The sequence below is a fragment of the Topomyia yanbarensis genome, chromosome 1 (assembly GCF_030247195.1).
Source record: "Topomyia yanbarensis strain Yona2022 chromosome 1, ASM3024719v1, whole genome shotgun sequence".
Taxonomy (NCBI): domain Eukaryota; kingdom Metazoa; phylum Arthropoda; class Insecta; order Diptera; family Culicidae; genus Topomyia; species Topomyia yanbarensis.
Genome location: NC_080670.1, coordinates 64,662,124 through 64,730,255, shown reverse-complemented (window position 1 = coordinate 64,730,255; position 68,132 = coordinate 64,662,124). Strand labels below are relative to the sequence as shown.

Here is a 68,132-nt window from a genome sequence, read left to right as displayed (position 1 = left end):
AAGTGCAACACTAGTGCAATTCGCTGCCCCGGATTAACTTAATTTAAGTATTTTTAGCATTTCACTTGTTTAGTTCTCACCGATTACTGTGACGTATGCAATCTGTATATTGTAAAAACCTATTTTAATCCACCTAGCGGTGCAATTGTGCCTTTCTCAATCATGAATCACGAGAATGTGTGCGTTGTTTATATTCATTAAAAGCTTTTAAATGCATATATTACATTTTATTATTATACATCACATGACAACTATATACAGGAAAATAAATCATTATTCGAGTTCTAAAATTTTGAAAAAAACAGCCACGGTAATATTGAACTGAAAAAAGGTGCAAAATCGGTAAAGTCCCAAAAAGTCGATTTTTATAAAACAAAATTTTTCGAGGTAACATAAAATCTCGACGTTTCATGCATTTTAAAGATGTTTGGCATCAAAAATACGAATTCGATTTCTGAAATTTCATGGGGTCCCCCCTTTGAAAAAAAAATTGAGTTCCGGCTTATATGGGAATTTCATATGTGACCGGACGATTTAGTCTATATTTCCTGAACCATACAAGCGATCCGTGCGAAATTTTACAGACATCTGTGGGGATAATATAGCTATCATTTGGGACTAAGTTTGTGAAAATCGGCCCAACCATTTCCGGGAAACTGGTGTGAGTTCGTAAATTTTGTAAGATGGCCACTTTTCCCGGGCACTTCCGGAACCGTCTATGGTGGTCAATGTAGTCAACGAAAGTTTGGTTGGCCGTCGGTGACCTAGAACAGCAAATTTAAGTTGTTTGAGAGACATTTTAGCGAAATTTTTACCTTTTTTGCTTTCATCGGAGTATCGGTTTGAATCACAATTTGCTATGTGATCGCACGCCACAACCTGTAACTCCGGAACCGGAAGTCAGATCGAGATGAAATTAAATAGCCATTTACGGGGACGCAATACCTTTCATTTGAGGCCAAGTTTAGTCGAATCGGTCTAGCCATCTCCGAGAAACCGATGTGACTGTTATTCTGAATTTAGATACTTCCGCCGGGGCTTCCGGAACCGAGGATGGTGGCCAATGTGGCCAAATAGACTTTGAATGGATGTTAGTGACCTAATACTACAAATCGAAGCAGTTGTGGTCATATTTTGGAAAAAATTTTACCTTTATACATTCATTGCAGAATTTATTAAAATCGACATTTTCTGCGTGTTCGTACTTATCACCCTGTAATTCCGGAACCGGAAGTCGGATCCATTAGAAATTCAATAGCAGCCTATGGGAACGTTGCACCTTTCATTTGAGACTAAGTTTGTCAAAATCGGTTTAGCCATCTCTGAGAAAAATGAGTGACATTTTTGGTCACATACACACATACATACACACACAGACATTTGCCGAACTCGACGAACTGAATCGAATGGTATATGTCACTCGGCCATCCGGGCCTCCGTTAAAAAGTCGGTTTTCAGAGCAATTGCAATACCTTTCTATTGAGAAAGGCAAAACGAAAACTGAACCATCAAAAATACTAAAGCTTTCAAAAATCTAAATATTGATCCAAATTAAAAAATCGAAATATTTAAAAATTGCAAAATTGAAGACTTTAAAGTTGCAAAATTAACATATTAAAATGTTACAAATTTAAATAATCAAGAAATCGATTTTTTTAATTAGAGGGGAGTTTTGGATCCCAGGTATTTTTCAGCTATGGTAATACTGTGAAAAGCGTATGTATATATTTTTCATGACTGTAATGTAGCTCTGTTTTTTCTCACAAAATTTTGCGGTTCTCAGTTTTCGTGAGCGTGCGCTTTTTTGATAAATGTGTAAACCGAAAACAAGATTATTGTTAGCAACAACAATTAATTAAATTATGTGCATTATCGTAATTTTGGACCTGCCGTCTAATATTTTTTATTTAATATCTTATTTTAGGCGAGACTATCAACTGTTGTCGTTTAATCTGTGTGTGAATATGGGTTGATTCAATTCGGACCTTTTACCATATATACGATATGATAAGCGATCGCGAAAAACCGTTTGAGAGGTCGAGCTTTCAGGAAAAGATAAGTTTTCGCAAATCGATTCACAGATTTCTACGTTTATAGCTCATAACCTATTGTTAGGTAATTTGGCCCAACTCTTACTTTTTATGGAATATTTGCCACAAATTTTTTTATATCAAACGGAACTTGTCAATTCACAATTCGAAACTTAGTGAAAATTAAATAGGAATAACTTAGGTCAACATAGGCATTTATTTCCATTGCAAAAATCGATAAGACATGGGTGGTCCTAATTGGAACAGGGTTGGGGTAATTCGGACCTTTCATGTACTTTTGCGTAGAACTCTTAATACACAATACTGTACGATATCGGAAAAAGTTACCTTAGAAAAAATGTGCGCAATTGATCAGGCTTTCGGGAAAAAATATTTATTTGTGAATCGGTTGTAGTTCTATAGCTCATAAACCCTTACTAGGTCCGAATTGGCCGACCCCTAATGATTACTGTACATTAAATATGACATAAAAAATTTACTGAACATTAAATATGACATACAAAATTGAAAATTAAAGAATTTAAGCTGAAATTTCAAAAAATAGGATTCCGGAATTAAAAAATCATATGATTAATATACGAGAAAATGAAAAATTGATAAATCTAAGAATTTAAAAATCTAAGAATTCAAAAATTTAGAAATTTAAAAATTTAAAGATTTAAAGAATTAAAGATTTGAAATTTTAAATATTTTGAAATGTAAAAGGAAAAAAATTAAAATGTTGAAGATTTAGAAATTTTGAAAGTCAGATTTAATAATTTTGGAACTTTAAAATTTAAAGATATAAAAATTTAAAACATGAAAAATATATTTTTATTTAAAAGTTTATAAATACGAGACCGAGGGAATATTTTTACAAACCATTTTAAACTATTCTTGATGATGAAAGCCATCATTTTTTAAAAACAAGTGCTGTATTAGGGCAGTTTACCACTAACAATAATAATACATTCCATATTAAACTTAAAAAGTGATTGAAATTAATTTCTATTATTCTGTAGTACGTACGCTAAACAAAGCAATATTAAAGGCATTTTTTCTTATTTTGAATGGGCCTATAGAAGTTAAATTTTAAGATAATTCTTAACTAAATATTAGTTAGAAATGTGATCTGATTCGCAATGGATAGGTGACCATTAATTCACGCTAAACCTCCTGAATTCGCGGTTGCGGCACGGGACGTTTAAAATTGTTGTATAATCCTGTTTTTTGGTAAAATTGCTAATAAGAAAATGAGGTCATGACAGTAAAAATATTTAGTAGTTAACGTCACATTTTAATTATTTATGGCTTAGCGCTGCTCACAACTCCCAATGGTTCACAACTCCCCAACGTCCCCTATTTCGAGGTGTTCCTGTACCTTGAAAAGTACAGTTGTTAGGACAATCTCGACAAACACGTTTGCTATTGAGTGGCATAATAAAACAAATAAAATCATCAGCTTGTTGATCACCTCAAACAAATTAGCATAACCAACAAATCACGAAAATATTTCAGGAGCCTGAAATCGGCGGCGCGCCCCTCTTAAAATTAAATTTAACTATATTATGTATTTCTCTATTGTAGCAACGCAATTTTTTAGCTTTCCGATGAAATAAAAAAAGCCTCATAACTCATGACCTATGTTCATGCTGTGATTCGTGACTAGGTGCAATCTGCATTTTCATCTACACGGCATATCAAAAATCCGTTTTCTGAAACCGTCCAACTTTCCGCAATACGTACTTCTAAACGATTGCTTTCTGCCCCGAAACGGCAATGCGACCCACATCACCATTACTGAACAATTACTATCCAGCTTCACTCCAATGATTCCCCCCGCAACATAACAGTCTACCACAACGACTAAAAATATTTGCTCAGGTTTTTAATTTCGAGCGACGTTAAAAATTCGCTAACTATTTGAAATCAAATCAAATAAAGCCGCTGGTTTTGATCCCGTATGGGAAATAAATGAAAAAAAACGAAAACCTTGCATGCAGCATTCATTCTAACTCGTTCAGTATCCCGCACCGTACTGGGCTTAACTAATGTACAGAGCACGACTTTCACAGAAAAAAAAAGTTCTTTGATTGCATCGATGTGTCGGTTCTACCACCAAGAACGATAGAAATGTTACGCAAAACCAACTGAGGCTGTCATCGCACATCAACTATAGTTGTAGACGTATGCGCAAACTGTCGTGTGCGGTACAAGACGGCAACGTTGCAAGTCGCATAACAGTTTTACTGAGAGCTGTCGTGCTTGATTCGGTCACCAAACTGTCGAAGCGAAAAGAAGACGACAGCCTCTGAAATACTGTCGCAAGGCTGTACTGTTGGAACCCCTGTCCATAAGGTCCCTCTAAGAACGGTTGGTTTCAAAATCGTCCAATGAAGGGCGTTCGTTGGACCAATTTGGACAACGTCCAAATAACCGTTCAACGAACGTCCATCGTTGGACCCGTGTTGAACGATTTTGAAACAATTTTTTGGACTTCTCAGTGGGGTTGCACAGAGAATGCGCAAAATTCGCAAACGAAAAAAGCAGTTTTTTTCCACACCGTATGTCAGATCTTCATAAAAATCAATCAGCGTATGTAGAATGTTGTTACAGTACTGCTGATTGATTTTTATGAAGATCTGACATACGGTGTGAAAAAAACTGCTTTTTTCGTTTGCGAATTTTGCGCATTCTCTGTGCAACCACCCAGTTAAGCTCAGCCGGAAATGAACTGGAATTCTGGCTGGTTCCAGTTCGTATTCCGGCTCCAGTGACACAACCGATTCTAGTTAGAATCGGTTGTGTCGCTGAAGCCCGTGTACGAACTGGAACCAGCCAGAATTCCAGTTCATTTCCGGCTGAACTTTACTGGGCATAATGACTCCATTCAGAAATCCGAACCGGTTCCGGAATGAGTTTAACTGGGTCCCAGTGAGCAAATTTTCTGGCAGAGCCCGCTCTGCTAGATTTCTGTAAGTCTTGGTTTTGCAGCCCTGTCAGATTTCTGCGCGTATCCTGTCGGGTTAGTTGAGCTAGGGCGAGCTCGGTTTCGTTCGCGTTTTCTGGCAAATTTTGACAGGAACCGAGCAAAACCCTGGCATAACTCGGACATAAACTGTGCAAAGATCCTGGCCATTCCTACCTGGTAGAATTTAGCACGAATCGAGCAAACCATCTGACAATGATGTGGCAGGAAGCGTGCAGAGATCTTGGCCGTACATTTCTGGCTGTATTCTGGATAAAAGTGAGCAGCATCAGTTTGTTTAACCGCTTCTGTCAGAAACGGTTGTTGCATTTGAGCGAATTTGTTGTAAGAATTCTCGCGCAAAATACTCGCAGAAACTCTGCCAGCATCAACTTCGCTTTGCTCAACTTTTGCTAACTTTCTGCTTGCCACGCTGACCGGGAACCACTGAAAAAATCGATATGAATCCGACTAAAAGGTCTTGTATGTAGGTGTCCAATGAGACAAAACCTTTGTCTTTGGCACTACTAGCATGCTACCGCACACTTCGCATGTCGTAACATAATTTTCAATATCTTTGTTTATCCCAAACCAGTAAACTTGTTTTCTTGCCAAATGTTTCATTTTAACCATTCCCGCATGATTGGCGTACAAAAGCTTAAGTATCCCGCTTTGCATTCGTTGTGGAATTACCACCCTGTTTTAATACAATACGCATCCATCAATTATTTCCAAATCATTTTGTTTGGCAAAAACGTTTATCCAACTTTTGCGGCCAACCATCACGCATAAATATGATCTGTTTTAAAAATATGTCGTCCTTTGACGCATTGGCAATCATTACAAAATCAATTGGGAATTCTCTACTAAAGTTTATACTCTAATGGGTATCGCGAACAGAAATCCGTTACTTTTTCTCCGTTACCCATTTTAGCAGATGGCCTATACTGGATTTCGAAGTCATAAATTGATGGGCCCATATTATTGGCTCGAATCAAAACTCGTCGAAATGTCAATTGACGATAGGTTCATCCGGAGTGTTCATTTGTGTTTACATTTTGCTAGCGTTGCCAATTTTATTTTGTGTCCACCACCCAATGTGGCTACGCCACATCGCTTTTGCGCGTGCTGTCCGACTTCGCTACCGCTCAGTCGGACTTAAACTAGGGATAGCCCCTATGTTTGAGTAAGCCGGGCAAACGAGTGGATCACAGGTTCGCTTGCTTCCGACGGCGGGTCGGTGGCCACCTCGCCCGGCGGATCCTCAGCGGCTTTGCGCCGCTTCGGTTCCTAGGCCTTGGTTATGCGGCTAAGCCGCATCGAAATGGTACCCCTTAAACATTCTAACTTGAATCGGTTGTGTCACCGGAGCCGGAATACGAATTAGAACCAGCCAGCATTCCGGCTGAGTTAAACTGGGAAGTTTAGTAAAATTTGATCTGGAAATAAATTTTTTTTGGCAACGCTCCAGCACTCCATTGATTTCACCACCTGGGCGCCAGGTTGACGATATGAAATGAACTTTGTTTACTTTCGACAAGTTTTGATTCGAGCCAACAACATCCAGCCTAAATTGATAATTCAAGTATATACCACAGAGAACAGACATCCATGATCGAACAAAAATATTTAAAAAACGTGTGTAAACATTTGAAATAATATACGAAAAACACTAGCGCCGCCACACCAACCTATCCCAACTATCCCTCTAAGAACGGTTGGTTTCAAAATCGTCCAATCACAGAGAACAGACATCCATGATCGAACAAAAATATTTAAAAAACGTGTGTAAACATTTGAATTAATATACTAAAAACACTAGCGCCGCCACACCAACCTATCCCAACTATCCGTCAAATCGATTCCGGAACCGGTTCGAAATCCTGGATGGATTCAGCATGGAATCTAACTCAAAGAAAACAACCGATTCCGACTCAATCGGTTGACGCATTTGAGATGGAATTCATGCTGGAAGACCGAATCGGTTCCGGACTAGTTTGACTGGGTAGAGGAATAACCGCTGTCAATTCTGTCGAATTCAGCCACAAAAAAACATGACGACAGTAGCGCACCTGGTTTAGATATCCAAACTACCTTCGAAACCGTTAGAGATTTTACACAAGTTGAATGCTGAAGATGGACGTCTGTTCTCTGTGGTCCAATGAATGACGTTCGTTGGACCAATTTGGACAACGTCCAAATAACCGTTCAACGAACGTCCATCGTTGGACCCGTGTTGAACGATTTTGAAACAATTTTTTGGACGTCTCAGTGGGTTTATCCAGAGGGATTCAGCGTCTTTAAGGAAAACGAAACCCAGTTAAACTCATTCCGGAACCGGTTCGGATTACTGAATGGAGTCATTATGGATTCCAAATCAAATGCAACAACCGATTCCGACTCAGAATCGGTTGTTGCATTTGATTTGGAATCCATAATGACTCCTTTCAGGATTCCGAATCAAATTCCGAATGGTTTGACCGGGAAGTCATTACTTCTGCTACTCGCTTCCATAGAATCGAAAGAAGAAGGGCCGTTGTCTTTATTGTTTTGCTTTGTGTGAATTTAGTAACGAAGGAGGCAGCGAAAAGACGAAGGTGAATTCTGTGAATTTCATCGTTCATTGAATGGGTATGAGAATTTTAGGCCCTGATCTCCCTGCAGAGTAAATGCAGAGGTGATAGTAGAATCAATGAGTAAATGCAGAGGTGACATTAGAATTATAATAGCCTTTTGTGTGCTTTAATTGTTAAATAAATTTGAAAGCTGTAAGGAAATTTTTGCACGCGATTTTGTCCGTTTGACGTTTCTGTTAGATATGATGTAATGAAAAAACGCTCTAGATTTTTATTTTGTCATTCCAGTTTTGTTTATTTGATCATTAGAAAAAAAAAATCATTCTTAAAGTCGCGACTATTTTCAGATTTTCCAAAAGGCCCCTGCCTAATTTCGCGATCTCAACAAGTCTTCGGCTCAATAGCAACATAATGTCAGCAGAAACTCCGGCTCCGAACACAAATGGTAGCGGAGGTTCAAAAAGCAGCTTTGTTGAGCCAACAATAGTGTCGAATAGTAATGCTACCGATGGAAATTATCGGAAAGAGATCACTGCAAAACCAACTGCTTTCGAACAGGTAGATGACGAAAGCGACGGCAGTTCACTGGACCAAGCTCCGTCATCAGGAACGCACCCACCGGACTTTTCGCAATTCGACGACAGCGAGGATGATGACCATTATCACAGTGGAAGCGGTCTGCATTCGGATACAATCAGTATTGAACGAATTCGGCAGTATTTATCAGATAAGCTTGGGTTCTACACATCGGACAAGTATGACGATAAGGAAAATGCTCCTAGACGCAAAATACTGGAAACTGTAGATATCGACGGTGTCATCAAACATTGGCGGAACGGTGGTTTCAAAAAAATCGTCACAATGGTTGGAGCAGGGATATCTACATGTGAGTAATTATACTAGAATGTACAATAAATAAAATAATGTAATCTTTCATGCCAGCTGCCGGAATACCAGATTTTCGTTCTCCAGATACCGGGTTGTACAACAACCTATGGAAGTACAATCTACCATATCCTCAAGCTATTTTTGAGTTAGAATACTTCTATCAAAACCCAAAGCCTTTCTTCCAATTAGCAAAGGAACTATACCCGGGTACGTTCAAACCAACTCCGTCACACTATTTCGTAAAGCTACTTGAGCAGAAAGGACTTCTTATCCGACATTACACACAAAACATAGACACTCTTGAGCGGATTGCCGGCATCAACGAGGATAAAATCGTAGAAGCTCACGGAACATTTTTTACTAATCATTGTCTGCAGTGCAAAGCTGCGTATTCCCTCGAGTTTGTAAAGGGTAAGTGTAATTAAAAATGCACAGCCTGTTAAAAAGTTTTGATAAAATTGCAGAAAAAATCTTTGCTGATGAAATACCAACGTGCTCCTGTGGCGGTGTAATTAAGCCAGATATTGTTTTCTTTGGGGAAGGTTTGCCGGAACGGTTCCACGTTCTACCACATAAAGACTTCGCAGAGTGTGATTTGTTGATCATTATGGGGACATCACTAACGGTGCAACCCTTTGCATCACTTGTCGAGTATGTAACCGATGACTGTGTGCGGCTGTTGATAAATAGAGATAAAGTAGGTGGAGGTGGATTTGGCATTTTTCGAGCAATGATGTATGGTGAAGGATTATGTTTTGATTTGCCTGGCAATAGACGAGACGTAGCATGGACTGGAGGCTGCGACGATGGCTGTTTCATGCTTGCAGACAGGCTGGGACTAGGGGTAAGTTTTCACTAGAATTTGATGAAAATGTAGCACATAGGAGTAAATTTTCATTCAAAAATTGACCTTTCCAAAAATATAAATTTGGATCGATCTGGATAATTTTGAACGATTTTGCGATTCTTATGGCATATATCATAACCCGATTTTTAGATGTCTGTGATTTTTATTACAAACAATGTTAACAAAGTCAATTCCCTGAGTATATCTTGTAGAGGGTCGAGGTTGACTAAAAGGATTTAAAAAATTTAGCCACTGTCGGAATGTTATGAGCTTTGCTGAATCTATTGAAATGGATATTTGTTTCTTACCCTACCGTGGGATTGAATTTATGGGCATATCCCAGGTTCAGTTTTTCTTATCCGCTGATGATGATTATAATACGTACTTAAGCACTTCCGGATTGGTCTTACAGATACGGTCACCAATCGGACACAACCGCTACCAAGTTAATATATACATTTTGCAGGTCTATTAGATATAGGATGATTTGTGCAGATTCCATCAGTGTGTAACCTTCCCATAGGCAGTAACTGTTCGTTTGATTTGTTACAAATGGATATTAGTCTTCATTTTATGATTTTCGGGACTGCACATGTTTTGTCCTGGGACGAATGGATGTTTTCTTTCTTTTTTTTTTTGTTCATTCTATCACAGAGAACAGACATCCATGATCGAACAGAAATATTTAAAAAAAAACGTGTGTAAACATTTGAATTAATATACGATAAACACTAGCGCCGCCACACCAACGTATCCCAACTATCCGTCAAATCCATTCCGGAACCGGTTAGAAATCCTGAATGGATTCAGGATGGAATCTTGCTCAAAGAAAACGACCGATTCCGACTCTATCGGTTGATGCATTTGAGCTGGAATTCATGCTGGAAGTCCGAGCCGGTTCCGGACTAGTTTGGGTAGAGGAATAACCGCTGTCAATTCTGTCGAACTCAGCACCAAAAAACATGAGAAAGTAGCGCACCTGGTTTGGATATCCCAACTAGGATTATCCCAACTAGAGATTGGAAACCGTTAGAGATTTTACACAAGTTGAATGCTGAAGATGGACGTTTGTTCTCTGTGATTCTATCTCACATAACCTTTCTTTCTGCCTCACATAGTTTAAATGGAATGGCTGCATTTGACAGACCACCTGGCTGCATTTGACGTTCGATTTTTAGCTATTCGGATGTCTCGTCTCAGGTTTTGTCGCATGAAATTTTGGGTGTTCGTTGATTTGATGGTGTTGTGGGTGAAAGAGGACGTATCCTCCGGGTGATGCCGATCGAGCTGTCATCCCGAGCAGAGTCTGATAGCAAATTGAGAACTAAACTTGATGTTGTGATGTTGTAGGTAATGATTGCTCAGGTTGCTTTGGACTGAGCAAACTAGTTTTCAAGATTTTTGGTGCTTGTTTGACCAACTAGGGAGCTGGTCCATGGAGCATTAGGTGTGCATGGGGAGAGCGCATGGTCATGTCTGAATGAAGTGATGACTTCGGTCATGTGGGGGGGGGGGGGGGGAGGAGTGATCGTTCGCGGGGTCGAGCGCCAGTTATCTATTTGCCTCAGTCATATCAGCATGAAGAAACCTGTTCATGCCCTTGTGGCCCTTGTTGTAAAAATAATGTAGCCCGGCCCTATTCTGCACGGCGTGTGACGTGAGACGACTAATCTCACCTCACTCTACGTGACTTTTCTCACTCAATTCTGAAGAGTCACTTCGTGTGACGTGAGACGCCCATTTAACCGCAATGGGTAATCTCACCTCACCCGAGTCGACTCTCAGAATCAGGTGAGAAAAGTCACATAAAGTGAGGTGAGTTTAGTCGTCTCACGTCACACGCTGCGCAGAAAAAGACAGAACTTCATACTTTTTCGGTAATAGCATATACATTAATGAAACGGAACGACGATAAATTTCCTCGCAAACGCTTCCGTGGACGATAAAGAGCAGCGCAAATTGACAGGGAACTGTGCTGAATATTCCATCCATTATCCACAAAGTTGCCTGTGCTAGTATTCTTAGGTGCTGTGTCGATGTAAAAATTAGAATATGGCCATAATCAGTGTCAATCTTAGCTTGTAAAAAAGGATTGCCGTTTAGTGCAACGCTCATCGATGTGATTCACATCGTCACATTCTGGTAGAACATCGCGACGTTGAATAGTACGGCGTTGTACATGTTCACTGATAGTTGACTGAACCTACAATCAGTTTGGTATAAGGAATTATATAGTTGTTGGCCATTTGGCATAAGACCGTTGCCATAAATGTATATTCTATGTTTTGAACAACATTTAGCATAACAGTCGTAACAGAGTCAATGGGGTTGAAATATGAAAAAAGCTTTGGTGACAATGTGCATTTATTTTGACTTCAGCACATACTTAAAAAAATGTTTGAAAGTATGAGTCAATCCCTAAGTGTGAGTAAACCGGGCAAACGAGTGGATCACCAGTTTGATTGCAAGGGCTATTTGGTATACAAACTCAAAGAACTGCTCATATTTAACGAAAGAATCAACCCCTATGTTTCAGTAAACCAAGCATATCAATGGATCACAGGTTTGCAAAGGAGGGACCTCCGCTTCGGTTCCTCGACCTTGGTAATAGTGGCAAAACCGCATTCCACTAGCTAGAAGCTTCACTAGCTAGCTAGTAGCTCCGCCACATAACCTTTATGAGCTACTATTTACTAACGACGTTATGCCAAATGGACTTCCACCATGCATGATATAATTACTGATTTAATTGATTCAATTTGTTAACGGAACATCTTAATATATATTTACCTCGATTGATGATGTTTGCCAGATTTCTTATTATTATGTCCGGTTTATCACGAGATTCCACCGCTCGAGCTGACAACTGCGCCCTATATGCATCAGTTTGCACCTGAAGAGCATTTGTGGCGTTGACAACGAAAACTCAGCGGCGTCGGACAGGACTCCTAGAAGCGATGTGGCGTAGCCACATTAGTCAGTGTTCGGTTGACTAATGTGGCTACGCCACATCGCTTTCTGGTGTACTGTCCGACTTCGCTGCCACTCAGTCGGTTTTAAAATACACTAGGAAAAATTATATGGTAACGTTTACCATATGAGGAGGTTAATTCGGCTTTTCGAGTATAGTGGTTTTTAACCGACTATAGCATCAGGTCACTTTAGCAATATTCATGTTCAAGTTTACTATACAAGAGATCTTGACCACAATAGTACTATTGAACATTGCATTGTAAGTGTGACCATTATAAGTGGGATGCTCGGTGTAATAATGTGCATAGTTATGTTGACCTGGAACTGTTTGTTATAACTAAACCAGGAGAATGGAATGTTTTACCAGTTTTACCATGCTTTATGCATAATAGTCAAATTGAACACTCTGTTGTATGAATGACAATTAAAAGTGGGATGCTTGGTATAACAATAAGCATAGTCATCCTGAACAGGGCGTGTAATAACTAAAACCTCAGTGTTTTGACATTTTCCCCTAGTTATTTTAAAAAGGGATATCATTGTTTTGGAAAAGACGCGAGTCAATATAATTATATAGATGGTGAGGGTAGATAAAAGCAAGTTTGAGCCAATCTAGCTTTTGAAAAATTTTCAAGCATCCCTTATGTGGTTTTTGTTTGAGGCGAAACTGAGTCAGTTCCTAACCCCAACTGCTGAAAATGTATGGACTGACAGTGGTTGGGGTTAGAACCCGACTCAGTTTCAGGTTCAAGCGAAATCGCCATTAGTTTATTGATACGCATTTTTTCTAAAAAAAATAATCGTCTCAGCAACCACAACTCAGCCTCTGTTTTCTGCCTTTACGCTAACTGAAAAAATCGAAAATTTTATGATTTTAAAACATCGTTATTGAATTAAATTGAAGTATGTACTCACATAGTGCAATAAAGCAAACCAAATACTTAATAATACATTCCGTTTCGAAACATTACCTTCTGTTTCGTAAGACTTGAAACGAATTCTATGTGTACAGACCAGGCTGGACAGAGGCTGGTGCTATGCTCATATTTAGCTAATAAATACCTTTCCTGACTGGGACTCGCTCATACAACGGCTTATGATGCTATCCCTAATAAAAAATATTATACACGAACTTTAACCCATATAGTCCTACGATTCCACATATTGTTTGGATGATACCCTGAACAGGTCGTTAGGCTCTTGAATCATAAGATGTTTATTAGGGATCGCCTTACCGTAATATCACGGCGATAATATTATTGTAATCGTTAAAGAATTAAAATTACAAAGTACGCCGAAAAGCACGTACGTATGTTTTGTATATATTTTTTCACTGCAATGGCCGCATCCTGCAGAAATACTTAATGGGAACGCAAACATTGACAAGTTTTATGGTTGTTAGTAACACAAAACATTGTCAGTTGAAAATCACCATACGCAAAAGCTGCTTTCGATAAGGGTAAAGTCCACATAAACGGTGTATATAGTTATTTCAACCTTTACATTCTTATAACAACCGTACATTTAGTGTTCACGACTTATTAATATATTGTACAGAGGACAATCAAACGAAAAGTAGTAATAACAATGGCACTGGTTACATCCAAGATGTTTCCTATGTTCATAATTTTATTTTTACTTTTACTTTAATAGTGATTCCCACTATTCCATTGTCCCTCTCCTAGGTTGACGGGTTTGACGGTATTGCAAACATCTTCAAGCATATTTGAGCAGACACCTGCTTTAGGATGGTTATTGCATTGCGCCTCGATAGTGGTGCATCGAGGAGACCGAGAGGGCTTATGGGCCTTTTTTATGTTTCGTGTTTTTTCATACTCTGCACCAGCCCAAACTAACAGTCAACTAAGAGCCTGTGAACACTGGCGTGGCCGATTGGCGGGAGGATCACAGGTGTGCTTATAACTCCGGCGACGGGATGATCAACGCCTCGTCCAAAGAAACCTCAGCGGCTTTACGCCGCTTCGGATCCTAGGCCAAGCCGCATCACACTAGATCCGCTGCATAAGCTCACTTGTAAAAGCACTGCACTATCATTGTTATTAGTGGTATTCAGCACAACTTATTTTTTCAGTTTATCAAACTTTGGTTAAAAATTTCACATTTCCGCTCTCGGATTTGGTTTAGGTTAAAATACACCCTTTTGGCAAAAACCCGCATTAAAATCGGACCTCTATCACTAAAGTCTCTAAACTAGGCAATTGCCGATTTTATATTATGCTTGAGTGAATGTGGTATTCGGGTTAATGACATTCGGGCGAGTGGTCCATTCGGGTTAATGCCATTCGGGTAAATGGTCCAGTCTGGTAAATGGTTTTCGGGCGAACGTCATTTGGGTAAATGACTTTCGGGCGAATGTGATAGATCCATAACTATATTTAAAATTACCGTTAAATTAGGCGAAGCATTGTTTTCGAGTATTATGTCTGTTGGTATGTAATTTCCAGAAGCACCACAATGTCGGATCCAAGAGTATGCGTTGAACCAAGATTCGTCACAAGCAGGTATCGTGATCTTGAAAACATTTATATTTAGTAAATTAGAGGAATGAAAAGAACATTTTTGGATTTGGAAATATTTAAATTGTTTGATCACTCTGGAAAATTTATGAAAAGGTCTGGAAAAACCTGGAAAATCAGGGAATTTCATTTTCAGAAATGAGTCGACACTCACTGCGATGTTTTAAAAGGGACCAAAACATTTATATGCAAAAATCGTTCGGGATGCATTTTTTTTAATAAGTCTGGTATATTATTCGAAAAAACGGTTAATTTAACAACGTAATAGTTTGGTCCTTATATCAAGCTACTGTTCATAAATGGGAATATAAAGTGCGAGGTAATTTTTCAGACGCTATTTTCTCAACCTGAGCATTTTTCATTTAATACCTTATGAAATGTTGACGTCGATATGTGTTAGTTCTATACAGATTTCATTGCAGTGGTAGTAAGTGTCCCATTCCCACTTTTAAAACTCACCTTGTGTCGGTACCTATGAAATTGCAGCTTATCGCTGCTCATCTCTTCCGGCACCGTCAGTCGATTGTCTCATAGCATCAAAATCGCTGTTATCGCTTCTGCCATTTCCTTCGGAACTCGTAAATGAGATGCTCGAGGATCTGTATTGGCGCGAATACCAACCATCTGAAGTGAAAAGCCATAATATATCACATTATTCATATTCCCTAATCTTATAATTAACAAAGGCTGTCCGCCAATTCTAATGCAGCAACGTTAATGAAACCAGTTTGACCTTACCAAGCCGTAACGCGGGTGATGGCGTGAAAACTACCGAATAGGTGTTGAGAACAACTTTGAGCAACATTTGGGGCCCTATTATCACAATCACTTCACCTAGTGACTAGAACAAAATTTCCTTCTAGTCACTAGATGACGTGACTGCGAGAATAAGGCCCCTGATGTTGCTCCAAATGTATGTGATACAAGACTGACTTGGATAGTCCATCGAGCCTAGTTTGCATACCTTGCATAACTAGGGTCACTGTTCTCCATTCACCCGCATAATGAGTCGATACACAGTGTGTTTGGTAGAACAAATTTATGCAAAAAAATCAGCATCTCTGAAACTTATTAAAAATCAATCGCGAATTAAATTACACGCTCTTGAAAAAGCTGCATTTTAATGCCATTATGGTCATACACATTTTTTAGCCGACGTGCACATCCTTATTCTTGTTTACGACGAATGGGAGATTCGTTCGAAAACGGTTCAAATATAGTAAGTCCATTTGATTTTGCTATCGTAAATGAGAATTCGAACCATTCTAGTTCGAATCTCGCATTTGTTGTAAACAATATTTTTATCCGATTTTTACATTATAATATAATTGAAGCGGGTTTTGCGAAGCATGTTCTATTTGGTTGGTAATATCTAATTGTAGTGTGGTACTGATGACATCCATGCTTACAGGATGAGCTTCGTGAGATGGTCAAGCTAGAACATGCCAAGCTGAAAGGAATTCGGCCGGAAACTATACCGAATTCATCGACTGTGTCTCCCAAACATACGGTTGAAGCTGTAAACAATGACACAACTGTTAACTTGGAGAACGCAGTGTCCCACGAGGTTCTAAGTACAGTCGCTCTGGAAATCGCAACGCAATCGGAAAACTCGCAACAGCAAGAAATGAACGACCTTGGGGATAAAAAGTCAAAGGACGACGACAATGGACAAATTAACTAAACAACGGATACACAAAGTCACTGGTTTTAAAAGAGTGAAACAACTTGGCTGCATAGTATAATCTTAGCAATCAAACGCCAATTATAAAAAGTGAAATGCCGATAAATCGTGCACTAAGGGGACAAGGGGTTTACTAAAAATTGTGAATAAAAAAACGTATTGGTATATATGAAGGAAAGAGGGCCAATAGTGTAGTATGAACAGGTAGTGTATGGATAGTCTAATGTTTATAAGAATTCCACATAACCAATTGAAAAAAGAAATATTTTATAATGTTGACAATTTTAGATCTGTAGTCTATTCTAATTTTCGGACCATAATGAATATTTCAAATTCCATTTTCAACGCTAATTGTGCAACTTAAGCTACAGTTTCTATTATTTTTATCCGGTTTAATTCAATAGACAGTGACCGTAGGTTTAAAACATCTTCAACACTGGTGAAATAAATAATTCTTATGGAAGCTTGCGTTACGTTCTGCTTCGAAACTCCGCTAGTAGCTTCTACCGAATAGACAATAAAACCTTGCGCTTCGCCCACAAGCAGGATGGATGCATTTGTCGCTGGTGGTGATGTTGGCTGGCTGCTCAAATGGTATACAAAGGGATTTAGCACCCATCGCGGGAGCGCCTGGCTCGGCTTCCGCTTCATCACGTACACTGTCCCCTTTAATTTTGTCCTCACATGGAATCTCACCACAGAACGGGCTCATGATGATGTTCTTCGACTCTAAAAACTGAAGAAATTCGTCCCATTTCTTGGTAATCTTCACGTGAGCTTGTAAATCATTCTCAGCACGACTGTACATACTGTTATGAATAGTCTCCAACAGAGATTTGATATTATCTGCCGCATTGCTTCGCTCAATAGTTTTTTTTTCACCAATATCGCGGCGAACTGCCACGAACTGGTTATTTTTCAAGTCTTTGAATCCAAGTTCTACTCGAATCGGTACTCCTTTTAGTTCCCAGTGATTGTACTTCCATCCAGGAGAGTAATTATCACGATAATCACCCTCACAGCGGATTCCTGCCGCCACCAATGCCAATTCAAGCTCTTTACAGTTGGCGTATAATGTCTTCCGCTCATCATCGGTTGTGTTGGCGGTTATACCACAAGGAACGATAATGACCTGAATGCAGGCAACACGTGGAGGAAGCACAAGCCCTTGATTGTCGGCATGTACCATGATCATCACACCGATTGTACGTGTTGTTATGCCCCATGAGTTTTGGTACACATATTCCTTCTCTTTCGTTTCAGGATGCTCATAAACAATGTCAAACATTTTAGAAAAGTTCTGACCCAAGCCATGGCTTGTGGCACCTTGAATTGCACGACCCGAAGCAGAAATGTATGCTTCAACGGTTGTCGTATACTCCCCACCAGCGAATTTTTCCTTTTCTGTTTTGCGACCTTTCACAACGGGAATGGCCAGTAAGTCGGTATAAACTTTTCCGTACAAATCTGAAAACAATAGACATTTTGTTAGTCGAAAGTTGCCCTTTTGCAGTAGAATCACAATTGTTAGTAATAAACCAAATACCTAGTATTTGTAGCACTTCCTCGTCAGCTTCTGGTTTGGTGGCAAATGCAGTATGACCTTCCTGCCACAAAAACTCACGAGTGCGCAGGAATGGTTGTGGATGTTTGAATTCCCATCTCTAAAAAAATATAGCATCTATTATAGCCGGTCAACTATTTTTTAAAGTACACATACCACAACGTTATTCCACTGGTTCAAACGAATGGGTAAATCACGGTACGACTGAATCCACTTAGCGTATGCTGGATACATAATAGTCTCCGACGTTGGGCGTACAGCAATCGGTTCAGCCAGATCCGAATCTCCACTTTTGGTAACCCAGGCAACTTCGGGAGCGAAATCAGCAATGTGTGTTTTTTCTCGCTCTAATGCTGCTCGGGAAACAAAAATGGGGAAATAGCACTCCTTTACTCCCATTCGCGTAATCTCAGCATCGAACCATGCTTTGATTGCTTTCCATACAGCAAAAGACCAATGACGCAGGATGTAACAGCCGGAAACATCATAATATTCAATCATTTCACCTTTGGTGATAACTTGCGAGTACCACTCAGAAAGACTGTCCTCTTTAGTGGCCTCGAGACCCAACCGAGTTTGTTTCTTGGGACCGCTGCAATCATCCTTCTGCTTTACTGGTTCAGACTTCAGTTTCGGTTTCTCCTCTTTTTTATTTTCTTTCTTGGTAGTAGTTGCTTTCGGTGCTCGACCACCAACAGGAAAATCTGTTCCGGTCAGCTTTTTATACTCCGCCTTTAAATTCAACAAAACTTGAACAGCGGAATCAATCTGTTGTTTGGATGCACCAGAAGATTTCAAATTTCTCACTGTTTCTCCCTGAGCATTAACCTTTGCTATTAAATTATTATTTTCAGAAGCAGGAGTCGATCCGTTGTTTATTGGCGACATATTTTCTTTATCGACTTTGACAGTAGGTGCAACTGCGACAGGAATAGGTTTCCAATCTTTTCCTGTCAATGATTTATAGTCGGCTTTCAATTGTAACAACACTTTTATTTCTGCTTCTATTGTAGCTTTATCGGTTTTGTTGGTTTTTAGCACACGAACCTTATCCCCTTGGGCCGCGATTTTGTTGGCAAGGTCGAAATGTTTGTCTTCGGAACTGGACGATTCTACGGGCGCCTTTTCAGTAATCGCGACACACCCAGGTTTCCAATCTTGACCAGTAATAACTTTGTATTCTGTTTTCAGATCCAATAAAACTTTCACAAGCGGATCGATTTCTGATTTTGCTGCTTTCTTTGCTTTAAAATCACGCACAATTTCTCCTTGTTTCACAATGTCTGCATTAATGGAAGCAGCAGATTTGGTGCTGGTTTGTATTGCAGCTTTAGGTGCTGGAAGTATTTCAGGTTTCCAATCCTTGCCAGTAATTACCTTATATTGAGCTTTCAGCTCCAAGAGAACCTTTACCGCCGCATCAATGTCCGCCTTAGGCGCCTTCTGAACTTTCAAGTCACGGACCACGTTGCCTTGCTTGGTAATTTTCAAGTTAATTGATTCGGTTGATGCAGTTGACGTATTTTCAACACTACTTCCTTTAGATGGGGTGACTACTTCTGGTTTCCAGTCATAGCCGGCCACTTCTTTGAATTTAGTTTTTAAGTCTAGTAACTTTTTTACGGCGGCTTCAATTTCTGGCTTAGCAGCTTTGTCTGTCTTCAGCTTCCTTACTTCTTCACCCTGTTGCACAATTGACTCTTTGATTGCATTTACGCTCAAATCTGATGCTTTTGGAGTTGGTGCGCTGCTAGATTGTTTGATTTTATCCTAAAATTAAGGTATATAGAAAAAATGTTCAAATTTGCACAGACTTAAAATCATTAGTTTTCAGTTAGTTTTAATGCAGACAAACAGCGACATGTAGCGGTGAACGAACATCTACTTTCACTTGACGCGTAAGCAGTTGCAGTTTCATTATACGGATACAAGTTTGTTCATAGTACTACAATACAACGGCATTATTGATCACGGCAAAGCTTTTTTTGGGTAAAGTTTTCGCAGTCTTGTTTGAACTTAAATCCAAACCGCTTAAACATGAACTTTTATAGGTTGAGCTTAATTTTTGTCAGGCGAACGCTCACCACTTGCATAGGTTCTTGCATACAAAGTTCAATGCTAGTTGACTTTTACCAAATTTTCGGTCAGCATCAGTATTCAAAGATTGCCATAAGTGTAACAGATAGTGCTAAGCGCAAAATTCTAAGAAAAAACGCGTTTCACAAAATATTGCCATACCCAGTATTTGACTCATGAACTTACAAATAATGAGCAATGTCTTATACCCTGAGAACGAGAATTTACTTCAATGTCCATGTCAACTGAATTGAGTTTTCTTGAAATACAAATAGTTCGTGATTTTTTTGGCCTTATCTGGAACATTCATTCTGTCGCATAAAAAAACCATAACACGGGTTTACCTACCTTCATTCCATCCGAGACACTTTTTTTCGGAGCCCCGGCTGTTGGCTGTTCCTTGGCATGGCCGTCGGGAATCGAGAACAACACCACTGGTGTTTCGGCAGAACTGAACTCACTAGCTGGCTTGAAAGCCTGGTCTACCTTAAAGAAACCTCGACGCTGCAACTGAATTATGTCGCCTTTCTGCAACTTTTTGAGCTCAGGATCACCCAACATTTGAACTTCGATCTGACGAAGTAACGATAAACTTGTATTATAATTCACCTTATCTAACTGATAACAAACTTACTCTTGTTTGGTGACCTATGTGAGATTTGAAGTCTTCATCCTTGCCAAGTACTGGTTTACTAATAATATGGTCGAAGTATACGCAGAATGTGGGCGGATATTCCGTACAGTTCTGTTCGCAAAGCCAAGTTAGTTTGAGTGTCCTCTTAAAATCCTTATTATCCAAATTCAAACTAGCATCGACCAAAGTAATTTTACCGCTTGCATCTCTATGAATTTTGTTGATCATAATGTTACCCCAATTAATAAATGTTGCATTTTCTCCTTCTTTTAACTCATTTGCATCGGCATAATCTATCAGGATCCGTGGGCCAAGCCATACTGTTTTCATACCGATAGTAGTATTTTTAGGATGCACTGGAACTTGAATTGCTTCAAGTTTAGCCCCAGCAACATTCACAACCACACGATTTTCGATTTCAAGTGCCGTGTAGCGTGGTGCGATTGGATCGATTACTTTCTTGTTGAACGCCCAAATTTTGTCCCATTCCATGAAAACTACCGATTTGCTAGATCCTATGAGATAAAACATTAATTGCACCTTTTCGTTTCTTTTTTTATTTACTTACCTTGAGCAATGATAAATTCTTTCAATCCTTCCACAGTCATTCCTCGACGAAGAATACCTCTTACGGTTGGAAATCGGGGATCATCCCATCCATCTACCAGACCTTGTTCGACAAACCATGTTAGCCTTCGTTTTGAAAGAACCGTGTTGGTCATGTTCAGCCGACTATACTCCCAAATATACGGCCGTCGTAGCCCTAGTGCCTCAATGAACCAATAGAATTGATCGTCACGATCATGGTATTCCATTGTACGAAGTGTATGCGTTACGTTCTCAATTGCGTCGACAATCGGGCATGCAAAATCATACGTGGGGTACACTTTGTACTTGGTCCCGGTTCGTGGATGTGGTTCATTCTTACATCTATAAATAGTAGGATCTCGCAAACAACCGTTTGCAGATGACATATCTATTTTTGCACGAACACAACACCTCTGTCCATTTACTGAACCACTCAGCATATCTTTCCACAGTTGCAAATTCTTTTCGACGGAGTTGGTTCTATTTTTTGATTCAACTCTTTCTTCGCGTTCCTTCTTCATTTGCTCTGGTTCGGTATCATCGACGTATGCCTTTCCCTCCTTCATCAGCCGTTCACAGTATTCCAGCATCACATCAAAATATTGAGAGGTGTGCGTGAACAAGTCAGGCTTAATTTGCAGCATTTCCAGATCCTCCAAAATAACTTTTTCAAAATGAACATTTTCCTTGGCTGGATTTGTGTCATCGAATCTCATAATCAATTTACCCTGGAACGCTTGCTGATAATACTGATTAAGAAGAGCAGCTTTAGCATGACCAATGTGCAGATACCCAGAGGCTTCCGGTGGAAAACGAACTACAACTTTACCCATTTCTGCACCCGGAAGATCTACGAATTTTCCTTCTTGCTTCCTGTCAGTTGATTTTTCCCCACTTGCACCTCGCACCATTCGCTTACCTAATTTAACTTCTTTCGGCAAATTTTGCATCACATTTCTAACAGCTGGTTGAGCAGAAATCAATTCATACCAGCGCTGGACATGTACTGGAATTCCAATTGCTACCAACTCACTGTAACTATTGAACATCTCATTGTAAACCGCTAGGTCTGCTATTGTCAAATGGTTTGCAACCAGAAACGTTAATGGACCCAAGCATTTGTTCAGATACTTTAGTTCATCGGCCGGGTCTTTCTCTACCGAAAGAGTGTAGGTTAACCAATGATCAATCTGGGTTCGCTCGATTGGTGTCTTGCCATAAAGTTCGTATTTCGGAGCATCACGAGCTAGCGACCGTAGAACGTCGTTATTCGTCACACAAGCTAATGTCCGGTTGGAAAATGTAATAGATGTCTCATTACCCCAGCCAATTTCTATTGGATTTGTGCTCTTGATCAATTCAGCAACTATTAGGCCACCTACAAAAAGATATTTCGTCATATTTTAAAAATGGATCAGACCACATCGTAGTATAAACGTACCGATGGCCGGTTCACTGAAACTACAAACAAGTTTTGTAGTCATTTCCGCGGACACTTAATTTTTGAATATAATATTATGTAGATTTTTTTTCAAACTATTTAGAAACCACTAGGCTCCAACAATTGCTGCGAATGCAAATCCTCGTTCAAAACGTGTGTGTACAGCTCACCGGTGACGGAGACAAGAAAATTTCCTAAAAAGAAACGAAAAAATGACGGATCTTTTTACACTGAGAAAAAAAACCATGGTATCTGTGACTCGACTTTTGTTGCTATTTTAACTATTTGCCAAAATAGTAGGAATGACCATGAAATCGGTAATATTAAACTTCGGAATCGTAAAAAATACTAGAAAAATCGATAACCGCTTAACTATACTGTTGGTATTTACGACAATTTGAACATGCTCACTCCAACAATATTTTTCATCTTAAAACTGACAATGGAATAGTCTTCATCACTATTGAAATAGCCAAAGTGAAAATATGAACATGGTAAACATTTTAAAAATAACCAATGTCATTATTATAACTACTTTTCGTTTGATTGTTCTCTACACAACATATACATAAGTCGCGAAGACTTAATATATAGTTGTTATGAAAATATAAAGGATTCATTAACTAAATATACCGTTTATGTGGACGCGACCCTTGTCGTAAGTACCTTTTGCATATAGTGCTTTTCAGCTGACTATTTTTTGTATTGCTACCAACTATGAAACTTGTCAGTTTTTGTGTTCGCATTATGTGTCCTTACATGTCGCGGCCATTACAGTGAAAAACTGCATACGACATATGAGCGGGCTTCAAAGATTTTTCGTTTTTTTATTGCAACAATTTTGCGGTAAGGCAATGGCTTCATAAGCCATCGTATTATTGAGTCATAGCCAGGAAGAACTCCTAATGATCAAATAGGAGGTAGCACTAGGCCTTAAGAATGTTTTATAACTAAGAATCGACTTCCAAGTCTGACAAACTGGAGATCGTGTTCCACGACGGAATACAGTATCAATAGTTTACATTGCTTATTAGCATTGCATCAGGTGAGTAAAAACTGCAATTATTTCAAACAGATGGACCGCAACATTCTAAAATAATATTTTTTTCGATTTATTTTTATGTGGCGTGAAGGCAGGAAAAAGGAGACTAATATGTGGTTGCTTATATCGTCATCGAGAGTTATTACCTAGATTAGCATTTTAAAAAAATGATTTCAACATAATAAACTATACCGAACGCTTCAATCCAATCTTAAGATCCTTCTAGTTATATTGATCTACGTTATTTTCAAAACAACAACCATATCTCTTTTTAAAATAACTACGCAACTAATGTCAAAATCCCAATGCTATAGTTATTACAAACAGGCCAGGTCAGGATGACTATGCGTATTATTATACTAAGCAACCCAGTTACAGTGGTCATTATTACAACAGAGTGTTCAATTTTACTATTATTTTATTCTCCTGGTTTAGTTCCAGGTCACCATAACTATGCAAATTGTTACATTTAGCTTTCCATTTATAATAGTCATGCTTACAATAGAATGTTCAATATTACTATTATGGTACAAAGCTCGCTTATAGTAAATTTGAACATAGATATAGTTAAGGTGACCTGATGCTATAGTCGGTTGAAAATTACTATACTCGCCAAGTCTAATTAACGTCCTCATATGGTAAATGTTACCATATAATTTTTCTTAGTGTATCGTTTGTAAGCAGAGATGCCAGATCTAAGGACATGCCCATTTTTTTTGGGTTGTTGACACCCACTGAGACGTCCAAAAAATTGTTTCAAAATCGTTCAACACGGGTCCAACGATGGACGTTCGTTGAACGGTTATTTGGACGTTGTCCAAATTGGTCCAACGAACGTCCTTCATTGGACGATTTTGAAACCAACCGTTCTTAGAGGGCAGCTACCCGGTCAGCATGGCAAGCAGAAAGTTAGCAAAAGTTGAGCAAAGCGAAATTGATGCCCAATGAGCAAATTTTCTGGCAGAGACCGCTCTGCTAGATTTCTGTATGTCTTGGTTTGGCAGCCCTGTCAGATTTCTGCGCGTATCCTGTCGGGTTAGTTGAGCTAGAGCGAACTCGGCTTCGCTCGCGTTTTCTGGCTAATTTTGTCAGGAACCGAGCAAAATCCTGGTATATCTCGGACATAAACTGTGCAAAGATCCTGGCAATTCCTACCTGGTAGAATTTAGCACGAATCGAGCAAAACATCTGAAAGATGTGGCAGGAAGCGTACAGAGATCTTGGCCGTACATTTCTGACTGGATTCTGGATAGAAGTGAGCAACATCGGTTGGTTTAACCGCTTCTGTCAGAAACGGTTGTTGCATTTGAGCGAATTCGTTGCCAGAATTCTCGCACAAATCGCGCAAAATGCTCGCAGAAACTCTGCGGACGTTCGTTGAACGGTTATTTGGACGTTGTCCAAATTGGTCCAACGAACGTCCGTCATTGGACGATTTTGAAACCAACCGTTCTTAGAGGGTGGGGAGAAGTATAACCGCTGTCAATTCAGTCAAACTCAGCGACTAAAAAACATAACGACAGTAGCGCACCTGGTGTAGATATCCCAACTACCTTAAAAACGTTAGAGATTTTTACACAAGTTGAATGCAGAAGATGGACGTCTGTTCTCTGTATTTTGAGTGAATATACCCTCTAAGAATGGTTGGTTTCAAAATCGTCCAATGAAGAACGTTCGTTGGACGACGTCTAATGAACCGTTCAACAGAAGTTGAACGATTTTGAAACAATTTTTTGGGCTTCTCAGTGGGTACTCGCAGTATAAAATAGTTATGCAAAGAGTGAAGTCAAAAAAGTCTACCTATCGAGCACAATTGGAATCCGTCTTTGATAGCTCTACAGCAAAACTGGATTCTAATTTTGCTCGATAAAAAGACTTTTTTTTAGGTTTTACCAAATACAAATACATATTTGTATTTGGTTTTACTCTCTGCACCATCTTTGCGTTTCTTTATACTACACGCAGAATTTTATTTATGCATCGATAGCATACTTTTCTATCTGCCTCTCGTTTCTTCTGCTGTAAATTTTATGCATTGGACATATTCGGTCTATTCACTCAATGAATGCTTATTAGAAGTTTATGCATGAAAATGCATAAAAATCACAGCAGAAGAAAAGAGACGGAAATAGAAAGCTCTGAAAACAGACATCCACGATCGAACAAAAATATTTAAAAAACGTGTGTAAACATTTGAATTAATATACGATAAACACTAGCGCCGCCACACCAACCTATCCCAACTATGCGTCAAATCCATTCCAGAACCGGTTCGAAATCCTGAATGAATTCAGGATGGAATCTTGCTCAAAGAAAACGACCGATTCCGACTCTATTGTTTGATGCATTTGAGCTGGAATTCATACTGGAAGTCCGAACCGGTTCCGGACTAGTTTGACTGGGTAGAGGAATAACCGCTGTCAATTCTGTCGAACTCAGCCATAAAAAACATGACGACAGTAGCGCACCTGGTTTGGATATCCCAACTACATTCGAAACTGTTAAAGATTTTACACAAGTTGAATGCTGAAGATGGACGTCTGTTCTCTGTGTAGAAAGTATGCTACACGGAAACGAAAAACTACCTAAAATTGAGTTCCTTTGACTCAATCTCGTGGTATCGTGGGGGAACTTAAAATTAGGTAAACCGTGTTGAAGGTAGTTTCCATATAACCACGGCAAAAATTACAACTCATTGATAGGTTTTTTATACTCAAATTTAAGTTGAATTTACCTAATTTTGAGTATACCCCAAACAACTCAAAAGTACCTTCCTCCACGGAAGACCTCGACTGAGTCGAATCTCTCGTTCTGTTTTTGACAACACTAATAAGTGCGAAAGCGACGCACAACTCAAAAGTTAAAAGAACTTATTCTGCAGGTTGTTTTATTTAACCGTGTAACTATGCATATTTTTGTTTCTCAGTGTAACGCCTTTGAATATACCCAGTAAAGTTCAGGCGGAAATGAGCCGACTGAACTTTAATGGGTACTTTAAGACACTAGCGCCGTCACACCAACTTATCCCAACTATTCGTCAAATCAATTCCGGAACCAGTTCAAAATTCCGAATGGATTCCGTATGAAATCTGGCTCAAAAGAAACAACCGATTCCTACTCAATCGGTTGATGCATTTGAGCTTGAATCCCTGCAGAATCCACTTATACCCAGTTAAACTCATTCCGGAACCGGTTCGGATTTCTGAATGGAGTCAATATGGATTTCAAATCAAATGCAACAACCGATTCCGACTCAATCAGTTTCAGAATCGATTGTTGCCTTTGATTTGGAATCCATACTGACTCCATTCAGGATTCCGAATCAAATTCCGAATGGTTTGACCGGGTAGTAGCAGAGATGCCAGGTACTTTTTTCAAATGTCTGAAATAATAATCAAAAGCCTTTACATTCAAAAATCTGTAAATATCTGCAACAAAACTAAAAAATCTGCAAATATCTGCAACCAAACAAAAAATTTGCAAATACCCAGTTAAACTCATTCCGGAACCGGTTCGGATTTCTGAATGGAGTCAGTATGGATTCCAAATCAAATGCATCAACCGATTCCGACTCAAATCGGTTCTGGCATTTGATTTGGAATCCATTCTGACTCCATTCAGGATTCCGAATCAAATTCCGAATGGTTTGACCGGGTAGGACGACGTCCAAATAACCGTTCAACAGACGTCCATCGTTGGACCCGTGTTGAACGATTTTGAAACAATTTTTCGAACTTCTAAGTAGGTAACTTTGTTTATTGGCCCTTTCAAAAAAGGCGTTAAATGATCCAATACCAATATCCCAGTAATGTTCAGCCGGAATTTTGGCTGGTTCTAGTTACTATTCGGCTGCTGACAGCACCGATTCTAATTAGCATCAAACCAGTCAGCTCCTGTTAATTTTCCGACTGAACTTACATCCAGCGTTAGATCACGAATGGTTTCCACTGGTTCTACACAGTACAGGCAGTTCTCACCGTCTGTTCTCCTCATAGTGTGTAGTAGTCGTCTGTGTGGGACTTTTTGGTTTACCCACATGAACAATATACTGCGTTGCTCGGGAAGAAGCGCACGGGAGGATATATTCTTCCATATGCGTCTCCAGTTTGCTCCCGGGTTGGAAATTTCCACTTTGGCTCTGTCGGTGCGCTCAATGAAGAAGCGGGTAATTAGATCGGTGGTTGGGCTTTGGCGAATTTGGATAGGAAGTGTTGGAATGTTTGCTAGCATAGATTTTAGGCAGGGAAGAGAAATTGCTCGCGGTGGATTTGCTTGGTAAAGGAAGGAAGAGTAATAGGGGAGGGATTCAATCTCTTGTAAGTGGCGGTTTATCAGCAGCGCTTTACATTTTATCGCAGGCAGTTGTAGTTTTAAACCGCCGTGATCTTTGGTGCGTGCTAGTTGCTGCATTGGTACCGTCCAAGGGGCGTGACACTTCCAATAAATTATAAAATGTTATACAATTACAATGTTTTTGTAGAATTATGAGCAACATTATAATTTTATACACTTTATAAGCATATATGAATAGGGATCTTTAGGGGTGTGCGGGTTAAGGCATATTCTGATGCAGATTAGTACCGTGAGTTAATATCTCAGTCCTTTTTCAATTTTTTGGCCCGAAACTATTGAAAAAAACATTTTTTAGGTTGTTTCCTTTTAGGACAATAACACATCCAAACCCATGCGACTTGCACGACCCTATAGGTTGCCTTATCAGATCTACCATAGTTTGCAGATGAAACTTGGGATGGCAGGTTGCTAGCGGATTGACAAAGTACCAGATCATGCTGTGTGGGGTGCTGTCCCAGTTAACAATGTGGCGAACGAGATATTTGCAGATACGTCATTTAGTAGGACCAAATACAAATTAAATACGCCAAGGTCCCATACAAAAGCATCTTCATGTTTTGGCTCACCAAGGAGGCGAATTAAACAACCCAATTCATCTTAACAAGTAAAAGTCGCCGGAAAAAACGAAACTGGCATCGCTACCTGATCAAAGTGTGCTTTTTGTTTTAATTTTTTTCAGTATGTTTATTTATGTGGTAAGTGAAAGATTGACTTGGTAAATCACTCCGTTTTCACTCCGATGAGGTACAAGGCGGCTAACTACATTGCTAGCGTGCAGACGCGTGCGTAATTCATTTCAATAGTTCACAAAAATGACATGTCCCAATTAGATATTACTATTTCTGTAATTTCAGCCTAAATCTACGCCAAAGCAGTTGTCTACCATGGTTCATCAATACATACATCCAGGAAATGGAGGATGATTGGATGTACACTGAGAGCTGACATGGTGTTCTACTCGTGGCGTTCCGGCGCAAGCATTCAACGCTAAGCGCAAATAACTCAAACTTTCAATCCTGCCATTTTCAAATATTCATATAAAAACTTTTTCGTTCTGTGACAAAAGTTTTTATATCATTTTCCTAAGATAAAAACTTCAATTTGAACATACATTGAGGTTTTGGAACGATTGTTTCACGAAAAATGACTTTTTATATTCTCTAAAACTCGTGTACTGAGTGGACTAGGGCGGTAGTTCAGAAAGTGAACACACCGTACATCAGAAAGGAGTGTCCCCAGTACAGTTTTAGACTGAATTTGTTTGAATTCATCGTATCAAAAAGGTGTTACTGTTTACAAAACTCACCTGTGTTGGTTTGATTATGCCGCTGGAGATCAACTTTTTGGAGATTCTACCACCCAACGAATCTAGAGAACAGGTCTTGCTTGGTTTTGCTCTCTACTTTCGATTTTCAGAAAACACGACACGAAAAATCCAGCATAACATCAACCATACTAATTTCTTCCAAAGGCATAAAGGCATGTCATGTTTATATATTGATAGAGGATATCATCGTGTTTCGAAGTTGATGCTTTCAGTTAATAAAAAATCTAGTCCCGTAGCAGAAGTGTCTTCGTGAGGAGTAATTATACGTTGCTCTGCTCGTTGCATCTCCCGCGTTGTTCGTTTCATACAACTGAGTCGTGAAATTAGTAGAACCAATTTTGACCCGTTAGCTTGTTTCTGGAAACCGTTGGTAGAAGAAGCTCCGCTGGATGGCAATCCGATTTGAGTTACAAGTACAAGTGGATAACAATTCCAATACGATTGATCGCCAACAATCTGTAATGCAACGTATAGCTTTACAGGTAATCCTTTACCCCAACGTTTCTTGAATACCAACTGATATTTTTTAGCTCACGACCTATTCCGGGATTCTAAACTAGTAACAATTAATCTGTAGTTTCATTCATATTCACGAAAACAATCTTCAAGTCTTGAAAAAGGCCAACAATAAGCATTACAGGAGATCATAACAATCGCAGGAAAATAAAAGTTGGAAGAATAGATTACCTAATATTTTAAGTAAAACATGGTCTATAAAGAGGTAGTCAAAGAGTTTTCGGTCTGCCAGTTAATTATCCTTGTATTACACGCAGATTTGAACTCGAAGATACTTCTGATTGAATTCAATCTATGGTCAGTTGTAATTTGTAATTTATTAGTGGATAAACCTTTTGTCAGCACAAGGAGAAATATTATGGAAAGTTGTACTGGCAGTGAAGACGTATCCGATACATTTATTATCATTTTTTCAGTCATGTGTTAAAATAACGTTAAATCTACGTCTTTACAAATCAATCTTTCCAATCGAAATCGCTGGTTGTCTATTCCTAACTTTACCAGTAGCTAAATCCTGGCTCCCATTTGTTAGTTTATGTCAATTGTAATCAATTTTTATTCCACTTAAGACTAACATTCGCCTCCTGCAAATACTCCACGGTCGTTTATGTTCGAGCCTGCTCTGGCAACTTTTCGTCTGCTTCCATATCTGCGACGAACTTGACCTTTTCTGCTATAATCAACAATCAAGCACTGACATTGTTTTTGACCTGAACTGCACGTTAGGATGTCTTAGGTTAGGGTTTCCTTTGGACGATTACACGATATCTCCCGGTTCGCAGTGGTTCCTCCTCCCTAGCGAATTTCTTCTATTTGATTCCAATGTGTTGAGGTTTAGCACACCTATATCGACACACGTTCCAAATATCGTCTCTGGATACATAGAAATATGTACATGCAAGTATTTAGGAATAAAAATATTATTTATCTCACCTCGGCCATTTTTTCATTTTCTAATCTCTTTCTGTTTTGTACCCATCATGACAATGAACCTTGAAACAAATCAACGTTGCCAAAGAAACAGCCGTCAGGTCGTCAGCATTGCCAGTTTTTGTGTTTTTTCATCAAAGTACACTGTCACTTTGACAGTGTACCGTTTTCGGTGTACCTGGGTTATAAAATGTGTCCTCGAAAAATCATCAGAGCATTCCGTATTAACATATTTGTATTTGGTAGGACAACTGTCAGTTTGCTGGTTGAGTTTAATTTGGTTTTTTTTAATTTAAAAATCATAAAAGAATAATTAAGGTTTAAGAATGATATGAGTGTACTCGTAAGGACACCCGCTACCAAAACATATGAAAAACTGGCACAATTTTTCCAAATTAAAGATCCCTATTGAAGAATTTTCGAACTTGCTTTCGAACATATTCTCAGTATGCGGTGAATATTTATGATGAGTTGTCATTTTTTATTTGTTGATATTGTTGAGCAAAATGGCAAACGGTTGCTTCTTGGGACGTTGGAATCTAATCAATCTCAAATTACTCGTCCGTTGGCAATAGGTTCCGCTGTTTTGCAACAAATTAGTTCCACTTTCGATACAAAAATATAGTATGATTCACCACATTCGGTTGCCACGCTAATTATTACGCCGTACGATTAAGTTGTTGATACCGAGAACATCGCAAATACGATGACCATTGATCTCCAAGAACCGTAAGAAAAAAACAGTGTAAACTCTGAACAGGAAAATCGATGAGGACTTTATTTACGGAACAAAGACTTAATCTCAAGTAACTAAACAAAATATAGCTGCTTGGCTGGAATCGACTAGGAGTGCCATTGTCCGTCCGGCCATCAGAGCTACGGTTGCTTAACAAGCCCGCAAAAATTCAAAACAGTTTACCGCGTTTATCTATCGTTTATATTTTAGACTGCCAAAAAACTTCTGCATGCTGGAGCATTAAACTATAATGTCACCCAGCCAATCTGTTTAAGCCCCTCAAATGAATTTAAAACGGTTATCGTATGTATCATCTAATCCACCCACATCACTGACCAACGAAACAGAAACACACGTCAAATGCCATCTTTTATAAATCTTTACATCACCATTCAGCGAGCCTGGAAACTATGCGGAACATTTTCCTTATTGCGTTGTCAAACTGTCCTCGATCAACAGGGAGCGGACAAACAGATCGTAGATAAAAAAATGATTATGTATAAATATTCAGGTACTTCCATTTTTTCATTCCCACTGAGACGTCCAAAAATTTGTTTCAAAATCGTTCAACACGGGTCCAACGATGGACGTTCGTTGAACGATTATTTGGACGTTGTCCAAATTGGTCCAACGAACGTCCGTCATTGGACGATTTTGAAACCAACCGTTCTTAGAGGGTTGTTTTTAATCATACGCGTAACTATGACTACTATGGTAACGGTTGTTCGAATTTTTATTTCGAACTTTCATCAATTCGAACACAGTTATAACTTTTATAGATAATTATAAACAAATATAAGGTGATATAAAAAATATAAAACCATGTGAAATATTTTTATAAAAGAGTGTCACGCCCTCGGATGGGATAGTATGTATAGCCCAGTTAAGTTCAGTCAGAAATGAACCGGAATTCTGGCTGGTTCCAGTTCGTATTCCGGCTCCAGTGACTCAACTTATTCTATATATAGAAATTTTAAATTTAAATTTTAAATCATGACGTGTTATCCAAAATTGAGGAGATGCACTTTAGTCCGTTTTGGGTAGGTTTCTACCCAAAATTAGGTTACGGCTGGTAAGCGTGTAGTTAGAATCGGTTGTGTCACTGGAGCCGGAATAGGAACTGGAACCAGCCAGAATTCCGGTTCATTTCCTGCTGAACTTTACTGGGGGAGACCCTTCGAAGTTTTGTCGTTTAAAAATTATTTATCGTTGTTACATCAAAGCAAAGATGCATTTTTTTTCATAGTCCAGATGCAGTGACGCCATTTGTGCATTTTTATTTTCTCCAGTGAAAAGTTGTTTCTACCAGTTAAAATTAGGTTTAATATGCCATAATGTTAACTTCGGCTTTCCTGCAGTTTATAGAGGTGGATAATTTCAAGTCATATCGTGGTAAAGTTACGATCGGGCCTCTGAAAAAGTTCTCCGCAGTCATCGGACCTAATGGATCTGGTAAGGTTTCATTGTTTTCCATGTTTCTGTTCCACTGAATCTGCACTTGTTCTATAGGAAAGTCGAACTTTATGGATGCTATCAGTTTTGTTATGGGCGAAAAAACTACCAGTTTACGTGTCCGAAAGTTGAATGAATTGATCCACGGAGCGTCCATCGGAAGGCCGGTCGCTAATCGCGCTTCAGTTATGGCAAAATTCATCCTTACGGACAAAGAAGGCGAACAAAGCCAGAAAGGTTTCCAGAGATCTGTTATAGGGTCGTCTTCGGAATATAGGATCAATGGGAGTGTAAGCTGTATATCTTTAGATTTTGTTGCATAATGTCATGTTTTACTCTTTTCGAAGGTGGTTGCGACAAACACCTATCTGCAGGAGCTGGAACAAATAGGTATTAACGTGAAAGCAAAGAACTTTCTGGTATTCCAGGGAGCCGTCGAAAGCATTGCAATGAAAAATGCGAAGGAGAGAACAGCATTGTTTGAGGAAATTAGCGGTTCGGGTTTGCTGAAAGAAGAATACAATAAACTGAAACATGAAATGCAAATGGCTGAAGAAGAAACTCAGTTTACTTATCAAAAGAAGAAAGGTATAGCGGCGGAAAGAAAAGAAGCAAAGTTAGAAAAGCAGGAAGCAGATCGTTACGCGCGTTTGAAGCAGGAATATGGTGAAAAGCAGATACAATACCAGCTATACCGCTTATATCACAATGAAAAAGAAATGAAACGTCTGAATGAAGATCTAGAAAGCAAACAGCAAGAATTAGCTATGGTTGAAAAGAAAAAGGAGGAAGCTGACGAAGTTCTGAAGGAGAAGAAAAAAGAAGCAGGAAAAATTGCAAGAGACCTGGCGAAGTTTGAGCAAGACATTCGAGAAGTGGAGAGTGAAATGAGCAAGAAACATCCTATGTTTATCAAAGCTAAAGAAAAAGTAGCTCACACAAAGAAGAAATTGGACGGAGCCATGAAAACGCTAGAGCAGGCCCGTAAAGCTGACGAGGCCCATCAAGCGGATATCCGCAAACTGGAAGACGAACTGAATGGCATTGAAAGCAAATTGAAAACGTTTGAAGAGGAAATTGCAGGAGAATCGAAGAAACGTGGTAGCAATGTTCATTTGGAACAGAATTTAGTACAAGAGTATGATCGATTGAAGCAGAAAGCGGATGCGACGTCAGGGAAATATCTAATCAAACTAGATTCTGTAAACCGCGAACAGAAGTCAGATCAAGATTTGCTTGACAATGAAGCTAACAAGAAAGCACAGATTGAAGAGAATTATAAAAAGTATGAATCAGAAAAAAATGAAGCAAACAAGCGTCAGGAGAAGCTTATTGATCATATAAAATCTAGTAAACTTGCGTTGGATGAACAGATTCGTCTGAAGCAAGAACTAAGCCAGGATGTGGGGTCGTCAAAGGAACGTATTCTCGAGCTTCAATCAGAGTTGGACAATGTGCGGGAGCAACTCGGAGATGCGAAAATCGACAAACATGAAGATGCTCGCCGGAAGAAAAAGCAAGAGGTTGTAGAATTGTTTAAACAAGAAGTTCCCGGTGTATACGATCGCATGATTAATATGTGTCAACCGACACACAAACGGTACAATGTGGCAGTAACGAAGGTACTGGGTAAATACATGGAAGCTATTATCGTTGACACGGAAAAAACCGCTCGGCGCTGTATTCAAATACTAAAGGAAAAAATGCTAGATGTTGAAACATTTCTGCCATTGGATTATTTGCAGAAGAAACCACTAAAGGAACGACTGAGGTTAGTTTTTTTTGCTGGGAAAGATTTAGATAATTGCAATATACTATCGTATTGATTTCAGAAACATTGAAGATCCACGTAATGTGAAACTCATATATGACGTTCTAAAGTTCAACCCACCGCAAATCGAACCAGCAGTGTTGTTCGCAACAAACAACGCTTTGGTATGTGAGACGCCGGATGATGCTATGAAGGTGGCATATGAAATTGACCGCAGTCGTTACGATGCACTGGCACTAGATGGAACTTTTTATCAGAAATCCGGTATCATATCCGGTGGAAGTCATGATTTAGCACGCAAAGCCAAACGTTGGGATGAAAAGCATATGGCACAGCTGAAGGCGCAGAAGGAGAAAATCACAGAGGAGTTAAAAGAGGTGATGAAAAAAACTCGACGTCAAGGTGAACTAACGACAGTCGAAAGCCAGATACGGGGTTTAGAAAACCGCCTTAAATACAGTCAGATTGATTTGGATGCTTCTAAAAAGAACATAAAGGATTACGACAAAAAGTTAGACCAGTTACAAAACGAACTGGATCAAATCGGTCCAAAAATAAGCGAGATTGAACGTCGCATGCAGCAGCGCGATCTAAAAATCCAGGAAATTAAAGAGAATATGAACAACGTCGAAGACGATGTATATGCCGAGTTCTGTGCTCGGCTTGGTGTCGCTAATATTCGCCAGTTCGAAGAACGGGAACTAGTTCTACAACAAGACCGCGCTAAAAAGCGGGCAGAATATGAACAGCAAATTGATCGGATTAATAACAATCTCGAATTTGAGAGATCCAAGGATACGTCGAGTAAGATTCTGTTTTTTCCAATGAAATTTATATTCACTAATTTTTCGTTTTTTTTGTAAAAAGAAAACGTTCAACGGTGGGAGCGAGCTGTCCAGGATGACGAAGATTCGTTGGAAACGTTTAAACAAGCTGAAACGCGACAACGCCAGGAGATCGAAAAAGATAGAGAGCGCATTGAAAAGTTGAAAGCTGAGAAGCTTACTAAAAAGGCCGCCGTAGATCACATGGAAGAGGAGACTGCCAAAGCCCGCAGGGATGTCCAACAGCAGGCTAAAGAGCTGGCCTCCGTTCATCAGCAGATATCCGGCATCGAATCCAAAATCGAAACAATGAAAAATAAACGGCACAATCTGCTCATGCAAAGCAAGATGGATGCTATTGAAATTCCAATGGCACGTGGCAACATGGACGATATTGTTCAACAAAGTACGGATAACCCATCGGAAAGCACTTCCCTGAATTCAATCTATGAACGTGAAAGTGGAATACAAATTGACTACAGTTCCCTGCCGAAAAACTTGACTAACCCTTCGGAGCCAGATCAAGTAAAAAAAGTTGGCGATAGTCTGGCAAGAGAACTTCAATCCAAATTAGACACATTGGAGAAAATTCAAACTCCGAATCTTAAAGCGATGCAGAAATTGGACAGAGTAACAGAAAAAATTCAGAGCACTAACGAGGAATTCGAAACAGCTCGCAAGAAGGCCAAAAAAGCCAAGGCGGCCTTTGAAAAGATTAAAAATGAACGCTGCACGCTATTCACAAATTGCTGCAATCACATCTCTGATGCAATTGATGGCATCTATAAACAATTGGCTCGCAACGAGGCTGCCCAAGCATATCTTGGTCCGGATAATCCGGAAGAACCGTATCTAGATGGCATCAACTATAATTGTGTTGCTCCCGGAAAACGCTTCCAACCGATGAGCAATCTCAGTGGTGGTGAAAAGACGATAGCTGCGTTAGCCCTACTATTTGCTATCCACAGCTTTCAACCGGCTCCGTTTTTCGTTTTGGATGAGATCGATGCCGCTTTGGACAACACAAACATTGGCAAAGTAGCTTCCTACATCCGAGAAAAATGTACGAACCTGCAGACAATTGTAATTTCTTTAAAAGAAGAATTTTACAGCCATGCTGATATCCTAATTGGCATATGCCCTGAGCCGGCCGAGTGTCTTGTTTCACAGACTTTGATTTACGATTTAGAACAGTTTCAAGCAGCTCCATGAAATTGATCGGAATTTGCATTTCGCATTTTATGTATTATATTTTATTTGCGGTGATCAATATGGCTCAAATAAAATAAAACTAAATAATCGTGTGTTTCGTACCTGTAGGGGAATTATGGGTAAAACCGACACTGTGGGTAAAACCGACACCCCACAATTTTCCCTAGAAATAAAAAAAAAATTCATTTCATAATAATACTTTATTATTAGCACGATTATGTAGAGCATTTGAACACAAATTGGATTTACGTTAGTACGTCAAATGTCATAAAAATAAACGAAACATGTGACGGTAGGGTTTATACTCTACTGGATGTAGAATTTTGTTGATAGATTGTAAGGTTTTAACCGAACAAAAGCTCCACTCACCACTTTTTTCAGTATCTATTATTATCGGCCTTTCTTATGATTAACTGGATGTATTGAAGACGAGTTTGAGGTATTCAATATTTTTTTATTGCTTTTAAGAAAAAATGTTCGCTGTTAGGGTAAAACTGACACCCTTTTGTTAGGGTAAAACCGACACGCTGTTAACATGATTGTAATTATTTGCGATTCATTACAAAAGGCTGTGATCTTTAGTGACACTTCAATTACACTATTAGCACACTATAGTAATAGTAAAGATACACAGAAATACTTTTATTGTGTTTATTTCTTATGAGTCTCATTAAAAATTAAAAATTTTGAATTTTTTCTTATCATATTCTATTGAAGTTTTTGCTATTTCTGCAAAAAGGTCATAAAACCGAATTTCTAATGTTCTCTTGGTTTCTCATAGATGAACTTTATCACAGTGATGATAATGATCTTTTGTATACCCCGGTAGATCGTGGATTATCAGAGTCAGAGCTACAACCCGGTCAAACCATTCGGAATTTGATTCGGAATCCTGAATGGAGTCATTATGGATTCCAAATCAAATGCAACAACCGATTCTGAGTCGGAATCGGTTGTTGCATTTGATTTGGAATCCATAATGACTCCATTTAGAAATCCGAACCGGTTCCGGAATGAGTTTAACTGGGAAAAAGCACATTTTTGCCAGAGAGAATAGGGAAAGAGACGAATAGTGGGAAGCCAAAAATACCTTATTGAGCAGACTAATCGTGCAATGTAAATAAACATTACTCATGCCTGAGTTGGAAGAGGATAAGTATTGTACATCTATTAAAAAAGAAATTTCAATTTTCGTCAGAATTTGATTCAATCGTGATTGTGAGGTGCATTCTAGAATATATGCACAGAGAACAGACGTCCATCTCCAGCATTCAACTTGTGTAAAATCTCTAACGGTTTCGAAGGTAGTTTGGATATCTAAACCAGGTGCGCTACTGTCGTCATTTTTTTGTGGCTGAGTGCGACAGAATTGACAGCGGTTATTCCTCTACCCAGTCAAACTAGTTCGGAACCGATTCGGCCTTCCAGCATGAATTCCAGCTCAAATGCGTCAACCGATAGAGTCGGAATCGGTTGTTTTCTTTGAGCTAGATTCCATGCAGAATCCATCCAGGATTTCGAACCGGTTCCGGAATCGATTTGACGGATAGTTGGGATAGGTTGATGTGGTGGCGCTAGTGTGTTTAGTATATTAATTCAAATGTTTACACACGTTTTTTAAATATTTTTGTTCGATCATGGATGTCTGTTCTCTGTGATATCCCTCTAAGAACGGTTGGTTTCAAAATTGTCCAATGAAGGACGTTCGTTGGACCAATTTGGACAACGTCCAAATAACCGTTCAACGAACGTCCATCGTTGGACCCGTGTTGAACGATTTTGAAACAATTTTTTGGATTTCTCAGTGGGATATGTATGAGTAAAAACAAGCATTAGAATTATTTCATCTCTTTGTTTCGAAGCATCCCCACTGAGAAGTCCAAAAAATTGTTTCAAAATCGTTCAACACGGGTCCAACGATGGACGTTCGTTGAACGGTTATTTGGACGATGTCCAAATTGGTCCAACGAGTGTCCTTCATTGGACGATTTTGAAACCAACCGTTCTTAGAGGGTCGTATGATAAACAAATCCAGCGATCGACATACGGTTTGTTTTCAAAATATAATAGGAGTCATTTAAAGTGCTGCCTGTGGAAGCGGTTGCCTAAATTCTAGTGTTGAAATCTCGACAAACATATGATTACGGCCTAAAAGCCAACAGTCAAAATCCACTTTGAATGGAAATTCCAGACAAACCGTTACTAGTCGAACACAGTTCACAACAGTTTATGAAAGAGAAAACTTTTCTCTTTCGTTTATTATCAACATCTGTGATTGGCGTGTAACGGTTTGTCCGGAATTTCCATTCAAAGTGGATTTTAACAGTTGGTTTTTACCCAGTAAAGCTCAGCCGGAAATGAACCGGAATTCCGGCTGGTTCCAGTTCGTATTCCGGCTCCAGTGACACAACCGATTCTAACTAGAATCGGTTGTGTCACTGGAGCCGGAATACGAACTGGAACCAGCCGGAATTCCGGTTCATTTCCGGCTGAGCTTAACTGGGTAGGCCGTAATCATATGTTTGTCGAGAAATCATCATAAATGGAGTGTTGCCGTTTTGACTCTTCGTCTCTCCCTATTCTCTTTGATTTTTGCATCACACATACTCTCACTTAATTAATGACGCGTATAACACATTTTTAGTATTGTGCCTTGCAGGATAATCGCTCGATATGCGATTATATGAAAGCTCAATTGAGATAGGCGCATGACAGCCGCCTATATAAATTTATAGGCAGCTTTTTCCTTGAAGCTTTCGAAAAGCACATAGCTGGCAGAAAAATAAAGCTCCACTGAAATCTGCTTGCGGAGCAACAGCGGCTATATTTGATGCGCCTTTCAGACGCCCGTAATGTGAGATTTTATTATAAGCGCGACAATAAAGATAAAGATTTTAATAAAATGGAGAGAAAATAAATTAAATGGGGTGTCGATTTTACCCCTATGGGGTGTCGGTTTTGGGAGCACGTCGTTTGGCATAAGTTCGTTTGGCATAAGCTCATTTGGCATAATGTTCATTTGGCATAAAAGTAGGTGACACATACGTTCGTTTGGCATAATGGTCATTTGGCATAATGGTCGTTTGGCATAATGGTCATTTGGCATAATGGTCGTTTGGCATAATTTGAAAAATACGTTGAATTTTCTGTTACTAGTCGTTGACGCCTAATGTGGCTCCGCCATATCGCTTTAAACTCGGTGCTGTCCAGCGATGTCGGACTTGAACTAGTTGATAGCCCCTATGTTTGAGTAATCCGGGCAAACGAGTGGATCACAGGTTTGCTCGCGAGGGGCCGCCGACGCACCATCGGAACCCGACGGATCCCACTTCGGATCCTTGGTCTCAGTTATGCAACAATGCCAAGGGTTAATTGGTATATAGGTTCAAATAACTGTTCATATTTGAAAGAAGAATCAACCCTTATGTTTAAGTAATCCGGGCAAACGAGTAAATCAACACTTTGCTAGCGAACTTATTAAACATGCAGATTAAAAGAGCTGCTCATTTTTGAAAGAAGGAGTCAACTCCTAATTTTGGGTGAAACGGGCAAACGAGTATATGACCAGTTTATTTGCGAGGGCCATTTGGTATGCAAATTTAAAGAACAGCTCATGACTGAAAGAAGGAATCAACCTTCTGGCAAATATACACGTATATATTTGCCAAAAACAATGATAGATTCCTTCCTTAAGACATGAGCAGTTCTTTGAATTTGTATACCAAATAGCGCTCGCAAGTAAATTGGTGATCCACTCGTTTGCTCAAACTTAGGGGTTGATTCCTTCTTTCAAACATGAGCAGTTCTTTGAATCAATATACCAAATAGCCCTTGGAAATATCGCATAACCGAGACCAAGGGGCCGAGGTGGTCATCGACCCGCCGTCAGAAGTGGCTATCTCTCACCAGCAACTCACTCGTTTGCTCGAGTTACTCAAACATAGGGGCTATCAAATAGTTTAACTACCATACTTAAAGCGATGTGGCGTAGCCACATCAGGTTGACGCCTATACTACCTATAATCGCAAGTCAGTCCCATGTAGATAGGGAATCCCATAGAACATGGGACTGACTTGCGATTATGGGCAGTATAAGAAATATAAAAGATTTCAATGGATATTTCAAATTATGCCAAACGACCATTATGCCAAATGACCATTATGCCAAACTACCATTATGCCAAATGACCATTATGCCAAATGAACATTATGCCAAACGAAAGCATGTGTCACCTGCTGTTATGCCAAATGAACATTATGCCAAATGAACTTATGCCAAATGAACTTATGCCAAACGACGTGCTCCCGTCGGTATTACAGTGCCTAAAAGGAGCTATTTTGTTTTCCAAGTTTTGCAATCAATAATTTTTAATGAAATTCATTTTTTGAAGCGCTGACAAAATCAAGCCTTGTTAAGAATTTTCCGAAGAAGAATTCTGTGTATAAATTATAATTTTATTGATTTTGTGGTAACCCAAAAAAAGAGTTAAGCTTAAGGTTTCGGTTTTAACCATAATTCCCCTACACGCCTTGTTCGCGACAAATTATGGAGTCTTTTAGTATGTATTAGAAATTATGATTAGGAAAAGCACTAAAAAATTTTATTTTGACCAATAGGTTTTTTTCCGAGAATGGTTTGAGGGCGTCGTTTTGAAAATACCGAAGTATTTTTAATTGTAATTAAAGTAATTTATTAAAGTGTTTAAAAATACTTTTGTTGTAATTAATGTTGATGTGCAATTACTTAAGTATTTAAAGTACATATTTGTATACCGTTTCTTCAAAACGTCATATCTAAGGCCGCATACAGAGTTGCCGCGAGAAGCTGAGCTGGGGCTGGTACTGGCATTAGAGTGCGAGAAACCTGCTTGCTGCAAACCAAAGGGATGATGTCAGAGTGAAAGCCGAGCGGATCTGCGCCGACTGCCTGTTTTTACTCTGACAGGTTTTACTTGATATGCTGCAAGCAGATTTCTCGCATGCTAATGTCAGTGCCAGTCCCAGCTCAGCTTCTCGAGGCCACTGTGTAAGCGGCCTAACAAATGTGAACAAACTGAGTTTATTATGCCAAATAAAAGCTAAGCATTGACTCTTTATCGTCCACAAATAATGGAGAAAAATAATAACTCTTTACATGTTATTTTTTTCTCTAACGACTTTTGGCTCAGACCTATTGGTCCATAAAGCCAGGTCTTGTGAATTATGGTGTTGCAAGAACCCTCTAAGAACGGTTGGTTTCAAAATCGTCCAATGAGGGACATTCGTTGGACCAATTTGGACAACGTCCAAATAACCGTTCAACGAACGTCCATCGTTGGACCCGTGTTGAACGATTTTGAAACAATTTTTTGGACGTCTCAGTGGGAATGATCGAATTGACTGTCGCGTAATTGAGTTCTTGTCGCCCGGTCTCACGAACACTTTCTTAGCTTCCTGGTTGAAAACAATCCCATTTGATTTTGCCGTCTTTGTTTATTATTTTCCACCAGTTAGTGATGTAGTGTTTGTGTCATGTGCCGTATACGTGCATGAGCCGTAGAAAAGTCTATTTTGCTGCCGTAAGGTGTGACATAGTACTTTTATGCGTTTGCGTTAAGACTTTATCAGTAATTGATTGATTGATTTTTTTTCAACCGATTTGTGTGAATAAGCTCAAACATTTTTTTTTCTGTTGCATCCAAGTAGCGAGTCAATAACTTGCACTCATTGAGTTTTCTTCTGACTAGTATTGTTTGGAGAGGTATTTTGTTTTGAAGTAAATTGAAATTTAGACGTATTGTTTTATATTTTGGGCAATCGTATAAGATGTGGTGGAGATCCTCCGATGTGTTGCAATTGTCGCAATTACCGGATGGTATAAAATTCCATTGTGCTAGTCTGTCTTTGGTTGCGGTATGTCCTGATCTTATTCTTGATAACATTATTGCGTCTAAAGTCTGTAAGCTCATTGATTTGAACCAGGGTACTGGTTTGACTGTTTTTGAGTGTTCGTAATGGAATTTTCCCTTATTTTCTGAAATTTTATTATATTTTTCTTGCCATTGGTTCCATATTTCATTTTTAAATATATTATACAGGTCACTTTTGCTGTAGTTTATGTATTCGATGTAATTTTTTGTTGTTCCTAGTTTTGCTGCTGTGTCCGCTCTGTCGTTTGCGATTAGGTTGATGTGTCCTGGTATCCACTGTATTTGAACTTTTGTTATGTTAGACTGTAGTATTTTGTTAATTAGTTCTGTAATGAGTACATAGTCCGTTTTAGTTAGGTTTAGTAGAAGTGTACATACTGCTTGACTGTCCGTGAAGATGACTATGTTTGTAATATTTTACGATATGGTGTATTCTATAGCTTTTGAAATTGCTACTATTTCTGCGCTCATAATAGTGAAGCCCGTGTTTAGCCTACCACTGTATGATAGCTTCTCTTGTGGATCATAATAACCATATCCTACTATGGCGTTAATTATAGATCCGTCTGTGTACATATGATATGCCGATTTGTAATTTTTTTTATTAGGTTTAGTACTATATTCTTTTGTATTTCGCTTGGTAAATTTTTCTTCTTTAAACCGGTTATTTCGTTATTTACTGCGATCCTGTTTTTCACTATTTGTTCAGAGGCTGTTAATTCTACATTCTTACCCATTTGAAAAAAACTGAAAATTATTGAGCGATGCTATTTTTTCTAGGTAACTGCTATGCTTTGGAATGTAGTTTAATTTCATCATGGTGGATAGATTATCGATTATGGGGCTTTTATTGTAATATAGTGTGGTTGTTAATTCTTTTAATGTCAATTGTTCTGCTCTTAGCTTCAATTGGAGTTTACCTGCTTCAAATAGCACTACTTGATTTGGTGTTGAACGGAGCAATCTAAGTAAGGTTCTGATTGCTAAGTGGTGTGCTGACTCTAGTTTCGCGAAGGCAGTGTTAGATGCTGATGCTATTACTGTATTTGCGTATTCCAAGTGAGGTTGTACTAATGCTTTAGTTAGTTGTAGCATTTAAGCTGGGTGCGCTCCACTTCTTTTTCTACTTATCATTTTAACCCTTAAATGCGCAATGTTGTTTTAAAACAACATTGCGAAAACCATCTTAAAATTATCAGAGTAACGTATTAATCCTGAGAGACAATTTTCAGAAAATTTGAAAAAAATTGCTTTGTGCCTTTAAGGGTTAAGTATATTTATTTTTGATTTAGCTTTTGCTATTGCTTGATCAATATGTTTTTTAAATGACATTTTATGATCTATGTGAACTCCTAAAATTTTATGGTTTTCTTTTATACTTATCGGATTATTGTTGATGTTAATATTTATTGTAGGATTAAATTTGTTTGTGAATATAATTGAAGCTAATTTGTCTGGATTTAAACTCATACCCAATTCATTACATACTTTTGATATTCTCGAAAGAAATCTATTCATTTTATTACTAGCTACTGAAATGCTGTATCCTGTGACTATTGCCGTGAAGTCGTCTGCAAATTGAACCAGCACTTCATCTTCTTCATCTTTGACTGCTGTATGGCTTATTTTGGTGTAGATATTGAATAGAACTGGGGACAGTGAGCAACCCTGTGGGAGTCCTTGGTTTGTAATTCTTGTTATTTCTCGGCCGTCATTGAGTTTGAGTATTGTTACCCTTTCTTTCAGATATGCATTTATCCAGTTTAGTAATTCTGTGGGTGTATTTTCTCTCTGTAGTGTTTTCAATAGAATGTCTATGTTGACTTTGTCAAACGCTTTGCTCATGTCTAAGAATGTCGCTATTGATATTTCTCTTTCTCGTTAACCCCACAAAATAAGCCGGATGAACTTCGTTTGAAAATTCGATCGTGAACCTACAAATGGACCTATATAACAAATGTACACAAACGGAGAGTTAAGTAATATCTTAAAGAGGAGTAAAAATACTTCATAATAAATATAAAGTCATTTATAAATGATTCACAATCAATAAAAAACAAAACGGCGGGACCGACTTTCAACTTTAAACAAGCCGCCAGGCGGATTACGCCTCTGCATTTCTAACGTAGTGTGTACGGGCGAAATTGACAGCATCATTGCTTACAAAGCCCGTAAACAGAGTCGCCCTAAACAAAAACCAACTGCTTGATACGCCCGGGAAGAATAAAAATTTTCCCCTCCGGCGAGCACGGCGAAACCCACATTTGGTTTTTTTCTGGCGACACTGCAGGGCGAAATTGTGAGTGATCAAAATAAGAGGACGACTCAAAAATGGCCTAATCAACATTTCATAACAACACTCGGCGAAATATATTTTTTTCAATTTTATCAACGAAAACGTTATTATATAAAATATTTTCGTAATGCTTCCGAAAACTAGTATTGTTTTGAAGTGTTTCAATACATTTCAAAGCGCAGTATGCAAACACTGTTAAAATACGATTTAATTTTTTGAAGCGAATTTTCAAAGCTATTTTTCTCGATTCGATATCATTGCGTCTTCGGCCCTTTGGTCGGTTCATGATCGAATTCTCGGTGGTTTGTTTACATGGGAGTTACGTGAGTTCGAATGTAACAGATGAATACCCGTTGCACTCGCACTCTTGCAACCAGTGATGCCACAAGTACAGATTTATCTAGAATGGTACAGATTTTTGAAGTGTTTCTGGTACAGATTCTGTACGGTACAGATTACAGATTTTTGTGAAAAAGTACAGCCCGGTCAGCATGGCAAGCAGAAAGTTAGCTAGGGTTGCCACCCCTCCGGGTTTGACCCGGAGACTCCGGTTTTCGGGAGCGATCTCCAGGTCTCCGGGTTTTACATCAATTTCTTCGGGTTTGGTGGGAAGAAGCATAGGTTCATTTTTTGGAATTAATTGATTCTTTACAAAATATTTAAAAAGTCTGAATAAACTATTACTCTGGTTCAGATTTCTTTTCCCCTACTAACCCTTCGTTTCAAGGTGGCGAAGAGTTCACCAAATATTGCTAATTTCTTTCACAAAGCAATGAAAATGAAAAACAAATAAAATTTACAACAAATTAACCGTCCGGAAGTCGCGCTAGTGCACTGAGTGCACGCTGCTCTGAAAATCTAGCGAAATCGTCTTAGGGGACCAGCGGCTGCTCGTTCGGTAAGCCATATGCGCGGCTTCCGGAGGGTTAAGGAAAGTAATATTTCGCTATGTGCTACAATTGAAATGTTACATTCCACTAAGTCGCTCAAAATGGTGTAAAAAGTTATTTTACTGCAATTTTACCAAATCATTTCACTCTTAGTGGTGCTTATCACCAGCTGCACTAAGGTCTGGCAGATTTGTTCTAATCCAACTGACTAGGTCAACATAAAACGAATTCTTGCGGTGTTGTTGCTACTCCAGCAGCGATCCTTAACTGGGCTAGGGAGGTGAGTTTTGCCCCTTTGCTGCGAAATTAAAATTTGTTGGTGACGAATAACCGACACCACATAGTGTGATGTCGCAGCTCTGCCTCCTTTGCTCTCCTTCTTCTGTTAGTTGTGGAGAGCAATGCTCGTTCGACCTCCACAGTGAGAGTAGCTGGTGCTTTTGTATTCTTGGCACTTAGTCAGGTAAGTGAAATACTACACCACAATAAACCGATAAAACCGACCTCAAGCGTGAAAAATTTACAGTTTTACTTTAACGTTCTAATAAAAAGCGATTAAAGTGCTCTAAAATGCCTAGCAATCGCTTTGATTCCAATTTCTGTCTCGTTCCACTCAAAACCCACCACCCCCCAGATCAGTGAAAATCTCCGGGTTAAAGCCACTCCAGAGGTGGCAACCCTAAAGTTAGCAAAAGTTGAGCAAAGCGAAATTGATGCTGGCAGAGTTTCTGCGAGCATTTTGCGCGATTTGTGCGAGAATTCTGGCAACGAATTCGCTCAAACGCAACAACCGTTTCTGACAGAAGCGGTTAAACCAACCGATGCTGCTCATTTTTTTCTAGAATCGAGCCAGAAATGTGCGGCCAAAATCTCTGCACGCTTGCTGCCACATCTTTGTCAGATGTTTTGCTCGATTCGTGCTAAATTCTACCAGGTAGAAATTGCCAGGATCTTTGCACAGTTTATGTCCGAGTTATGCCAGGGTTTAGCTCGGTTCCTGTCAAAATTTGCCAGAAAACGCGAGCGAAACCGAGTTCGCGCTAGCTCAACTAACCCGACAGGATACGCGCAGAAATCTAACAGGGCTGCCAAACCAAGACTTACAGAAATCTAGCAGAGTGGTCTCTGCCAGAAAATTTGCTCACTGGGAGATTGGTACAGATTTTTATATGACAGCAAGGTTATGTAATTTAACACTGTGATGTATCCCAGTAAATAGCAGGTAAACGTAGAGTTAGGCCGCTGACAGAGTGATGGCGAGAAGATGAAGTGGAGCTGACTGAGCTTGAACTGATAAATAAATAAATAACTAAACTGAAGCTGACATTAGAAAGCGATGTGCGAGAAACCTGCTTCCAGCAAAATCATTCCTTTTCCCCCTTTCAGAGTGAAAACCGAGCGGATCTACTCGGAGTGTCTACGTATACTTTGGCATGCTCCATTTGATTTGCTGCAAGCAGGTTTCTCGCATCGTCATGTATGGTAATGCTCAGCTTCTCGCCGCCATTCTATCAGCGGTATTAGGTTACAAACAAAGTAGCGGCGAGCTGATATTGACATTACCCAGTCAATCTGATCCATAATTCTGACTGGTTTCTTGCAAAATTCCAGTTTAAATAAAACAACCGATTCCGAGTTCTGGTCTGGTTTCCTCGAATAAAAAATCAGTATAAGAAAAATGATTTTTTTAAAACAACTTTGTTATTGTTTGGGTACAGAATCCGGTAGATTTTTCTAGAGAAGAGTACAGATAGAAAAGATTTTTCAACTCCCGGTACAGATTTAATCGTGGCAACACTGTCGGTTGGTTTAACCCTACCCACTGAGACGTCCAAAAAATTGTTTCAAAATCGTTCAACACGGGTCCAACGATAGACGTTCGTTGAACGGTTATTTGGACGTTGTCCAAATTGGTCCAACGATCGTCCGTCATTGGACGATTTTGAAACCAACCGTTCTTAGAGGGTAGGATTAGGCTGTGCACGCTGGCGAAGTCGACATAACTTTGACTTTTACTGTGAGCCGTGTTTACCAACACTGCCATTTAGCTGTGAAGCAATGTTGGTAAACACGGCTCACAGTAAAAGTCAAATTTATGTCGACTTTGTCAGCGTGCACAGCCTAATAGGATCCGCCAGCTGACTTCTTCTTATATTTTGCTAATCCCTGCTGAAAACGACATACCCCCACTCGACCAATGTTGCCAAAATATTTGTTTTGTTACAATCGTGTCCAAAACTTCTGATGAAAATATTTTATATTATGTATTAATTTCACGCTCCGGGAAAAATCAATGATTTAGTCTTTATATCCGCATTTAAATGATCATTACGGGTTTTCCATCGGAATACAGCAAAGCAAAATAATATATATTTGTTGTTGGCCATTACGTGAAAATATTTATATAAAATATTTCCATGTTCTTTATTTTTGTAAGTTGCTTTCTGAGTCGAGCACCCTCATTCACAAGATCAATCTTCTCTGTTCGCATTTAGTTTAAATATTCTAAAACTACTTTTTTGCAAGGCTTAATTTTTGTTTAGTTTGTATAGGTATATAGGTTTGTTCCAGTACTTCATGTGATTTTTTCGGAGAAAACAGCAGTAGAAAATAACACGCTCCTATTTACACAGATGATTGATGCAGTTGAAAACTGTAAAATTCAACTGTATCGATAATACTAAAAGAAGAACAAGAAGCGATTTCCGAAATAGCTTTCTCACGGTTTGCTCCAAAGTATTGCGAATCTTTTCTTAAATCCACATTGCGACTATTCAGCCATGCGCCACCGGGCCGTGCGTTGAGTTACGCGCCCATCTAGTCTGCATCAGTGCGAGTGAGAAAACATTTTGACGTTTGTTTTTGTTTCGACCGCACTCATGTGTATCCCATATAGCAACAACTCGACGAAATGCTATATTATCTCGCGATAGACAATACTCCCAATTTACTCGGCGCTGGAACAAAGACAATTTTTACATGAAGTTGAAAATGTTTTCATACTTAGGCTAAATAGTCAGTTACTCGGTTAGACTTCGAAAAGAGACATTTCCGCATTAATCCCCACACCGCGCTACCGGATCTCTCGGAAACCTGTAGAACTTCAGTTCTGGATAATATGTTTGAATTCGTCTGCTAGAAAATGCCTTGCACTTCATAATTACAGACGGACGTTATGGAAAGAAAGCGGTATCTCGGGAAAACAAAAAAAACACAGTAAACAATCGTCGTTTTACATTTAATGTCACAATACAACACTTCCAAGCAGCCCTTTCGTACTTTTAGTTTCCAAGCCGAACGTTTGCTAATGTCACTTTCGTCCAATCACGAGCTGGTTCAGAATTGGTTCAAAAACAGGGGACGGAGCTGGCGGATCCTATCCTAGGTTTAACCGCTTCTGTCAGAAACGGTTGTTGCATTTGAGCGAATTCGTTGCCAGAATTCTCGCACAAATCGCGCAAAATGCTCGCAAAAACTCTGCCAGCATCAATTTCGCTTTGCTCAACTTTTGCCAGAGGGGGAACAACTTGACAGCTCCTATACAAATCGTTGAAACCACTTTTTTTTGGGTCTGTGGGTCTAAAATGGCGGATCAATCTTTATTCAAGAGAAATTTCTAAAAAAAGCGTAAACTTGTTCACAGTGAAAATTTTCTTATTCAGATTTTTTTACTTCCAATAATTCATTTTTGAAAACTTTTTGGGTTTGGTGTTGTTTTATTATAAAAATAATGCATCTTTATTCCGATGCATTATTTTTAAATGATTCATGATTTTTTGGAATCATCAGCATACAAACAAGCGCTGACCGGGGCAAGCAGAAAGTTAGCAAAAGTTGAGCAAAGCGAAATTGATGCTGGCAGAGTTTCTGCGAGCATTTTGCGTGATTTGTGCGAGAATTCTGGCAACGAATTCGCTCAAGTGCAACAACCGTTTCTGACAGAAGCGGTTAAACCAACCGATGCTGCTCACTTTTATTCAGAATCCAGTCAGAAATGTATGGCCAAGATCTCTGCACGGTTCCTGCCACATCTTTGTCAGATGTTTTGCTCGATTCGTGCTAAATTCTACCAGGTAGGAATTGCCAGGATCTTTGCACAGTTTATGTCCGAGTTATGCCAAGATTTTGCTCGGTTCCTGTTAAAATTTGCCAGAAAACGCGAGCGAAACCGAGTTCGCCTTAGCTCAACTAATCCGACAGGATATGCGCATAAGTCTAACAGGGCTGCCAAACCAAGACTTACAGAAATCTAGCAAAGCAGTCTCTGTCAGAAAATTTGCTCACTGGGCTGGGGTATGCTTGGCTGGCTGGGACTTAATTCGTTTTCAGGTTCCACTGACACAACCGATTCTAGTTAAAATCGATTGTTACTGGAGCCGGAATACTAACTAGAAGGCTAGAATGCGGGCTCATTTCCGGCTGAACTTTACTGAGATATAGCTTCCTTTTGAAGATACATTTGAAATCTAGTGAATTGACATTTTTTACTTTTTGAACAAGGTAAAAAAACTACCCATTTTATGTATTCAATTTGCCCATTTTCGGAAGTTATTCGAGCTGTCAAAAAATGGGATATTTTATTTTTGGGTTTCTAACGATGAGTACTTTTTATCCATTTCACAACTACTCGATGAGGTAATGTCAATGGGTATATCTTAACAATGGGTGAAAAATTCATAATTATTTCAAGCGAGTTAACCTGCAAACTAAGGATCGTAGTGGAACTTGCAAACTATCGGCCTGCATCGGAGCCCGTGGCGGAAACGGAACTTTTCGGTAATGCTCCGAAAACAACGGCTGTTTAGACTACTGAGGATGTTGCAAATATGCACCAGTTCGTCATTTTTAGAGCAGCCAAAAGATCCAACCATCAAAAATATATCGTTGGCGGTTTTATTTTGTTAAGGAGTTTTGGAATAGGATCTCTATCTAGATTCCTATACTTCAATAAGGAGACAATAATGTGAAATGAATGTTATTTTAGTTTTTTTAATTCAGAAATAATTCTATTGACAGTATTTTTTCATTCTGGCGCGATTTTTATGAATGCATTTTGTTGTAACAGTTCTGCGAAAAATAATGGGTAAAACATACACAGGTTGACGTACAAGGTCTGTACTCATTTATGGGTACAAACTTTTAACCCATTTAATTAGGGTTACCAACCGTCCTTATTTTAAAGGACATGTCCTTATTTTCTAAGTTTCTGGAAAGCGTCCTTATTTTACTTCAAATGTCCTTAATTTTAGTCTCAAACCTTTACATATACAGGGTGGTTCAACATGAGGTTTTTAACAGGGCATTTTCTAGTAGTTAACGGGTACTAACTGCAAACTGTCATGCTATTGTAGTTTAGTATTGTTTGCCATTTCATAATGGAAAGATTTACAAATTATTCAACTACATTTCGAAAATCAGCGAGCTGTGAAAAACGTGTTTAGTGCACTCCGAGTATAATATGGTCGACATAATCGGCCAACTGACTCCACTATTCGCCATGGCCAATCAAACAGTAAGAGTTTCAGTTCTCGTTATTGGATGATTAGCGAACAAATCGACCACATCCAGCACGCAGCGAAGAAAACATATCGGCGGGGACATCCCCAAGCATTGGAAACCAACACTACTCGAGTAATTAGCCAGATACCACTTGGAATACTCGAGTCTGTAATCAAAAATTGGACAAGTCGAATGGACTACCTCGAGCGCCAACATGGTCATTATTTAAAAGAAATTGTTTTCAAACAATAAATGGCAAAAAATGTTCTTTCGATTGACAAATAAACATTTCGCGATTTACTCCATTTTTCATTTTTTTTGCTAGATTAAAAAAAACGTCATGACGAATCACCCTGTATTAAATTATTCAGATCAACTTTATTCCAAGAGAATCAATTTCAATTTTCAATTCCTTCCAGTGATTTTTTGTTAATGTATAATGGTTAATGGTTTGGCCAAAGTGGTTATCCTCGTTCAGTATTGGCAGTACACCATTCTAATTTGTCTCGATCGAGATTCAACGTCATAGTTCAAGCGCTGGAAAATTAGCCAGAATTCCGACTGTTTTTTCAGGATTCTCGCTCAAGTGACATAACTGGCATAACATTTGGCAGGAATGTCCTTAATTTGCTCTCAGTCCATTTGGTAACCCTAATTTAATGGGTTATTCAACTTTTATTGAAAATGCGTAGTTTCCCACTGAGACGTCCAAAAAATTTTCAAAATCGTTCAACACGGGTCCGATGATGGACGTTCGTTGAACGGTTATTTAGAACGAACGTCCACAGAGAACAGACATCCACGATCGAACAAAAATATTTAAAAAACGTGTGTAAACATTTGAATCAATATACGATAAACACTAGCGCCGCCACACCAACCTATCCCAACTATCCGTCAAATCCATTCCGGAACCGGTTCGAAATCCTGAATGGATTCAGTATGGAATCTTGCTCAAAGAAAACAACCGATTTCGACTCTATCGGTTGATGCATTTGAGCTGGAATTCATGCTGGAAGTCCGAACCGGTTCCGGACTAGGTTGACTGGGTAAAGGAATAGCCGCTGTCAATTCTGTCGAATTCAGCCACAAAAAAACATGACTATAATAGCGCACCTAGTTTGGATATCCCAACTACCTGCGAAACCGTTAGAGATTTTACACAAGTTGAATACTGAAGATGGACGTCTGTTCTCTGTGGAACGTCCTTCATTAGACTTTTCTACGACTCAGGTACGTACACGTCACATGACACAAACACTGCATCACTAGCTGGTGGAAAATAATAAACAAAGACGGCAAAATCAAATGGGATTGTTTTCAACCATGAACCCGGTCAAACCATTCGAAATTTGATTCGGAATCCTGAATGGAGTCAGTCGATTCTGAAACCGATTGAGTAGGAATCGGTTGTTGCATTTGATTTGGAATCCATAACGACTCCATTCAGGATTCCGAATCAAATTCCGAATGGTTTGACCGGGAATGGGTACTTTATTTTATCAGTGAATTAAGACAATTTTGTTAAGAAATTTGATTAATTTCTGCCAGAATTCTTTCGCAAGAATTCTGTCAGAATTTAGTCAGATTTCTTCATAAAATTATCTTCAAAAAATAGAAAAATGTCTTCACAACATTTCAAATGTCTAGCTGAATTCTGGCATTGTCATTTTCATAACTTTGATAGATGACTAATTTCTGACAGAATTCTTGCGCAAAATCAACAACCGATTCCAAGACTTGGTTCTTCCCAGTAAAGTTCATCCGGAAAATGAGCAGGAATGCTAGCTGGTTCTAGTTTGTATTCCGGCTCTACACGGAAACAAAAAACTACCTAAAATTGAGTTCCTTTGACTCAATCTCGTGGTATCGTGGGGGAACTTAAAATTAGGTAAACCGTGTTGAAGGTAGTTTCCATTTAACCACGGCAAAAATTACAACTCATTGATAGGTTTTTTATACTCAAATTTAAGTTGAATTTACCTAATTTTGAGTTCACCCCAAACAACTCAAAAGTAACTTCCCCCACGGAAGATCTCGACTGAGTCGAACCTCTCGTTTTGTTTTTGACAACACTAATAAGTGCGAAAGCGACGCACAACTCAAAAGTAAGTTAAAAGAACTTTTCTGCAGGTTGTTTTATTTAACCGTGTAGTGACGCAATCGATTATAACTAGAATTGTTTGTGTCACTTGAACCGGAATACTTGCTAGATCCTGCCAGAATTCCGGCTCATTTTCCGACTAATACTAAACTTACTGCGTTGAAGACAAATGAAGACATTTCATTAGTAAAAGAAAACATGTATGACTGGTGTTGTTTTCTGTAAAATAAAGTTGAATTTAGTTGAGTTATAATAAAATAAGTATAAATATAGAGGAATCTGTGATAAGGTCGAAAGCTCGCATAGCAAAGAAGAAAGTTCACAAAATAATTAAGGAAAAAATGACTAACAAGTACGATGCGTAAGTTTCTTGCCATATATGTGGTATACTATGCAGCGAGTGCACATTCTAGGTTATATTTTCATATAATTTGTAGTTTTATTGCGTTCGAAAATCTGTTAGTTTACATTACATCAGGTCAGGGAAATACACTGCCTGAAAATTATTCCTCTGCATCGTCTTCATGATTTTATCAATAATTTCTATTTCAGATTAAAACCCTACGGTAGTGATAGCGATGATAGTGGCGATGAAGGAACTGATTTCGATGTTGACAAGTTAGAGCCCTTAGACGTTGGCCCAGGAGAACACAAATTGCAGTACACCTACTGTTTATGGTTTGGGAAAAAAGGCTCGCACCGAGCTGCGGTGAGAGATCAATAAATTATAAAACTATAAAAAAAGAAAATAACGATTTTTTTTAGGAGTATGGAAAATCACTTCACTTTGTTGGGCGCTGTGCCAGTGTTGAGCAGTGGTGGACATTGTATTGTCATCTTATAAAACCAACGGTTTTGAATCCCTTCCGCAAGCTACATCTTTTCAAGGTATATTTTTTCAAACGCCATTTAACTTAATTCTATCAATCGTTAAGTGGCAATAGTCTAGTTTAGCGACTTTAGTGAAGAAATGTTTTTTAAAAAAATATTCGTAAGCGGCGGCTCCTCGCAAGTAAAAATGCTCCACTAGTTTGCCCGGTTTACTCAAACAAAGAGGCTACGATTAGTTTAAATCCGACAGCACATGCAAAACGTGATTTGGGGCATCCAAATTAAGCGGTGGTTTTTTACCTATTTTTTCTTTGCTAAATAAATGAAGGCATAGTCTAATCCGCCGCTCGAAATTTATGCGAAGAGAGGCACAATAGGGAATCGCATAGCATAGTTATACATCCCTATAGCGTTTTGCTGCGTCACTGTACTGCCACTATACGCGTAAGTATCCCATGTGCTATGGGATTCCCTATACTGCCGCTAGAAGCATAATTGTCCCATGTGTATAGGGATTCCCATGGCACATGGGACAATTATGCTTCTAGCGGCAGTATACACATGGGACAGTTATGCGTAGAGCGGCAGTGTAGAGAAAAATGAGAATGTATGGTAGGACGGGGCAAGATAGCCACCCTGGCCAAATGAGCACCACTCTATTTAACATCGAAAATGATGTTTTGCCTGAATTTGAGTAAAGATACCTTTGAATAAAGAAATGACAACATAAGTTTTCTGAAATATGCCAAAAATTACCTTTACAATATCGATAATTGAAAAAGTTGCTACACTATGCAATTTGTTCCATTCTGTATAAGATCGGTGCCACAAAATTAGGTTCAAATAATTAGCTTGCTTGTTTTTCATTTGAATAAAATTCACCCGTAGTATTTGAACGGAATTCATTCTGCAGCCGCTATTGAGCTATCTACACAATTATAAGAGCACACACAAGCATTAGCTGATCCGATATATCTTGAATTATGAGAAGAGCTTTTAAGGTATGACAACGGTAGACACACGACGTGTTTTCTTAAAATTTTATCCATATAATCTTGTACCCGTTCAATGCGGCTGCTTTATGTATTTTGTCCTTCTGAAAAGACCTCTTGTGTAACCTTAAGGACAAGGTGGCCCTGGAGGAGGACTTATTTAGATTTCACGTAGAAAGTAGACATTGAGCTTAGGGTGCTCATCGCTCATCTTGCTCCGTCCTACTCTAACAAATACTGTTTGTTTTTGTGTTGGTTTTGGATTGCAAATTTTTTGGTTCAGTCACTCACAATAGTCAACGCTTATTCAAGTGTTATCAGACTACGCTATCGCTCAGTCGCGTTTAAACTAAACATAGCTCCTAGGTTTCCGTAAAGCGAGCATATGAAAGGATTAAAGTTATGCTTCCATTGGCTGGTCGTCCAAACCGTACTACAAGGACAACGCACCTGACGTAACGGCCGTCCACGTTGGCTGTATTGATATCCAACTTGCGCCCAGGGATTTATGTATTTGAGCTCAAAATACGCTATTCTTCAGGAATCAGGAGTCACTAAACATGACGCTTATTCGTTCAGGTTGAATTTGGAATTGTTCATATTAGTACCTTCAAATCAAATCAAAAGCATACTATCATAAACTAGATAGGTATAGATTTTCAAATAGCCCTCATGAAACAGATGTATTCCGCTTAATTCCATTATAATTATAAAGAATTGCAGTTGCATTTCACCATTTCAGTGATATGAACACTGAAAAAGACTATACGTCGTAGTCGTAATACTAGTATCTGTTGTTTGATGTTGAAATGCTACTGCATTTCATTATTATTATAGTGAAAAATGAAATCTGTCTTAAGGTTAATTGTGAAATTTTACTAGGTCTCAAAAAGTTTTAATTTTTTTTAAATTCTCATTGACTATTTAACATATCACTGTGTGATTTACATAAAACAATACTAATATACCTTTTATTAATTTTCGTTATAGAGTGGCATAAAACCCATGTGGGAGGACCCAGGAAATATACGCGGTGGCAAGTGGGTTATCCGCCTAAAAAAGAATAAAATTGATCGAGCTTGGGAAAACGTATGCATGGCAATGCTGGGAGAGCAATTCCTTGTAGGACCCGAGATATGCGGAGTAGTGCTATCAACACAATTTCCAGAAGATTTGTTATCCATTTGGAATAGAACGGCTACCGATACCACCAGTACAAATCGGATTCGTGACACGTTGAGGCGAATTCTTAACCTACCTCCTTCGACACACATGGAATACAAACCACACTGCGACAGTCTCAAGTACCTTTGAAATTGTAGCTTACAAATCCTGCTGTCGAGTCATTATTTGCTGTTTGCTGTTTTTTTCTCGCGATAAAATAAACAACTCAAAATTTGCTAGTTGTGACAGCTAATGATTGATTATTCTGAACTTGTTACCCGTGTCATTCAGGAAAGATTTGCCCAACCTTCCTTGTCATCGCTGCAGTACATCTCTCATTTTTATTTCGGTTCACAACAAAGATCGGTATTGCACTTTCCGGAAGTGCAATATCGATCTTTGTCGAAAATGCGTTCATTTTGCCATGAACTAAGATGTCGTCTAAATAATTGGAGAAAAGTGAGTCTAGTTATGTACGTTATGCAAACTAGGCTCGATGGCGGATCCAAGACATAGTGTCTCGATCATATACATTTGGAACAACATCAGATGTTTCAAACTTCTCAACTCCTATTCGACAGCTCTCACAACGCCACCCATGTTGCGGCTTGGTAAGGCCAAACTGGTATCGAGGGGGGTCAATTGAGGTTATGTGACGTATTCTTGATGGTCACATCATTAGCTTCTGCATTAGAATCGTTAGACAGCCTTAGTTGATTATAGAACTAGGGAGTTTTTTATAAAATTATTTATATTATGTATTATTTTTGCCTCAGGTAGTTGATAGTCGAGCTTGTAGAACCGCTTGAGCGTCTCATGTACAGGTTCCGACGGAAGTTGAGGATTCGATGAAAGAAATCTCTTCTATGAGACGGTCGACCGACGGAGTGGAAATGCCGGAGGAGACGCGAGTTTAACATGAGAGAATGAGACTACCATTGAAATGAAGTAGCACTAACAAAATTCTTAATTTCAGGAACTGTACGGGATGGCGCTAGGCCTGTGGCCTTCGACTGGCATGGTCCATTCTCATTGATTCGGAAGTCTACTTGGCTGGTTGGTAGATATGTGCCCCTACTTGCAAGTTGATCAATTTGTTTGGGTGGGGGACATGTGGATCCTACTAGTTGTCGACTCTTTTGATCGTGGGTATGAGGCTAGTTCAGGAAAGGAGTGCAGGACTGGCACCTAAGAGATAGTTAATTATTCAGGATTTGTTCTTATGATTATTAAATTCGACCAAGCACACCGGCTCTCAGAAATGATAAGCAACCATTTCGGGTCGGTGTGGTCTATTCGAGTCGAACCAGGCGCCTTTATGGGCAGAAATTCTTTTTGCGAAATCCTAAAATACCTTCACTGGTCTAGCTACTCAGGATAATAATAATAGAAATTTGAAATTGAGGGTTTGCCTGGTCCATAATGTAATGAATATGTATATTGACTAGAACAGGGATAATCGAATTATGTTATAAGATAGAGACGAAACAAACAGTTGTAGGAAAAGTATTCGCGAGTAAGGACTAATACTGCTAGTATGTATGTTTACCGTTTCAATAGACCTTTCTCGTCAAAAAATTTTATATGATAGGATGCTTCCTTTTTTATCTCCAATTCGTTACTGCCTATTGCCGCGATGATTTGGTACCTCTAACTATTGAAAAAATCAAAAATAGTGCAAGCTGCTCATTTAACCCCATATTCTGAATACCTATCTTGCCTTGTTTCCCCATATTTTTACACCATTTGGATGAATTTTCTGTGGGGAATACTAAAAGGATGCCAGATCTGCATATATATTAGTAAATCTGCAGATTTTGCATTTTCACTGCAGATCTTTTGCAGATTACAAATATTTAGCAGAACAAAGCCTATGCCAGCCAATTTATACACCAGCCTTCAACATTTTTGATCATTTAAATTATATACATACTACATTTCTACGTCGCATTTATTGAAGATTTTTGTAGCAATCTGCAGACTTTTATATTTTTACTGCAGGCTATTGTTTAAATAGACCTGGCATCACTGATGCTGAAATGATTCATTCATATACCTGTCAAAAATATAGAGCATTGTATGAAAATGTATAACCTCACTTTTCTGACAGTTTCGGTGTGCTTGTTTACCTAAGACTTGTTTGCACGGACTATTAAAATTTACATTACTTGAATACTTTCGATGCTCTTTGAAAGAATATCAGCTCAAGAGGGATGAGGATTGGAACAATGGTAACCTGGTTCATACATTGACCAATCGGCGCTGGATGTAAAACCCGGTGGCATATGCTGAATCGCAAGATCAAGCATTGGGCTATAAAACGATTGCTTTCTGGATGATGGATCCTTATCACATTTGTACACATTTTTTTGTTTGCTCGTGGGTTAATTCCTAACAAGATGATCAGATTGATTATTCATTTTTAGGTGGTGAAGTTTACCTGAACTTTATAGGTAACGAATTCGGTCGATGTTGAAATGATTTTGATCGTTCAATGCCCATATCGAAGAACGTTTCCATTGGTCAGAATGCCTACCAGCGTATAGACTTTTCTACGGCTCATGTACGTACACGGCACATGACACAAACACTACATCACTAGCTGGTGGAAAATAATAAACAAAGACGGCAAAATCAAATGGGATTGTTTTCAACCAGGAAGCTGCAGAAGTGTTCGTGAGACCGGGCGACAAGAACTCAATGATAGCAGCAAACATGAGGACGACAAGGTTATTGCTTTCGAGTGGAATAATCATTTATTAGGGTTACCAAATGGACTGAGAGCAAATCAAGGACATCCCTGCCAAATCTATTCGGAATTGGAGCCTGAATCAGTTGTCACTTGAGCCAGAATTCTGAAAAAGTCGGGATTCTGGCTTATGTTCCAGCAGTTGAACTGGGACGTTGAATCTTGATCGAGACAAATTGGAATGGTGTAGTGCCAATATTGAACGAAGGTAACATCTTTGGCTATATCGAGTTATCCAACAAATTTTGGTTACTTCTGAGTAAAAGAACTTTTGGTTGTGATGAGTCGCCGAGAGTATGCATTAACAAAAACAATCGCTGGAAGTATTTGAAATTGACAATTGAAATTGATTCTCTTGGAATAAAGCTGATCTGAATAATTTAATACAGGGTGATTCATCATGACGTTTTTTTGATCTCGCAAAAATTTAAAAAATGGAGTTAATCGCGAAATGTTTATTTGTCAATCGAAAGAACATTTTTTGCCATTTATTGTTTGAAAACAATTTCTTTTAAACGTTGACCATGTTGGCGCTTGAGGTAATCCTTTCGATTGGTCCAATTTTTGTTGATGGATTCGAGTATTTCAAGTGGTATCTGGCTAATTAGTCGAGTAAAGTTGGTTTCCAATGGGAATGTCAATGTTTTCTTCAATGCGTGCTGGATGTGGTCGATTTGTTAGCTAACCATCCAATAACGAGAACTGCAACTTTCACTCTTTTATTGTATGGTGAATAGTGGAATCAGTTGGCCGATTATATCGACCATATTATGGACGGAGTGCACGAAACACATTTCTCACAGATCGCTGGTTTTCGAAATATAGTTGAATAATTTGAAAATCGTGAGCATACTGTGGTGGCAAACAATACTAAACTAGGGTGATGAGCCTATTTTAGCACCATTAGGGAGAGGGTCGCACTATTTTTTGTACAACTTTAAAAGAAGCCATATTATCTATAACCTTTCTCAGCATAAAGTATCAGTGTACTGTTTCTTAAACATCTATATAATGCTTATTTAGCAGAATTGCCTCAATTTTCAGCATAAATGAAAATAAATGTTCCATTCTGTGCATCTATTCCCACCTCAACGATCCAATTATCGCCTCATGGGTGTGCCAATTTCCACCTCATCGAAAAACAATTTAGTTGAAACGCAATGCCTCATATTCCATTTGCGTCGATTCTAACTAGCTATCCAGATCATGGACGCCAACGTGTGATTTGTAAAACGAATCATTCTGCTTTTTTCAGCCGATCAAAACAAACGTAAACATCACGCACATCAATGAAACTCATCAGCTGTTAGTAGAAGAGCGCCCAGAATTGCGCACGCAGAAAAAACCATTCGAAGGTTAGCAACTGGAATGACAAGTTTCACATCACACATTGCTTTCTCACGATCCGAATTGTATGTGCAGATGAAAATAAAATATCTGCAATCAACAATTAGTTGAATAACTTGAAGTAATTGATTACTTATACCTGAAATTGCATTACATTATATTTATAAGTTCATGTTTTGGTTTGGCCGCACTGGTGATTCTTTTCTGTATGATGGATACAAAAAGTTGGTTTTGATTGTGGTAGTGTATCAGCAAAACATGCCAATAATAGGAACCCCCGTATTTAGTTTTATCCTATTATAACACTAGGCCTATTCTAGTGTTTGACGAGTGATTTTAAAGTGAAATTATCGTAAAAAGATTCTCCAGCTAAAATAAAGGTATGTATCAGTGCAATGTTTAGTATATTTGTGCTGGAATAACGAGATATGAGGCGGTAAATGCTGGCTCGTAAGTGTTTATTTTGCTAAGCGCCGTTGCATCCAGTTGCGGTTCACTACGTGAGTGAGGCGGATTAGTAGATATTTCTATAAGGTGATTTTGTTTTAATTAAAAGTTGGATTTAGAGGATAGTTCTAAATACATATGTGCACAACAAATAAAGAACATAACTTGAGCTTATTTTTTCTCACCTGCTTTAGCCAAATCGATAGTGTCATTATCTCATATGCTTGGTTCGAAACCAAGGGGTACGAAATAGGGTAACAATAGGCTCTACTGCCATAATAGGCACATCACCCTGGCTGGATGTTGTTGGCTCGAATCAAAACTTGTCGAAAGTAAACAAAGTTCATTTGATATCGTCAACCTGGCGCCCAGGTGGTGAAATCAACGGAGTGCTGGAGCGTTGCCAGAAAAATTTTATTTCCAGATCAAATTGTACTAAACTTCCCAGTTTAACTCAGCCGGAATGCTGGCTGGTTCTAATTCGTATTCCGGCTCCGGTGACACAACCGATTCAAGTTAGAATGTTTAAGGGGTACCATTTCGATGCGGCTTAGCCGCATAACCGAGGCCTAGAGGGCGAGGTGGCCACCGACCCGCCATCGGAAGCAAGCGAACCTGTGACCCACTCGTTTGCCCGGCTTACTCAAACATAGGGGCTATCCCTAGTTTAAGTCCGACTGAGCGGTAGCGAAGTCGGACAGCACGCACAAAAGCGATGTGGCGTAGCCACATTGGGTGCTGGACACAAAATAAAATTGGCAACGCTAGTAAAATGTAAACACAAATGAACACTCCGGATGAACCTATCGTCAATTGACATTTCGACGAGTTTTGATTCGAGCCAATAATATGGGCCCCATCACCCTACAATAAAATGACATGGCTTGGTAAAACCATCATGTTGAACCACTCTGTATATGCCAAGGTTTGAGACTAAAAATAAGGATATTTGAAGTAAAATAAGGACGCTTTCCAAAAACCTCGAAAATAAGGACATGTCCTTTAAAATAAGGACGGTTGGTAACCCTAATTTATTATTCGTGTTCAAGTTCCATTACAGCAAAAGTTTCGTCGATTAACGCATTGTCGTTGATTTAGCCGGCAAATGCAAAATAGCGCTCGGCACTGACGATAAGGAGTAAGAAGGATTTGATTGGAGTGATAATAATGCAGAGCATTATACGTTCTGATAGAATATCAGGGAGGAGAAATTATATGTAAATTTATATTATATCCCGAGTTGCCATCATTTTGGCACCGCTATAAAGCTATCTGCTGTCTTGTTCAAATTGGCACGAAATAACTAGGCAGCGAATGATAAATTTCATAGTCAATTTATTTACTTTTTCGGAAGGATAAGTAATTAGTATGTTGTGAATATATGTGTCGCCGGTGCCGTGTGTTATGGTGGTACCGGACGGAACCGTTGGTCAGCAGACCGTCCTTGTCGTACTGGTCATAGATGCGACGTTTTTTCTCATCTCATAGCACTTGACATGCTTCGGAGATCTGTCTTAACGCTCTCTACTTAGAGCAGGATACGCGAAACCACTGCTAGCTTTCAAAAGAAAATTCCTAGCTGCTGCTACCCTATCAGTCTCTTTCTCGGCTGAGGACTACAATTTCGGTCGATTAAATTATGCTATGAAAATTGTATTTCCTGGAATTTCAGCTAACAAGGTCAATTCATTGTGAGGAATTTCGCTGCGTTCCAACATTGCTTGCCTCTGTAGGTGATGATGTGTGTGGATTCACTTCGGCAGCCAGCTCTTATGTTTTGGATAATTTTGCTATCTTATTCTGCTGAATAAATCATCTGCCTAAAGCCTCTACGTTATACTACGGTCACTTTAAAAACGCTCTGCTATTGACGGTGATCAAACTTGGCGAGAGTGGCAGTGGTTTCGTCGGAATTGTTCACTCGACAAGCAGTAAGTGCAAGGACTCTGCTACTTATGCCTGAGCCCCTCATTGAAACCTTCGTCCTGCCGGAGTGTTAGCTTCGTCCGATACCGGAGCGTATTGCTGAACCGAAGCAGTCTGCAACTGGCACAGCTTCCTTCGAATCGGAATCGCTGAATATTCCCGTTAGCCGAATGTCCAACGTGGCCGAAGGCAAACCGATTGCAGCAACACCACCAGCCGTAGCTGACCTTTTAGCCTTTAATCCAAGTCCCTGCCATTGGCATAGCGACAGACGAGTGCGGCGCAGGCTGGACCATCAGTTGACTCGGTGCCGGACGGGGCGAAACAGCTGCAACAGGAGCGGACCTAGTATGGGGTGTAAAGGTCATCAATTGCCATAGATCACCAAAATGCTCTGCGACTAACATTGTGAACAAAACAAACCAAATGAAATTGATCGCAACAACGATAAAATAATCTAAATTCTACCCAAACATTTGAAACATTTGAAAAGGGTCTAACCAGCCCCCTGTCAAGGACGACGTCTCTGTACAGCCGCATCACTGCCATGAAAGGCAAAACATTGATTTTGAACCGAATGATTAGAAGCTGTATTTAGTTACAAAATGTCGATTTTCTGAATAATATGATATTAAATCATCCCACAAGATGCAAAACGTCGTGTGGAATGCTTGAATATCGAGCATAGTGCCGAACATAATTCTTTGTTTGGGGCTTTATAGCTATAACGCCCCATATATGTCGGTCGCTGTCAAACTCCATGTGATGGTATAGGGTTGCCAGGGGGGCTGGGTCTAACTGCCAAACGTAAACCTTAAGAAAAAGGCAAAAGAAGTTTTGGTCGAATTCATTATAATTCTATTTAAAAATTTAATACTGTTTTATTTAGTTTGATTGCGCATATTGTTTACATCAGACACTCCCCTTAATTCATTGAGTACGTATTTCACTGCCTTTATAATCCTTTTGGAATCAGTTACAATAATCCTGTATAATCATTTTATAATAAGCGTATTGCTAGTTAGGACTTTTATATCAGCCGGGTCCTTTTATAATTTGTTATAAAATCATTATCAAAATTCTTCATAATCCATTGTTGCGTTACGTTTATGCACATGGCCAGATAGATAGTTTTTAACTGGGACGTGACGTGTGGATACGAAAAAACCTAATGTCAATTGCAGCCAGGAGGAGCTGTCAAATGCAGCCAAAGGGAACCGTCAAATGCAGTCAGGGGGAACTGTCAAATGTAGCCAGTCCATTTAAAATATGTGAGGAAGAAAGAGTGGCTATGCAAGACAAGAGATCAAATGAGCAGAAAAAAAGAAAAAGAAAACATATCCACAGGTTTTGTCCCAGGATTTTAATAGAGAACATGAAAATTCGATTTGTTTGCATTTGGCAGTGGGCCTTTTTCAAATGTTTGGCTAGAAATTCCTTACTTCTACGATAAATCATGTACAAGAAAAGTAAAAATGTTAAATTTAACGGAACAATGTATGATGCCTACATCAAATAAAAAATAACAGCTGAGCGACCTTGTTTGGAAAGTGTTAACATTTGGCAGCGAACCAAACCAAGTTTCTCATACTATGATCGAATCAACAAAAATTCCAAGACCATGTAAACAATCTCTCTGAACTGCCAAAAAAGTGCGGTTAAACATTATCATGCAATGTTCTCTACCGAGAGGTTCACTTTAGTTTGTTTACATAACCAATGAACTTTGTACCGCGACTCACCACTTCATTTGCCGCGTTGCCAGGAACTCAAGCAAAAATATTCAAAACAGTGTTGCCCAAACACACATTTTCAGTCCCACCATTCTTGCAAAGGTGAAAAAAATACTCAACATTCTTGCATTTTTCAAATTTAAAAAAATCATTAAAAAATCACGATAGCTCCAAATAGTCTCATTTCAACGGCAATATTCTTAAAAATGTGTAGTCTTTTGAATAAAAATAAGAAAAAAGGGGGTTAGGTCGGTCGATTGATCCGCTTCGGACCTAGGAGACAAAAAGGAGATTAGAAAGATACAGAAGCGGATACAATGCGAAATTTGCCAATGTGACGTTGACTACCATCGGGTAGGATGATTTTCCATAGGATGACAGATTAGATGACACGACGTTACACGCTCTAAATTTGTGCCAAATAGTTTGTATGTATGTATGAAAGTATGTATGAATGTAAGCCCCTGTGTATGCCTTTTTTCAATGGAGAATGCAATTTACGCACCAACCCAGTAACGTGCTATTAGTAGATGCCAAGCTACCACACGGGGTGTACTGGAGTGTCGAGCTCTCATGGTGACACCATGACTAGGTAATTCCGACTAAACTCCATTGGGCATCGCCATTGTTCACCCCAGGGACTACCTCTCTGGCTGGCTTAACTCTCGATCATACCACTCTATTACACCCCTGTCGCTCCTCCTGGTATCCAATGTGGGCATTTTTCTTAGGCTCCACTTCTGACATTCCATGTGAGGCTTACTTGGGTGCTCACCGTTTTAATACCTTGTGAGGCTTAATTTTGTGCTCACCTCTAACACACCATGTGAGGCTGACTTTTGTGCTCATCCCTAACATGCCGTGTGAGGTTGACTTGGATACTCACCCTTCACTCCTATGCCACGCACGAGGCATCATTAGCTAAGTCCCAACATACTACGCTACGACCGCTGCCAAGATGGGGCATGAGGTAGTCCACATATACGCCTATACACTCGCTCTTATGTCTTGCTTCGGGGTGACTGGGTTTACCCCTTACGCGGTTGCCAGTCGCTGCGCCAAACCTGCCTCAGCATGAACATTCACTCATTTTTTTGCGCTCGGCCTTTTTCCGCTCGAATTAACCAATCACTAGTTAGTCGTGCCCGTCATCTGTTGCTCGGTGCGCCAGATTCCCTGTAGCCTGCAGGCAATCTGGGTGGTAGCAGTCGAGTCTGGATTCCACTTCTCCACCGCTTGACACATCCGCTGAATAAGGGTATCAAGGGTTTTGTCCCAGCCGCAGACGTCAAGCATTGCTCCTCTTTCGAATTCGAAACGAGGACATACAAACAGTATGTGTTCGGCAGTTTCGTCGACACCTGGGCAGTCAGGGCAGACGGGGACCTCCGCGTGCCCGAACCTGTGGAGGTACTGTTGGAAGCAGCCATGGCCTGACAGGAATTGTGTCAGATGGAAGTGAACTTCCCCATGGGGTCTGCCCACCCAGCTCGATATGTTAGGTATCAGCCGGTGGGTCCACCTGCCTTTCGAGGAGTTATTCCACTCACGCTGCCATCTGGCGAGCGAAGCCACCCTGGTGCGCTCATGGGCTCCTCTATTTCCACGTAGCTCGAAGCATTCCTTATCTTCCCGGATGACCAGCCCGACTGTCATCATGCTCACTATCACGCAGGATGCATCGTGTGATACCGTGCGGTAAGCAGATATCACTCTGAGGCACATCACGCGGTAGGTGCTCTCCAGTTTCTGCAGGTAACTGGTTACCCTCAGTGCTCTTGACCATGACGGGCCGCCGTACCTGAGGATAGATACGGTAACGTCTGCCAGTAGCCTAGGTCTACTGGCGCACACCTTTGAGCTGTTGGACATCATCCTCGATAATGCCGCACCAGCAGTCGACGCTCTCTTGCATGTATAGTCGACATGGCTGCCGAAGGTCAGCTTGTCGTCTATAATGACTCCGAGAGACTTCAGACTCCGCTGTGAGGTGATCACGACTTCTCCCACATGGATAACTGCATGTTGTGCCGACTTGCGGTTGTTGACGATAACTACCTCCGTCTTATGCTGAGCGAGCTCCAGGCCTCTCGCGCTCATCCATACCTCCACCGCGTTGATCGCTTGTTCTGCGGTTAGTTCTGCTTCAGGGATTGACTCCCCGTAGACCTCCAAGGTTACCAGAACCCCGTCATACATGAGGTTTCATAACACCGGGCATAGGATGGAGCCCTGCGGGACTCCGGCGGTAATAGTAACCCTTTTCTGACCGGCATCGGTCTCGTATAGCAGTACGCGGTTCTGGAAGTAACTTTCCAGGATCCGGTACAGACCCATCGGTAGGCTAAGCCGGTTTAACGAGAGCGCGATGGCATTCCAGCTTGCGCTGTTGAATGCATTGTTTACGTCAAGTGTCACTAACGCACAGTATCGAATGCCTCGTCTTTTTCGTTGGATCGCTATCTCGGCAGTCTATCACTGAGTCGATTGCGTCCACCGTGGACTTAATATACAAATTTCAATATACGAATTTCAAATACATATATTCAACGTTCTACAATTAAATAGATTATGAGAGTCACACCAACGACGTCACACAATACAGTACACTTTTAAGACTTTACTTTTCTATGTGCTGACTAATCCCTATTATTCTCATACTCTCATCATCATGCTATCAGTACGCGTAGCCCATCACTGAAAATAATTACTGGTATAAGCGAGTTGATATGTGTAGATGTTCCAATATTACAACATGGAACATAAAATTCGTAATTAATTAGGTGACAACAAGAAGCCATTTTCAAAGTATTGCGTATTTGTTTAAAACTTCAAACACCGTCTGGTAAGTGCGGATCATCCTAAACTTAAGCTGAGATGAAATTTGGTTGCGAATGTTCCTATCAAATCATCTTCGCTTATCATGCACATTTCTCTGTTCACGGTAATATGTGCGTGTGTGGGGGGTAGTTATTACTAATGATACTGATTTTCATACGCTGTCCACTCAATCCATTTTTCGAGTTTTCACCTGCAGCCCCGGTAACAGCCTAAGGGAATCCAATGCCACATTCATACTACCAGTGACGATTTTAGCATTGTTTTTCACTTTTTTCGAGCTCTTTTATTGAACAAACGCTCTCCAGGACGGCAAAGTACGGGTTACTGCAAACCGATTAACAGTTCCATCGAAAAAGATCGAGAGAATGCTGTATGTTGCTGCAGTCTGTGGATGACAACCTTCGATGAGGAAAAGAAAGTGAAGCGAAGGATGTT

General features: G+C 39.4%; 4 protein-coding genes and 1 long non-coding RNA gene across 6 annotated transcripts; 3 read left to right on the top strand and 2 right to left on the bottom strand.

The window, feature by feature from the left end:
• The first annotated feature begins 7,600 nt into the window (after positions 1-7,600).
• Positions 7,601-16,966, top strand: LOC131677831 (NAD-dependent protein deacetylase Sirt2-like). Its single transcript, XM_058957893.1, has 5 exons — positions 7,601-7,706; positions 7,922-8,460; positions 8,517-8,873; positions 8,927-9,306; positions 16,231-16,966. The coding sequence occupies exons 1-5, from the start codon at positions 7,699-7,701 to the stop codon at positions 16,501-16,503; spliced, it is 1,557 nt and encodes a 518-aa protein (XP_058813876.1). The 5' UTR covers positions 7,601-7,698; the 3' UTR covers positions 16,504-16,966.
• Positions 16,842-22,991, bottom strand: LOC131677830 (bifunctional glutamate/proline--tRNA ligase). Its single transcript, XM_058957892.1, has 7 exons — positions 22,807-22,991; positions 21,346-22,743; positions 20,778-21,292; positions 20,492-20,716; positions 18,224-19,837; positions 18,050-18,167; positions 16,842-17,970 (listed from the first exon to the last, which is right to left on the bottom strand). Exons 1-7 carry the CDS (start codon positions 22,847-22,849, stop codon positions 16,997-16,999), a joined length of 4,887 nt encoding a protein of 1,628 aa, XP_058813875.1. The 5' UTR covers positions 22,850-22,991; the 3' UTR covers positions 16,842-16,996.
• Positions 22,992-30,416: 7,425 nt separating this feature from the next.
• Positions 30,417-31,183, bottom strand: LOC131676321 (uncharacterized). Its single transcript, XR_009303120.1, has 2 exons — positions 30,978-31,183; positions 30,417-30,917 (listed from the first exon to the last, which is right to left on the bottom strand). It is a non-coding gene; the product is annotated as an uncharacterized LOC131676321 (long non-coding RNA).
• Positions 31,184-32,907: 1,724 nt separating this feature from the next.
• LOC131677829 (structural maintenance of chromosomes protein 1A) lies at positions 32,908-37,056 on the top strand. The gene is made up of 5 exons (XM_058957891.1): positions 32,908-33,162; positions 33,220-33,452; positions 33,510-34,933; positions 34,995-35,737; positions 35,801-37,056. The coding sequence occupies exons 1-5, from the start codon at positions 33,045-33,047 to the stop codon at positions 36,967-36,969; spliced, it is 3,687 nt and encodes a 1,228-aa protein (XP_058813874.1). The 5' UTR covers positions 32,908-33,044; the 3' UTR covers positions 36,970-37,056.
• A 16,775-nt stretch (positions 37,057-53,831) lies between these two features.
• Positions 53,832-56,917, top strand: LOC131677828 (eukaryotic translation initiation factor 4E type 2). Of its 2 annotated transcripts, none has more exons than XM_058957890.1 (4): positions 53,832-54,019; positions 54,220-54,376; positions 54,433-54,555; positions 56,481-56,917. In XM_058957890.1, the coding sequence occupies exons 1-4, from the start codon at positions 54,009-54,011 to the stop codon at positions 56,802-56,804; spliced, it is 615 nt and encodes a 204-aa protein (XP_058813873.1). In that variant the 5' UTR covers positions 53,832-54,008; the 3' UTR covers positions 56,805-56,917. The 2 variants fall into 2 exon arrangements, with proteins under 2 accessions (XP_058813873.1, XP_058813872.1); XM_058957889.1 differs by having other exon boundaries at positions 53,832-54,028.
• Positions 56,918-68,132: the final 11,215 nt, after the last annotated feature.

Bases quoted from the DNA above. Each gene is read 5' to 3' on its own strand.
- LOC131677831 (XM_058957893.1), top strand. The intron at 8,461-8,516 runs GTGAGTAATTAT...CTTTCATGCCAG, and splicing joins TGGAGCAGGGATATCTACAT to CTGCCGGAATACCAGATTTT. The intron at 8,874-8,926 runs GTAAGTGTAATT...ATAAAATTGCAG, and splicing joins TTCCCTCGAGTTTGTAAAGG to AAAAAATCTTTGCTGATGAA.
- LOC131677830 (XM_058957892.1), bottom strand. From the start codon at position 22,849: ATGACTACAAAACTTGTTTGTAGTTTCAGTGAACCGGCCATCG. The intron at 21,293-21,345 runs GTAAGTAAATAA...TTTATCTCATAG, and splicing joins AGAATTTATCATTGCTCAAG to GATCTAGCAAATCGGTAGTT. The intron at 19,838-20,491 runs GTAGGTAAACCC...CCTTAATTTTAG, and splicing joins GTGTCTCGGATGGAATGAAG to GATAAAATCAAACAATCTAG.
- LOC131677829 (XM_058957891.1), top strand. From the start codon at position 33,045: ATGTTAACTTCGGCTTTCCTGCAGTTTATAGAGGTGGATAATTTCAAG. The intron at 33,453-33,509 runs GTAAGCTGTATA...CTCTTTTCGAAG, and splicing joins AATATAGGATCAATGGGAGT to GTGGTTGCGACAAACACCTA. The intron at 34,934-34,994 runs GTTAGTTTTTTT...TATTGATTTCAG, and splicing joins CCACTAAAGGAACGACTGAG to AAACATTGAAGATCCACGTA.
- LOC131677828 (XM_058957889.1), top strand. From the start codon at position 54,009: ATGACTAACAAGTACGATGC. The intron at 54,377-54,432 runs GTGAGAGATCAA...GATTTTTTTTAG, and splicing joins AAGGCTCGCACCGAGCTGCG to GAGTATGGAAAATCACTTCA. The intron at 54,556-56,480 runs GTATATTTTTTC...TTTTCGTTATAG, and splicing joins GCAAGCTACATCTTTTCAAG to AGTGGCATAAAACCCATGTG.